The sequence below is a fragment of the Triticum aestivum genome, chromosome 3B, assembly GCF_018294505.1.
Source record: "Triticum aestivum cultivar Chinese Spring chromosome 3B, IWGSC CS RefSeq v2.1, whole genome shotgun sequence".
Classification (NCBI taxonomy): Eukaryota; Viridiplantae; Streptophyta; class Magnoliopsida; order Poales; family Poaceae; genus Triticum; species Triticum aestivum.
Window position 1 is genome coordinate 101,129,746 of NC_057801.1, and position 72,089 is coordinate 101,201,834.

General features: G+C 46.8%; 3 protein-coding genes across 3 annotated transcripts; 1 reads left to right on the forward strand and 2 right to left on the reverse strand.

Annotated features, from left to right (window-relative positions):
- The first annotated feature begins 15,383 nt into the window (after positions 1-15,383).
- On the forward strand, positions 15,384-40,926 carry LOC123068862 (probable NADPH:quinone oxidoreductase 1). Its single transcript, XM_044491541.1, has 3 exons — positions 15,384-15,620; positions 39,929-40,141; positions 40,247-40,926. The coding sequence occupies exons 2-3, from the start codon at positions 40,036-40,038 to the stop codon at positions 40,753-40,755; spliced, it is 615 nt and encodes a 204-aa protein (XP_044347476.1). The 5' UTR covers positions 15,384-15,620; positions 39,929-40,035; the 3' UTR covers positions 40,756-40,926.
- On the reverse strand, positions 16,370-18,720 carry LOC123068860 (L-type lectin-domain containing receptor kinase SIT2). Its single transcript, XM_044491539.1, has one exon. The coding sequence runs from the start codon at positions 18,594-18,596 to the stop codon at positions 16,575-16,577; it is 2,022 nt and encodes a 673-aa protein (XP_044347474.1). The 5' UTR covers positions 18,597-18,720; the 3' UTR covers positions 16,370-16,574.
- Positions 20,138-22,740, reverse strand: LOC123068861 (L-type lectin-domain containing receptor kinase SIT2). The gene has a single exon (XM_044491540.1). The coding sequence runs from the start codon at positions 22,289-22,291 to the stop codon at positions 20,273-20,275; it is 2,019 nt and encodes a 672-aa protein (XP_044347475.1). The 5' UTR covers positions 22,292-22,740; the 3' UTR covers positions 20,138-20,272.
- Positions 40,927-72,089: the final 31,163 nt, after the last annotated feature.

The following is a 72,089-nucleotide window of genomic DNA, read 5'->3' on the forward strand; positions in this document are numbered from 1 at the left end:
TGCGAGGGAGAAGGAAAGGGTCCTTTGGACAGGCCTTGTTAAGGTCTTTGAAATCGACGCAGAGGCGCCAGGATTTGTCCTTTTTGGTACCATTACCAGGTTGGCTAGCCAGTCCGGATGTTTGATATCTCTGATGAATCCGGCTTCTAAGAGTTTGGCTATCTCCTCTCCCATTGCCTGTCTTTTGGGTTCGGAAAATCGCCGAAGAGCTTGTTTGACTGGCTTGAATCTTTCTAGGATATTTAGGCTGTGCTCTGCCAGCCTGCGTGGGATTCCTGGCATGTCTAAAGGGTGCCAGGCAAAAATGTCCCAATTTTCCCGAAGGAATTCTCGTAGTGCGGCTTCTACATCAGGATTTAATTGTGCCCCAATGGATGCCGTCTTTGTGGGGTCCGTTGGATGGACCTGAAATTTGACTATTTCGTCTGCTGGTTTAAAAGAGGTGGACTTGGACCTCTTATCGAGTATCACATCGTCCCTATCCACCATGGAGCACAGCGCAGTTAATTCCTCTGCCGCCAGGGCTTCGGATAATGCCTCTAGGGCTAGTGCGGCTGTCTTATTATCAGCGCGGAGTGCTGTATCTGGATCACTGGCGAGAGTGATTATTCCATTGGGTCCGGGCATTTTGAGCTTCATGTACCCGTAATGGGGTATAGCTTGGAAGATTGTGAATGCCTCTCGCCCTAACAAAGCGTGGTATCCACTGCCGAATGGGGCCACTTGGAACGTGACCTCTTCGGACCTATAATTGTCCGGCGAGCCGAACACTGCATCTAATGTGATTTTTCCTGTGCAGCGTACTTCTCGACTAGGGATTATTCCCCTGAAGGTTGTGCTGCTTCGCTCAATGCGGCTCCAGTCAATTTCCATTTTTTGAAGGGTTTCCTCGTAGATGAGGTTTAATCCGCTACCGCCATCCATGAGTACCTTGGTAAGATGAAAGCCGTCCACTATGGGACTGAGGACCAATGCGGCTGGTGCTCTAGTTGTTCGGAATTTAGGTTCGTCGCTGGCATTGAAGGTGATAGCCGTGTCGCTCCATGGATTTGTTGTTGCTACTTGGTAGACTTCGGCAAGACTGCGGATTGTTCGTTTCCGCATATTATTTGATGCGAAAGTCTCGAAGACTGTTAATACCGTACTGGTGCTGCTGGGCTGATTGCCCGGGGCTAAAAAGCCTTCGCCACTTTTGGCCACCTGCCGTAATATCCAACATGCTCGAAGGCTATGTGTGGGAGTGGCGCCCTCCGTACTGTGGATTTTGCAGGGTCCGTTGAGCCATCCCTCCAGTACAGTTCCGTACCCTTTATGGGGTTTTTGCTTTTTGGTTTTTAACCCAGGTGCTTGAGTATGACGCACCCTTTTATTTCGGACTGGGGTTGTATTCATGGCCGGATTGTCCCAAAACCTAGTTTCGGTTTTCCAGGCACTTTCCATCGCGCAGTATTATTGTACAATGGTCGCTAGGTCGGCAAAGTGTGTAACTTCGTGATGACTGATGGCGTTTATGATTCCCTTGTCCGTGCAATTGTTGCAGAAGATTGAAATCGCGCTTCCTTTATGGCAGTCCTTTATCATGTCCATAACCAGGAGGAATCTGGCGCAGTAATGATGTACTGTTTCATCGGGCTCTTGCCGTATTTGAGATAGATCGCTTATGTTTGGGTGGGCGGGTGGAATCAAGTTCGGAACCGCGCCCAATCTGAGGCTCAAAGGCCAAGAAGCTTCCGGATTCGGAAGTTTGGTTTGCTGGACGCTTTCCAACGAATCTGGTCCGATGCCTGACTTTAGGTTCAGTATTTGATTAGCGTACGTCCCTCCGCGGGAATCCGGCATGGAGGGATTGGGAATCCGGACATAGTTGGTTTTTAACATAGAAGAAGAGTCGCCGCATTGTTCCTCTACCACGACAACATGGTGGGTAACCTGGGGAGAGTTAATTTCTCTCAGATCGATTTTAAGCCCAATCTGATCGTAGTCGGTAGCGACTCCCAGGGCGGCGATGCGATCCAAGAGCTCGTTTACAGAGGAGAGCTCAATCGGATCTAGCTGCTCGGCGAATTCCGAGCTGACGTGACACTACAAGAAATATGTCAACTTATGACCTTCTGTCAGTGACCCTGAAAGAATTGGTCATAGATTAATGACCATTTGAGACCAATCGGTCAAAAGCTGTTCGAGGGGCTCCAAACCCTAAACCATTGCGACCATTTTGGTCAGAAATGTCATAATTTCCTTACATGAAATGGTCATAAAGCTAACAGCGCTAGTCCGCTGCCTTATTTCTAGTTGTTAACGACCAATATAGATGGTCATAGCCTTGTAAATTGTGGTGGGTTGCTATGACTAGGCGCCACCTCATAAGTTTTGCCTATGTGTCATGTCCATGTGGCAGTTTTTGCCCTAGGTTGTGAAGCAACCTATATTTCTGTCATTCCCAAAATTCCCAAAAAAATCTCATAAATTCTTTGGGTCATATCTTCGTCAAATATGTAAAAACCTTCCTTGCCTAGTTCAAAAATAATTCAAAAATATTCATTTTCCTATTCTGTTCAGAGTAACAGTTTGTGAAGGAAGTACCACTTTGGCATGTCCAAATAGTATCCATTTTCTACAGTACTTTCCTATGCCCAAATAACCATCCTCCACCAAATGCCAGCTCAATCCATTCATTATTTTGAGCCGAGCTTCAACATTCGTATTTATGTCCAGTGTGGTGGTTTGCAAAGCAAGTACCACCTAGGGTCCTCCTTTTGAGCTGAAAATTTGTGAAGATGGTCTTCTTAGTAACTGATCATCCTCAGCCAAAACTCACGCCCATTAGCCATGTACATTTACCGCTAATCAAACACTTGGCCGCTAATTCATGTTTGAGCATCGATCGGTCTCCTCGTGAGAATCTTATGTTGTAATTTTGTTCCTAGCACCTACCTGGGGAGTGCTCAACCCACTAGACATGCCTAGGCTGCCCAGAACACATGGCAACGCCACGGTCACGCGGTGACCACGCGACGGGAATGCGAGTTTACGCGCTCTAGAGTCGGGGCCCTCGGCCACCGCCCAAACCTCGACGTATCACCACCAAACAATGTATTTATGATTAAATAGGTACTTATATAACTAGAAATGATTTTTGGAAAAAATAAATAGCAAACTATGAGGCAGTTGCAGTTCAAATTTGACCCGCTTCCAACTGAATCGACGGGAATTTGTCTTTTTCACCAGAGGTGGATCAAAACTTTTGACACCCAACCATTTTGTCAATTGTGCATTAAATATGTCCTAATATTTTATAAAAATGATTTGGTACAATTTTGCAACAAATATATGGTAGGTCCTTCACAAAAAAACCTCATTTCGGGCACTCAAAAAATGGAAAATGAATTTTCCGTGCAAAGAAAATGAAAACTCCCTTTGGCAACATTGTTTGGAATTCCAAGATTCACCCTTGTGCACAATATGAGATCATTTGAACAAACTATCCCATGAATGTGACCATGAGATTGAGCGTTTGGGTTGAAATCCATGAATCTTCACACATGATAGCTCATTTATGAGAACACTTTTCTAAAATAATTTCTGTATTACAAGATTATTATTTTTCCTGGAAACTTGGTCACACATAAAGACACAATGCGAAGGTTTTCCAATTTTTTGATTTTTTTTTGAATTTTTTATGCCCGTTTGAAAATGCGGTCAAAACGGCGGGCTTGACCGTTCCTAGCTAGTGGTTGAATCTTGGAAAACTTTTGATGTTTCTCTGATTAAATAGATACTTATGTACCTAGAAATGATTTTGGAAAAAATAAATAGCAAACTATGAGGCAGCTGCAGTTCAAATTTGACCCGCTTCCATCTGAATCGGCGGGAATTTGTCTTTTTCACGAGAGGTGGATCAAAAATTTTTACACCCAACCATTTTGTCAATTGTGCATTAAATATGGCCTAGTATTTTATAAAAATGATTTGGTCCAATTTTGCAACAATTATTTGGTAGTTCCTTCACAAAAAAACCTCCTTTCGGGCACTCGAAAAATGGAAAATGGTTTTTTCGTCCAACGAAAATGAAAACTTTCTTAGGCAACATTGTTTGCCATTCCAATATGCACCCTTGTGCACAATATGAGATCATTTGAACAAACTATGCCATGAATGTGGCCATAAGATTGATCATTTGGCTTGAAAGCCATTGATCTCCACACATGATAGCTCGTTTCTGAGAACAGTTTTTTAAAATAATTGCCGTATTACAAGTTTGTTATTTTTCCTAGGAACTTGGCCACATATGATGACACAATGCAAAGGTTTCCCAATTTTTTGATTTTTTTTAATTTTTTATGCCCGTTCCAAAATGCGGTCAAAACAGCGGGAATGACCGTTCCTAGCTAGTGGTTGAATCTTGGATTTTTTTTGTGTTTCTCTGATTAAATAGATACTTATGTACCTAGAAATAATTTTTGGAAAAAATAAATAGCAAACTATAATGCAGCTGCAGTTCAAATTTGACCCGCTTCCAGCTAAATGGGTGGAAATTTGTCTTTTTCACGAGAGGTGGATCAAAAAATTTTACACCCAACCATTTGGTCAATTGTGCATAATATAGCCTAGTATTTTATAAAAATGATTTGGTCCAATTTTGCAACAATTATTTGGTAGTTTCTTCACAAAAAAACCTCCTTTCGGGCACTCGAAAAATGGAAAATGGTTTTTTCGTCCAACGAAAATGAAAACTTCCTTAGGCAACATTGTTTGCCATTCCAATATGCACCCTTGTGCACAATATGAGATCATTTGAACAAACTATGCCATGAATGTGGTCATAAGATTGATCATTTGGCTTGAAAGCCATTGATCTCCACACATGATAGCTCATTTCTGAGAACACTTTTTTAAAATAATTTCCGTATTACAAGTTTGTTATTTTTCCTAGGAACTTGGCCACATATGATGACACAATGCGAAGGTTTCCCAATTTTTTGATTTTTTCGAATTTTTTATGCCCGTTTTAAAATGCGGTCAAAACGGCAGGAATGACCGTTCCTAGCTAGTGGTCAATTATGCATTTGACACCCAACCATTTGGTCAATTATGCATTAAATATGTCCTAGTATTTTAGAAAATTGATTTGGTCCAATTTTGCAACAAATATATGGCAGGTCCTTCACAAAAAAACTCTTTTTGGGCACTCCAAAAATGGAAAATTGATTTTTCGTTATTCAAGGAATAGTACTACTAATTATTTGAAAACTTAACTAACATTGTCATAAAAAGAGAAGGAAACTTACCATCGGGCATCGTGGTGCTGCGTTGGAGCTCACGCTGCAATGGAGTTTCGCCGGGCCTGTGGCGCTGTGTTGGTAGCGCCTATTGTTAATCAATTACGACAATTTTAGATGGTCATAAGCCCGCACTTCGTTCTGATTGGTCTATGGGCATGTCACGCGGATCAAGCATTACGGACCGTCGGATACTGCCAGATCCAACGGCCCACACCCTCATCCTCTCGCCACCCACACCCACCCAAAAGCAGCTCCCCTCACCTACACCACACGTCGTTGAGGACACTGACATGTGGGCCTAATTCCTCGCGGGCCCACCTATTAGTGGACGAATGCCACCACTTACCCACCGCACACCACTCCCCCCCCCTCTCCCCCGCACACCACTCCCCCCCATGATCCGCAGCCCAAACCCTAACCCCTCTCCCCTCTCCCTCCATTGGACCGCCGCCGCCACCTACGGCGGCCGATCCCGCCGCGACCTCCCCTCCCACCTCAAGCCGCTCCTCCTCGCCTTCGTGGACGACCACCTGCTCCCGCCGTTCGCGCCCGCACTGCTCGTCATTGCCTCGCTTCTCGCCCGCGGATCGCAGAGCATCTCATGGTGTCCCCGGCGCGGCCAGCCTCCGTCTCCGGCCCCTTCGGCTCCGCCGCCGACCTCGCCATCTTCTCCACTCTGACCACAACGCGGCGGGCGGATCTAGGCCGTGCGAGCGAGACGGCGGCCAGATCCTCGATGGCGAGGACACGCAGTGGTCCCCGCCGTCCAAATCAGGTCTGTCTCCTCCCGCAGCTGAGTCGTTTTACTGGCGATTTGCCTCGCATGGCCACGACCTCTGACCCCTTCTCATTGATTTGCTCGGGCGGCCGCCTCTCCCACCATCGACGGTGCGTGCTCAATGCAGAGATCCGCCGCGCCAAGGCCAAGCTCCTCAAGGAGGATCCACCCAAGCTACACGCCGGCCACAGCCCCCCTCCCCATGCAGCAGCTGTCGCCGCCGTGTACCTCGACAGATATGCCGCCCTCGACAGCGTCAGACGAAGGTTGGGCCTCCGCCGCTGCAGGCACAGTCGCCTCTGCCGCTGCGGTCCTCAACCGACCCTGCCGCCCTCGTCCAAGGCATCCTCGTGTGCAACACTAGCTCGATTAGGTGAGCTCGCATGGCCTTGTTCACTTAGTTTTCTACATGCGCCTGATCCATGCAGGTCAGGGATCAGTGATTGAATTGTTTAGACATCTTTTTTGGATAAAACTTGTTTATCTGTGTCGTCATTAAAGAAGGATGAAGATTTGCACCTTTGCATTAGTGAATTATAAAGAGAAGTGAACATATAAATATAGGCCAATTTGCTAGCATTCTGGTGCTTATCAACACTCGAAATCCGCTTGTCTAGCTTCAACCTATCTTGCTTTGCTATGAATATTCCTTTGGGATGACTAAAACTGGAGCTATACTAGCCTATCTCTGCTATGTTCCATCCACTGTATCTGTTTAACCAACCTGATCCTCCAAACATAAAATCTCAAGTGTGTACTGAATCATGTGTTATTTAGTTAGCTGAGCAGTATCTTTAGTTTTCTAATGATTGCTCAACTCTCAATTCTGAATAAATAAGTAGCTGGCCCTATTGGTTCTTTCTTTCTTCAGGGCTATGAGTTGATGGCCACGCTGCTGTTTTGCCCTACTTGATAATTCTTTTACTGTCCGGTCTGCTCTACTCTGCATAGTTTCCAGTTGCTTATAAAATGATAAAACTGTGGTGATGTGAGGTCCGCCAATGGTTTGTAATTTTGGTTTCATCCCCAACCTCTCCAGCTAGCTTCTTCTTCACATCATATCATATTTGCACCTGCTGCTGCATCATGGATTGGATGGTCACCTACTTGCTAAGTAGATTAGCTTGTATTGCCATCGAATTAGTCAATATTGTTTCACTTGGCTTGTTTCTTGTACTAGGTCTGTCAATTACAGCATAAACAAACAAATTGCTTAGCTCTCAACTATGAATACATAGCTAGCTGAACCTGTTCTTTCTTTCTCTCTAAAGAGCTATGACTTACATGGGTCAAGCTGCTGTTTTTCTATGCTCGATGATACTATTGCTGCCTGTATACTGATACATGTGGTGATATTTACCCGAACTGAAGTTGTGAATGTACCATTATTTTCCTGCTCACAAGCATTTGATCTCTACTGGAATATTAGTGTTTTTTATGGGAGGAATATCACAATAGTAGTGCATTTTCCTGCTGTTTTATCGGAAGCCTCCTCCCATTATCACAATATCACAATACTGTAGCCATTAAAGCTTGTTCATCCAGAAATTTTACATTACATACATTGTGCTATATATAGTGGCCGTTCAAACTTGTTAAACAACCTTCTGTTGTTGTTCCTGTAATCTCTGATTTGTAGCATTGTTGGTTTTGCTCTTTTTTTTGTCTTAAAACTTGATGGGCCAAAGATCCTTTGTTTGTATGTTATCATCACTATGATCTTCAGTTTTCCATACACTGTGATCTTCAGTTTTTCATTGCGTGTTTTTTCTGCAATTTGCTTGGTGTGTGGACAGGGCCAAAGGACAAGATGCTTCAATCCGGCGAGGACAGAGCCAAATGACCAAAGTTTGTTCATCTGTTGCCAAGGTGATCCCTCTCCTCCTCCTCTCTATTTTTTGTTCATTTTCTCATATGATCTGATGCGTGCTCTCTTGCTTGGTGTGTGTGCAGTTTGGTACCATCCCGTGGGGAGGGCCAGGGACAAGCTGCTCCGATCCGGTGAGGATGCCCACCATCTATTGTTAAGGTGATCTCTCTCTCTACATATATATATACATATCCTGTTATGATGATTCTCAGCCCCGCCCCGCCTTTAAGCTATGCATTCAGAAGAAACATTCTATAGTAAAGTATGGGGTTGTTGATTAAACTGCTGATGTGTTCACTTCAATGAGAAAAAGTGTAGTTAATTCAGGTTGTGAACATTTCTTAGGAGTTATATTAAGAAACATACTGTATGAGAAAAACTGCTACTGTTGTGTTCACTTCAATGAGAAAAACTGCTGCTGTGTTCACTTCAATGAGAAAAACTGCTGCTGTGTTCACTTCAATGAGAAAAACTACTGCTGTGTTCACTTCAACTGAGTTACTCCTTTTTTGAATGGAATGTTCATAATATATTGTCTCTAGTTTTTCTAATTTTTATCAGCTGATTCATGTAACAGGGCGTCCGTGGAAGGCCCAGTCCTGACTCTCCAGTGAGCCGGTATTTGATCGCTATTGAAGGAGCTACATGTAGAAGAAGAAAATACTTGTAGAGCTTGTAACTGATTCCCATAGTTGTAGAGCTTGTATCAGCTAAGCTTGTATTACGTGTAACTTGTAGAACTTGTAAATGCTACAGCTTGTAGGACTTGTCATTTGTAGAGCTTGTAAATAAGCTTGTATATGCTACAGCTTGTAGGACGTGTCATTTGTAGAGCTTGTATTGAATCTGGCTATTGTTATGTGAAGTATCTTGTGTGTTTTTCCTTGCCAATTTAACTACTAGTTATTTTCTTATTGTCAAATTGAAATATGAAGAATCCGGGCCTAATAGCTAGGACCCACTTATCAGAACCTGACAAGTGGGATCTGTTTGACTAGTGGACCCATTTTATAAAAAAAACTAAAACTGTTGTACAAAAAGGCCATGACCCATAAAATAAAAAGGCCAAATTGTTGGGCTAGGCCCATGTAGCTAGAGAAAATTAATAGAGAAAATATACAGTAAAAAGGCCGAATTGTTGGGCTCGGCCCATGTAGAAAATCGAATTGGACCGGGCTGAATCTTGTGCCACATCAGCTTGCCACGCTGGATGCCTACGTGGCCTGGGGGAGGTTGCTAGTGACCAAAACGCCACAGTAGGAATATTTTGGTCGTAAACGTCTTTGACCATTCCAGAAGAAAGGTCGCTATAGTCAGTTTATGACGGCCAGCTTTTGACCTTCTTTTTTTGGTCACAAAAAGGTCGTAAATGGAAATTTGTGACCTTTAAGTGACCAATAGTGGTGGTCACAAGTTGACATATTTCTTGTAGTGTGAAGATTGCTTTTAATGACCTGAGAGGTCATTGTCGGAGCGGTGGCCGAACAGGCGGTCATAAGAAAACCGCCTAGCCGGATAGTCTGGCCGGCGGCCAAAGCTCCCTTGACGACGGTGCCGTCTTTGAAGACGGGAAAAGGCATCCTTCCTGATGGTGACGGCACAGAGGAACTCTCAATGAAAGCACCAATGTCGGTGTCAAAACTGGCGGATCTCGAGTAGGGGGTCCCGGACTGTGCGTCTAGGCGGATGGTAATAGGAGACAAGGGACACGATGTTTTACCCAGGTTCGGGCCCTCTTGATGGAGGTAAAACCCTACGTCCTGCTTGATTAATATTGATGATGTGTGTTACAAGAGTGGATCTACCACGAGATCAAGGAGGCTAAACCCTAGAAGCTATCCTATGGTATGATTGTTGTTCGTCCTATGGACTAAAGCCATCCGGTTTATATAGACACCGGAGAGGGCTAGGTTACACAAAGTCGGTTACAAAGGTAGGAGATCTACATATCCGTATCGCCAAGCTTGCCTTCCACGCCAAGGAAAGTCCCATCCGGACACGGGACGAAGTCTTCAGTCTTGTATCTTCATAGTCTTGGAGTCCGGCCGATGATGATAGTTCGGCTATCCGGACACCCCCTAGTCCGGGACTCCCTCACCTAGCGTCACCGAACCTTAAGTGTGTAGACCCTACGGGTTTGGGAGACACGCAGACATGACCAAGATGACTCTCCGGTCAATAACCAACAGTGGGATCTGGATACCCATGTTGGCTCCCACATGCTCCTTGATGATCTCATCGGATGAACCACGATGTCGAGGATTCAAGTAACCCCGTATACAATTCCCTTTGTCAATCGGTATGTTACTTGCCCGAGATTCGATCATTGGTATCCCAATACCTCGTTCAATCTCGTTTCTGGCAAGTCACTTTACTCGTACCGTAATGCATGATCCCGTGACCAAACACTTGATCACTTTGAGCTCATTATGATGATGCATTACCGAGTGGGCCCAGAGATACCTCTCCGTCATACGGAGTGACAAATCCCAGTCCCGATCCGTGTCAACCCAACAGATACTTTCGGGGATACCCGTAGTATACCTTTATAGTCACCCAGTTACGTCGTGACGTTTGGTACACCCAAAGCACTCCTACGGTATCCGGGAGTTACACGATCTCATGGTCTAAGGAAAAGATACTTGACATTGGAAAAGCTCTAGCAAACGAACTACACGATCTTGTGCTATGCTTAGGATTGGGTCTTGTCCATCACATCATTCTCCTAATGATGTGATCTCATTATCAATGACATCCAATGTCCATAGTCAGGAAACCATGACTATCAATTGATCAACGAGCTAGTCAACTAGAGGCTCAGTAGGGACATGTTGTGGTCTATTTATTCACACATGTATTACGATTTCCGGATAGCATAATTATAGCATGAATAATAGACAATTATCATGAACAAGGAAATATAATAATAATCATTTTATTATTGCCTCTAGGGCATATTTCCAACACTTTCAACTTAGCTTTCACTAGGAACACATTAAAATTTAAGGGAATGGTAGCACAGGCCATTGATCTACAACATAGATATGCAAAAAACTATCAGGACTAAGTTCATGATAAATTAAGTTCAATTGATCATATTACTTAAGAACTCCCGCGTAGATAGACATCACTCAAGTCATCTAAATGATACGTGATCCAAATCAACTAAACCATGTCCGATCATCACGTGAGATGGAGTAGTCATCAATGGTGAACATCTCTATGTTGATCATATCCACTATATGATTCATGTTCGACCTTTCGGTCTCCAGTGTTCCGAGGCCATATCTGTATATGCTAGGCTCGTCAAGTTTAACCCGAGTATTCCGCATGTGCAAAAGTGGCTTCCACCCGTTGCATTTGAACATAGAGCCTATCACATCCGATCATCATGTGGTGTCTCAGCACGAAGAACTTTTGCAACGGTGCATACTCGTGGAGAACACTTATACCTTGAAATTTTAGTAAGGGATCATCTTATAATGCTACCGCCGTACTAAGCAAAATAAGATGCATAAAGATAATCATGTCATCTAATCAAAATATGTAACATGATATGGCCATCATCATTTTGTGCTTTTGATCTCCATCACCAAAGCAACGTCATGATCTCCATCGTCACCGGCTTGAGACCTTGATCTCCATCGTAGTGTCTTGGTCGTCTCGCCAACTATTGCTTCTACGACTATTGCTACCGCTTAGTGATAAAGTAAAGCAATTACATGGCATGTGTATTTCATACAATAAAGCGACAACCATATGGCTCCTGCCAGTTGCCGATAACTTTTGCAAAACATGATCATCTCATACAACAACGTATATCACATCATGTCTTGACCATATCACATCACAACATGCCCTGCAAAAACAAGTTAGACGTCCTCTACTTTGTTGTTGCAAGTTTTACGTGGCTGCTACTGGATTCTAACAAGAACCGTACCTACCTACGGCACAAAAACCACAGCGGTGATTTATCAAGTTTGTTGTTTTAACCTTCACAAGGACCGGCCGCAGTCAAATTTGATTCAACTAAAGTTGGAGAAACAGACACCCGCCAGCCACCTTTATGCAAAACTAGTTGCATGTCTGTCGGTGGAACCGGTCTCATGAACATGGTCATGTAAGGTTGGTCTGGGCCACTTCATCCAACAATACCGCCGAATCAAAATAAGACATTGGTGGTAAGCAGTATTACGATCACCGCCCACAACTCTTTGTGTTCTAGTCGTGCATATCATCTATGCATATACCTGGCTCTGATGCCACTGTTGGGAAACGTAGCATGCAATTTCAAAAAAAATCCTACGCTCACGCAAAATCTATCTAGGAGATGCATAGAAATGAGAGGGGGAGAGTGTGTCCACGTACCCTCATAGACCGAAAGCGGAAGCGTTTGCTCAACGCGGTTGATGTAGTCGAACATCTTCTCGTTCCGACCGATCGAGTACCGTATGTACGACACCTCTGAGTTCTGCACACGTTTAGCGCGATGACGTCCCTCAAGCTCTTGATCTAGCAGAGGGTCGAAGGAGTAGATGAGTTCTGTCAGCACGATAGCATGGTGACAGTGATGGCGATGTGATCCGCGCAGTGCTTCGCCTAAGCACCGCGAGAATATGACCGGAGGAAACTGTGGAGGGGGGTGCCGCACACGGCTAAGAGCAATTGGTGTGTCTCATAGGGGCGCCCCCGTATATAAAGGAGGGAGGGAGAGGAGGCATGCCTAGGGCGCACCCCAAGTGGGGAGGAATCCTACTTGGACTCCTAGTCCTATTCGCCCCCCTTCCTTCTATCGGAGGGGGAAAGGGGGAAGGAGAGAGAGAGGGAGAAGGAAAGGGGGGTCACGCCCCCTCCCCTTGTCCAATTCCGACTTCCCATGGGGGGCACGCGCCACCCCCATATGGCCCATTACTTCCCCCGGGAGGTTCCGATAACCCCTCAGTACTTCGATAAATACCCGAAACACTCCGAAACAATTCCGGTGTCCGAATACCACCTTCCAATATATCAATCTTTACCTCTCGACCATTTCGAGACTCCTCGTCATGTCTGTGATCTCATCCGGGACTCCGAACTACATCCGATCACCAAAACACATAACTCATATAATACATATCGTCATCAAACGTTAAGCGTGCGGACCCTACGGGTTCGAGAACTATGTAGACATGACCGATACACCTCTCCGGTCAATAACCAATAGCGGAACCTGGATGCTCATATTGGTTCCCACATATTCTACGAAGATCTTTATCAGTCGAACCGCAATGTCAACATACATTATTCCTTTGTCATCGGTGTGTTACTTGCCCAAGATTCGATTGTCAGTATCTTCATACCTAGTTCAATCTCGTTACCGACAAGTCTCTTTACTCGTTTCGTAATGCATCATCCTGCAATTAACTCATTAGTCACATTGCTTGCAAGGCTTCATATGATGTGCATTACCGGAGGGCCCAGAGATACCTCTCCGATACTCGGAGTGACAAATCCTAATCTCGATCTATGCCAACCCAACAAACACCTTCGGAGATACCTGTAGAGCATCTTTATAATCATCCAGTTATGTTGTGACGTTTGATAGCACATAAGGCATTCCTCCGGTGTCCGAGAGTTGCATAATCTCATAGCCGGAGGAATATGTATTTGACATGAAGAAAGCAGTAGCAATAAAACTGAACGATCATTATGATAAGCTAACGGATGGGTCGTCTTGTTCATCACATCATTCCACTAATGATGTGATCCCGCTCATCAAATGTCAACTCATGTCCATGGCTAGGAAACTTAACCATCTTTGATCAACGAGCTAGTCTAGTAGAGGCATACTAGGGACACAGTGTTTTGTCTATGTATTCACACATGTATCAAGTTTCCGGTTAATACAATTCTAGCATGAATAATAAACATTTAACATGATATAAGGAAATATAAAATAACAACTTTATTATTGCCTCTAGCGCATATTTCCTTCATTGACAACCCTCTTGATGTGTTGGGACAACTTGTTTTGTGTGCAGGTACTGCTTACTTTGTTTACTGGGAGAATCTCCTACTGGATTGATAATCTTGATTCTCTAACTGAGAGAAATATTTTCTATTGGGTTAGTTCACCCTTACACTTTAGCGAATCCCAACAACTTCTGTGGGAGCAAGCAGTTATCACAATGCATCCTAATTCGACCCACCAGTACATTTTACAATATACTCAGTTTACCTCAACTACAGGTAGCTTAAAAACCAATGGAGGCTGGAGCCTATCATGAAGACTGTTCCAGAGACGTGATATACCGTTTCAGAGCGATTGACCTCAAGTCCTCCCAACTCTCCCAACTCCAAAAATCCAGCTTCCCAATCCAGCTTCTCACTCCACGCAGCGATTCACGTCCGTTCGGCAGCGAAAACAGCTTCTCTGTCGCCACAGTGGGCTGGTAGCGGCATATTGGGCTAGATGAAATCGTGCCATGGGCCAAGCATGCAGCCCACAAAAGAAGGAGAGACGTGTTTTTTAGGGAAGAAGGAGAGACGTGTTTCTGTACGAGGAAAGAGCCACGAGCTAGTTTTCACAAGGAAAGAAAGGAGGAGAGAGAATAACCGAAACATTTTGTTCACTTCGCGGTGGCAAACCATGTAATTTTAGCCAACTCCATGTTTTGGAGCATTCCGTGAAGCTGCTATTTCCCAACTTCTCAACTCCACGCTTATTACACTAGGATCTAGCACAGCTTCTTAAAGCTAGCTTCTCGAGCTAGAATCGTTCGGCTCGACTCCGCACATAGCGTTTGTGAAGCGGAGCCAGAGGACTTCAGAACAGGCCCTTAGTGCCGGAGCTTCACGGGGACACCTGGGTCGTAGGCCCCAAAAAAAACGAAACATTTTTAGTACCCTGTGTAATAGTATTGCAACCCATAACTAATAAGGCCCATTTGTCTACTAAAAAAATGCTACTAAGGTGGCCAGCCAGGCGAGAGCTCCTACTCAATGCTTCACACGTCGCACAGCGAATCGACGCTCACACGCTCGTTGCCGTGAGCTGGCCCATATACGCGGAATGCTAACGTGCTTGCTCTCTCGGTCGCCGCCACCCTGCTTCGTTCACTCAGTCAATAGTTGACCGTTGACTTTTGGAAAAAATCCAAGATTCTGAAAAAAATGTTCACAGATTTGTAAAAATTCTTGTGAAATTGAAAAAGTTCACAAATTTGAGAAAATAATCCTAATTTAGAAAAGTTCATGATTTTGAAAATAATTCACGGATTTCCAAAAACCATGAATTTGAATTTTTTTCATGAAGTTTCAAAAAATATCACGAATTTGAAAATAAAATTATGAAAATTTAAAATGATAAAATAAAAGTAAAAATATTTTTTGATGTATTTGCCGCGTATGGTTTGCAACGGGGCGCTATAGGCGCCGGATAGGATTTCATCATCCAGGCAGCCAGCAGCGACCATTGTTCTTCTCCATCTATCTAAGAAGAAAAAAAAGGTCTGTTCTTCTCGTCTCGCCTCTCGCGCGGACTTGCGTTGGGGAACGGGGTCCGGCTGGGGCCGCGGCAGATGCGTTCGGGCGTGGGGGACGGCGGGAAACCCCCGGCCGGCGTCCGTTCCCCAGTCCGTCAGATGGCCAGAGGCCTCAACGCCTCGTCGCGGCCGCGCTCAGCATCAGGGCGACGCCGGCGCTACCCGCGGTGAGCAGCAAGAGCATCCACTCTCCCTCCCCAGTCGGTAATTTTATCCAGTCCCATACCTAGTTTCCCGCTGCATCTTAATTAGTAGGGGGTGGGGGATCCTGATTAGGTCAGAGATTTTGCACTAAACAGGAACCGAAGCTAGCGATGGTCAAGCGAAATGCTAATATACTGTTGATTCATTTTATACAAAAGAAATAGAGGTGAATGTGGAGCTAATGAATGCTCGGCCTCCTCTCTTGTTACTCCAGTTTGAACATCAAACTCATAAAGAACAATGGCATCAAACTCAAACAATTGAAGTCTTATTCTGACGGATTGAATTCCAACACTATGTCCACATATTTGGCAATATCCACCTAATCAAAGTGATGATGTGTGGCGAGCAGATTTGAAGCAGGCCTTACGCAGACCCTTTTGTAGAATTGCAAAGTTTATGGTGCACAAGATCGACACTTGAAGTACAATTAATTCAATCCGTACGATTTGGGGCAGTCCTAATAAGTTGTAGCTTCGCCCCTCCTAAGATTTCTTTTAAGCTACGCCACTGCCACCTATATATAGTACTCAAACTGACCCAAAGGCCATGATGTTACAGACAACTTACAAGCCGATGTAATCCATTCAGTTAGTGAACCCTCGTTGTTTCTCAGAGGAATTCCAAACAAGCACAAACAGAAACTTCGTGTAAAATTCATGAATTCACATGTACTACATTCAGACTGGAACCATGTAGAAGATACAGAAGATTGATTAATTAACTCCATGAGTAATTAAGCTGAACATAGACATACAGAGTAACATTTGAAGTGAAGTAAATCTTTGATATACTCCCTAGCTAGCGTTCGAATACATTAGAATATAGTATCTATCCAGACTAAATACGCAAGAAAGAAAGCAGATATTTTAACATCTGAAGAGACACAATAACACCAAACACCGTATATGCATGTGTTATCTTCCTCCTGAGAGGCTGGAAAAAGTGGCAAAACTCGTCGATAACTGAGGATACTGCACATTTGGTGATTCCAATCCTCTGTTTTGCGTCAAGGCCTGCATAGTGAAGCTGAAATGTGCTGGTGTTAGCTCTGGGAGTGGTGTATCACCTTCGAGGTACTGCATGACATGTCGCATTGTGGGCCTTGCGCTAGTAAAAGGGTGCGAGCATAGAAGCCCTAGCTTCAGCACCAAAGATGCATCATCGATGTTGTAGTCACCCCGCAGTCTCGGATCCACAGTCTCCATGAGCGATCCGTTGTGCCAGCGCTCTATAACCCAGTCAACCAATGTATGTTTGTTGCCAAATGGGTTCTGCTTGATAGGCCTCTGCCCAGAAGTGACCTCAAGGAGAAATATGCCGAATGCAAACATGTCCGTCAGAGTGGATGCCTTGCCCGTGTGGACGTACTCAGGCGCCAGGTATCCCATGGTTCCAACCATATGTGTGGTTTGTGGATCAGTGCCATGGTCGTACAGCCTTGAGAGACCAAAGTCACCTAGTCTTGCATTCATTTCACTGTCCAGAAGCACGTTGCTCGGCTTAACGTCTCGGTGTATGACAACTTTCTCCCACTTCTCGTGAAGGTAGAACAAGCCGAATGCGACGCCCTTGATAATATGGAACCTCTCCTCCCAATTCAGTGATGGCTTGCCATCTTCACAGTACAGATACTGATTGAGGCTACCATTTGACATGTAGTCATAAACCAAAAGAAGTTCACCTTTACGTCGGCAATAACCAAGCAGGGGCACAAGGTTGCGGTGTCTGAGCCGGCCGATACTGACAACCTCCGCGATGAACTCCTTCATCCCTTGCCTTGACTCGTGAGACACTCTCTTCACCGCCACTTTCAGTTTGGACTTTCGGAGTGTCCCTTTGTATACCTTGCCGAACCCGCCCACACCAAGCAGGTTCTTTTCCTTGAACCCTTCGGTTGCATGGAACAGGTCCTTGAAGGAGAACCGATGTGGCCCGAAATCGACCTCCCAGTCTTCCCGCAGCTCCCTGTACCTGAATCTTTTGCGAACAACCAGAATGATAACAGTTCCCACTACAAGGACGAACATGGCCGTGGCAATAGGCAGGGTGATCTCCAGGACCTTGGAGCGCGGCTCTGGACCAAGACGTGGTAGCTTTGGGAGCTTGGATGTGTCAATGGCAGGAGCAGGGCCATTAATGGCAAAGCTCCAGCCGAGAACGCAGTGGATTGTGCTGATTGCGCCGGTTGTGGCTGCGAAGCCGATGTACGATGGTTCTCTCAGAACTGTGGAGAGGTTATAGGGGGACGAAAGCAGTGGCCTCTCCGGCTTAGCGAATCCGAGAGGAGCCAAGAACACGTTGATCTGCGTGGACTCCCCATCATAGTCAGCCCATACCTGCATCGCCTTGCCACTGATAAGGGTCAGGTTGTTGAAGGATCCGCTCCCTTCATCGTAGTACCCGGTGCGGTAGGCCTGCAAGGAGGTGAGGCTGTTGATGTCGATGCCGACGTGGTTGTTGTCCATGTCTTGGAACTCCTCGTTCTGGGTGGTGTCGAGCTCGACGGCGAACATGTGGTTGCTGGCGTTGCCGTTGTTGCCGCTGTTGAGGAGGCCCATGTACTGCGCCCACGTGTTGGAGAGGTTCTTGGTGGGGGCGACGAAGAAGGCCATGCCGTCGGCGCTGATGCCCTCGTGGACGGAGAGGATGGCGAACGCGAAGCTGAGGGAGAAGGACCGCACCGTGCCGTTGGGCGACCCGCGCAGGCTCAGCGGGGTCGGGTAGAAGGCGTGGCCGAGGTTGATGGTGTCGTTGGTGAGCTCGAGGAGCCCATCCGGCGTGACGTTGGCGTTGCCGTCGAGGGTGAGGTTGACACCCGAGAAGCCATTGTATAGGAAGCTGAAACTGTCGTTGCTGGTTGTGGATGCAGCAAGGTGAAGAAGGAAGAGGAGTGGAATGGCGTGTAGGAGGAAGAAGATGTGCTCCCTCGGAGCCATGTCTCGAGCACTGGCAAGGAAAAGATTATGATATTTTGTTGTTGATAAACAACTACCGGTGTGGCTATCTAAGTAGTACTGCTGTATGTGCGCCCGTCAGTAGCAAACAACTGCCCATGATTTTCGCGACCGATGTACTAGTACTACTGAGAGTTAAATCCATAAAATTCAGTAATTTTGCTAACTCGCAAGAGAGGATACATCACCATCTGCGGGTGCAATCGAACGGGAAGCTGGTCCAACAGGTTCAATTTTCTTCCTTAGATACTGAAAGTTCGTCTCCCGATCGACGCTGAAGTCTGAACATATTTCCGGAATTGTCTAAATCAGACTGATTCAGACGGCAACCACTAGGCAGCACGTACACACGTGGTTACAGTTCCCCCTCCGACTCCGAAAGTAGAATATCAAACCAGAAAGTAGAATAGCATGTGTACACTAGTACATCTTTCTGTTGGCACTTCTGTTGGTGATAAGTCTGAATAGTCCTCTTCAACGACTGGGTATGCATGATTCGTCATCGTCAATCCCGCCGTCGTTCTCTAGCTAGCGGTCTGCATAGGCCAAGTACCGGAGTGTACATGTGTTGGACTTTTGTGCTCAACCTGAGGTGGTCCGGGGTAGGCATGCACCGCACAAGTAAATATGGCCTAGAGTTTTCTTCATCCTCTACAATAAGGGCATCCACATCCGCACAACACCAAGGACCGGGCCATCGCTACACCGTGGACACCTACCTCGCGCACGTCTCCATGTCGGGTTGGATGCTCCCAGACTGATGGATGTGTTGTTTGTAGAGTCAAATGGGTGCCTGCGGAATAGGTTGTCTCTGATAAAAGTCTAAAGTCTACCGCGACAGCTATTTCTCTCTCTGTGGCTAACCCATGGCGACCCGGTAGCATGGCTGCAGTTTTGGGTAAAGTATGGGAGGAAAAATGTGAAAGCAGAGGGAGGAGAGAGATGGGTCGGTCCACTAAGACTAGCATTGGACGAAATCAACTTTGTGAGGTGGTTTCAAGATTCCATGTCTGTGTTGCCAAAGTCCGTGGTTGGTTTTGTTGCGTGTTGATGCGTGAGCCATGCAATTTTTTAAAATTTTTAATAATTTGGTTTTGTTCATTCTCAGTGTCTTGTCTAGCTTTCGATATTGTGTTGATGCAGAGGCCGGATATAAGTGGTATCTTCTTGCTATTAATATATCCCTGTTATTGTAAAAATGTACCAAATGTCATCACCTCAACCTATAGAAAGCCATATTTGTTGGATCTTTTAACAAAGAAACTAAGCTAGTTATTTTGAATAAAATATGACCAAATATTCATTTTTTAGAATTAGTCAGAAGGGCAGTAATTATATGTGTTGTCCATATAATTCTGGCCAATAAATACATGTATTTTGCTAACAAGTATACTCGATATATGCATATGTTTTTCTTTACATTATGTATGCACTTATATGTTGGTGTAATGAAGGATATAGCTTTTTTCTTCTTCAAAATGACGGTTTTACCCCGCCTCTGCATCAGAGGTGCACACATCATATTTGTTAAGATTAGAGTATCAAACATCCATTACATCGTACAAAAGTGATAAGCAAAAAGAACACAAAGCTCGAATTAACCAGGCACTAAGAAGACACAATGACTCAGTCACGTATCACAGTGAGGATCATGCAATTCACCTCCCAACTGTAAGGACGCATGTGCTGTCAATACTCACTGTTGATGACGGATATGTCATGATGAACTGGTCAAATCCTTCGTTCTGCATTATGGTCATCATCTGAAAACTCAAATCCGTCGGTGACATCTCTGGCAATGGCATGTCCCCGTCAAGGTACTGCAACACCTGCCGCATAGTAGGCCTTGCATTGGCGAATGGGTGAGAGCATAGTAGGCCTAGCTTTAGAGCCACACATGCCTCATCGGCGTTGTAGTTGCCCCCAAGCTGCTTATCCACGGCATCAAGGAGCGATCCCTTGTTCCACTGGTCGACCACCGATTCGACCAACAATACTTGGATGTCCTCTAAATTTGGATTTACTGGCCTTTGCCCACAGGCAACTTCAAGAACAAACACCCCAAAAGCAAACACGTCAGTAAGAGGGGTTGCTTTGCTGGTATGCCCAAGCTCGGGAGCAAGGTATCCTATGGTTCCCACCACATGTGTGGTTTGCGGGTCAGCGTCGTGGTCGTACAACCTTGCGAGGCCAAAGTCGCCGAGTCTTCCGTTCATGTCACCATCGAGGAGTACGTTACTAGCTTTGATGTCGCGGTGGATGACCGCTTTCTCCCACTCTTCATGAAGGTAGACCAAGCATGATGCAATGCCTTTGATGATGTGCCACCTCTGAGCCCAATTCAAAATGGGTTTGCCTTCTCTGCCGTGCAAGTACTTGTCAACGCTCCCGTTTGGCATGTACTCGTACACCAGAAACAATTCACCTTTCTGTCGGCAGTAGCCAAGCAATGGCGCAAGATTGCGGTGTTGAAGACGTCCTATGCTCACAACCTCCGAGATGAATTCCTTGATGCCCTGCTTGGAGTCGTGTGCAACCTTCTTCACAGCAACCTCCATTCTAGTAGACACTGGAAGGATGCCCTTGTACACCCTCCCGAATCCTCCAATTCCTAGCAGGTGCGTGTCGCTGAAACCTTCTGTTGCACGGTACAGATCCTTGTACGAGAACCGCTGTGGACCGAACTCGACCTCCCAATCTTCTCGCAGCTCGGCGTACCGGAAACGTCTCTGTAGCACCAGCAGAACAATGGTGCCCAAGGTGAGGACGAACACTCCGGATGCTATTGGCAAAACTATGTCCAGCACCTTGGATCGTGGCTTCGGCCCCATGCGCGGAAGCTTTGGTAGCTTGGCGATGTCGATGGCCGGAGCTGGGCCGTTCATGGCGAAGCTCCAGCCAAGCACATAGTGCCGCACGTTGATCGTGCCGGTGGCCGAGGAGAACCCGACGTATGCCACGTCTGTCACCGCGGTCGTGAGGTTGTGGGTGGCCGTGAACAACGGCTTTGCTGGTCTGCGTACGTTGATGGGAGCCATGGTGACGGTGATTTGTGCAACCCTGTGATCGTAATCCACCCACACCTGCATGGCCTCACGGCTAATCAGGCTCAGGTTGCGGAAGTTACCGTCCTCGTCATCGAAGTAGCCGGCGTAGTAGGACTGCAGCGACCTGAGGCCGTTGACGTTGGCCCCGGCGTGGTTCGCGTTGAGGTCGTCGAACTCTTTGTTCTGGATGGTGTCGAGCTCCACGGCGAAGAAGTGGTTGCTGCCGTTGCCGTTGTTCTGGATGTCGGTGAGGCCCAGGAGCTGTCCGGGCAGAGCGGACGAGAAGTTGGTGCTCGACGCCACCACGAAGGCCATGCCGTGGGCGCTCAGGTCCGTGTAGATGGACTGGATGGCGAACACGAAGGAGGCGGAGAAGGACTGCACCGCACCGCCGGGAGACCCGGCGAAGCGCACCGGAGTCGGGTAGAAGGCGTGGCCCTTCTGCTGGTCCGTGCCGTTGGTGAGCTCTAGGAGGCCGTCTGGGGTCACCGTGGCCGCGCCGTCGAGGGTGAGGTTGGCGCCGGTGAAACCGGAGTAGACGAGCTGGCCATCGGCCTCACCGGTGGTGCTGGCTGCTAGAATAAGGCAAATTAGGAAGAGGAGGCGGACAAGCATGAGCACACTATTCATGGTGGAGGACGGCGAAGGTGAGCTGGTCTGTTGTAGTCTTGTAGAGGACCCCTAAGGACTACTCATGTTATGTGTGTGTACGCTGCTATGAAGCCAAATGTTTGTGCTGGAGTCGAGCGAACCTGCCAGCCCATTTTATTAGCTACTAACAAAGTACTCCTTTTTAAAAGGCGAGCGATCTGCGCCGGCGCACCGGCCTAACCGTTGGGCCGGTCAGCCCGCAGCCGTCCGATGGGCCTACTAATAACCGTTCGATTACGATCTAATCTTCATCTTCGTTCACCTCTCGCCCGCGTCTTCGTCAAAACAACACCGCACAACACGCCTGGCCTTGAAGAACCGCCCGCACGTTCTCCGGCCGTCGCTGCCCTCGTCGCCGGTCGCCGTCGCTGCCCTCGTCGCCGGTCGCCGTCGCTGCCCTCGTCGCCTGTCGCTGTAGGTTGCCGTCGCTGCCCTCGTCGCCGGTCGCCGTCGTCGCTGTCGGTCGCCGTCGCCGTCGCCGTCTTCGTGCATGCAGCAGCCTGCTCCCGCAGTTGCAGCTCCCCATGGCGACGACCGCAGCTCCGGTGCGGTGGCACAACTCCGATGCAGCCGGCCATCCTCGTCGCCGGATGCAGCATCAAAACTGGCATAGTCGCGTCGCTTACAACCAAAAAAGTGGTGGTAGCAAAAACCAGTGCCGATTCCAGCAAATCAAACACACCATGGAAACAAAAAAAAAGAAAATGAGGCATCGGTTCCAGCAAAAAAACTCGCACAGGGTGGAACCAAAACACATGAAAACACCGGTTCCAGCAAAAACATGATACGGTGGAAGCAAAAAACAGACGCCGGTTGCAGCAAAGTCAAGACGCCGGTAGCAAAAAAAAATGGGTTGTTTCTAGCAAAATCCGAAGACATTAGTAGCAAAGAATAGGGTTAGTTGTAGCAAAAAAAAAAACTGGTTGCAGCACCAGCGTCGGGCCGTGGTCACCACCGTCAGGCCGTGGTCGCCACCGTCAGCACTGGTTGAAGCTTTTTTCGTCAAAGGTTGTAGCATTTTCTGTAGACGGTTGTAGCTTTCTTCGATAGCACTGAAGGTTTGCAGCTTTCTGTATATATAGTTGAAGCTTTTTAATATAGAGTTTGAAGCTTTTTTTTAGCGGTTGCAACACACGGGGGTCTGCGGCAGGTTCTGCAATGCCTCGCCCATGGCCATCACCGCTGTAGCGCCGTTCCGATAGGTACCTGACGACGCAGTGGCCGAGATCCCTGCGCGATGCCCATCCTCTCGCTCGTGCGCGCCGCCATGGCCTGCGCCTCCTCGTATCCTCCCCGCGATTCCTCTTCGGCCATCAGTCGACGGCGCGGCCATGGCGATGAGCGCAGCCATGAAAACGGCACGGCAGCGTTGTCCCCGAAGGGCGCACGAACGGCACAGGAGGCAAGAGCTGATGGCCGGCCTGGATCCATGGAGTTTCTTGCCTGAGCGATTGGGAGGAAGAAGGAGTGGATGGGGTGTTGGGGAGAGGATAAGATACACGTGTTGCTTCCCTGGTGGCTAGCGCCAGCGAGGCGAAAGCGAACCGGCGGAACGGTTCGGCCGGTGCGCCGTTCCTAAACACTTCCCTTTTTAAAATAAGTGTTTTAACTTTGTATTACTGTTGAGGATATAACTACTGAGTGTAAACCGTTCAGGAGGGGCCGGTTCACGTTCATCTATATTGAAGCCCATGAAGACAAAGAAGATGGCGTCTTATTGGTAAAGCTTAGAGGCCCCGGGCCCAAAGGCGGATTAGGGCCTATAGTTGTAAACCGCCATAGTTGTATAACTTGTGTTGTAAGTTAGGGAAAGGAAGAGACCGAGCCGGACACTTGTATGAGCCGGTCTCGGGACTCTGTAAAGCGGCCGGGCGTCAACCTGTGTATATATAGGGATGACCCGGCGGCGGTTCAGGGGCAAAAAACAACAACTCGAGACTCAGGCAAAGCATATTCGCTCCCTGGTCATCGAAACCCAAGTAATTCCATCACAACTAGACGTAGGCTTTTACCTTCATTGTAAGGGGGCCGAACTAGTATAAAACTCTCGTGTCCCTTGTCCGGTTTAACCCTTTTAAGCTAATCTCGTTGCGATGGCTCCACGACTAAGTCCTTTCGTTAGGACATCTGACGTGATATTTCCACGACAGTTGGCGCCCACCGTGGGGCTATCGCACGATGGTTTCGAGTTCTTGAAGGACAGCTTTGAAGGACTCAAAGGATACGCGGTTGGCCGGATGACCAAGAGTCGTCGCGGCAAGCTCTACATCGACGACGCAGGATGAGGCCCCGAGGCCGGCTCAATCGAGTACGGGTACCGGGTCCCCTTTGGCGGAATTCACGTTTTCATCGGCAAGATCGGCGAACCGGGCCCTGAGCCGGACATCTCCACCGACCTCGTCGAGACGGTTCAGCGTGCGAGTCCTACCCGGGTTCAGCCTGCCATGAAGCGTGCATTCGTAGGATTCATCCATGGTGCGGGATCTGAACCGATGTCCGATGGTGAGACGACCATCTACTCAGATGGTGAGTCATCCACTGGTGAAACCGAGTCGCTGTACCAATTGCAAGACGGCTGGATTGGGGGCTATTCCGATGGCAACAGTATTCCGGACCCCTTTGAACCGCCGAACTGGGTTGTAGTCTTCATAGCCGGAACACAGCCCACCTTGTAGTCTTCATCCACAGCAGCAATGATGTCCGGGTCAGCAGCCGCGGCAGGAGGCCCTGCGTGCCGACCGGCTCAAGTTCTTTCCGGTTTGTTGGATGCCTGGCGACCTTGTTAACCACGGCAGTCACCCCGGAGACGCAGGATCGGCATAATGCGGAGGTTACCAAGCTAAAGGACCAGATAACACAAGCCAAGGAGGACCTGGCAGCTGAGGAAGTTAGGATGGTTGAGGAATGGGCCGCTTTGATGCCCAGTCACAACAGATCCAGGCGCAGAATTACCGGCTTATGTTGGATCAGAACGCGTCAAATGAAGTGCTGCGAAGGAAGTACCAGTCTCGTCTGCCGCCGGTCTACGAAGGATTGAATCTCTTCAATACGCTGGGGGCCTGGCCAAGTAGTCCGGCAGCGGTAAACCAGACCAAAGCACCTGGGGCAGCACCGGATCAACCACGGATAAAGGACCCACCTCGACAAACGGATAACCCACCGCAATACATATCGACACCACCGGGTCATTTTTCTAGCCCTTTGGATAACATGATTGCTGCGGTATCTCGCCTAGCAGCTATTCCGATGGAGGGTGATTCGCTGCGGCGGTTGAGACGCGACGAGCCAGGGATCTTCTTCAAACCTGCTGTTGTGCAGCAACAGGCTTATTCCTATAGCCGAGACAGAATCCATTCAACCCCCGTCTGAGCAAGAGTTATAGCAGGCGCATGGACGAACAAGAGGTATCAAGCAGCGCGCGGCGTCATAATGCCCCTCGAGGGCCTAATCCGGCGCGTGGGGTGCAAACGCTCAGGACGTAGTGGATAATGGCAGAGCGCGAAGGGAGGCTGCATTAGCAGCACAGCACGCGGTCATCATCAACCCGCCCCGGTTCAACCAGCGGCGTCAGTGAAAGAGGACTTGCCTTGAGCTCCTGGGGAGTGCCGTGTCTCATCCCGGCTCTCCGTAATGTGCGGTTGCCCAAGGATTTAAGGGTCCGCGTAAAGTGCCTAATTATACCGCTGATCAACCTCCCGAGGCGTGGGTTGAAAGTTATGAGATGGCAATGGAGATGCTGGATGTGGATGAAGCGGCATGTAGAAAATACTTCACCATGATGTTGGAAGGAACAACCCGCACTTGGTTAAAGAGCCTATCCGCCAACTCCATCGGGTCATGGGACCAATTGAAGACCCGGTTTATAGCGAATTTCAAGGATACATGCAAACAACCTATGTCCATTGTGGATCTAGATGCCTGTGTTCAAGGAGAGAACGAGTCAACAACTCATTGGGTGCACCAGGTTTCAGAAGTCCTGCATTTGTCAGACCGCATCAATGCTGACACGGCGATTGTAACATTGGAGCGGAATTGTCGGTTTAAGTCACTGAAGATGAAGTTGTGACGGCTCAAACGCCACTGCAATGACATGGGAACGCTTATGGCAGCCTTGGTTAAGTATGACGATTCTGATAATACCAAGGATCCCGATTCTGACGAGGAGAAACTGGAGAAGGGAAAGAAGAACGACGGTGCGAAGGGACAGCAGCACAACCAAGGGAGCCATGGGAACAATGGTAAGCACATAGCGGATAATTCGGATTTTGTGGCTAACACCAATGTGCAGGGCAATATGCAGCGTCGTAAGGGTAAACCGTCCCAGCACGGTGGAGGTATGAATCTGGAGCGTCTGTTAAACCAGCCCTACCCAAAGCACGGGACAAAGGAGGTTCCAGCAACACATCTCTGGAAGGATTGTTTCATTATGAAGGAATTCAAAAACTCTGATCTCTTCCGGTATGATCAGGGTCCGTCTAGCGGTTCAGGTCCAGGTTTTCATGGTGGCGGCGGGTCAAACTCTGGATTTCAGAATAATCAGGGCAACCAGAACAACCAAGGTGGTAACAACCAACAGAACAATCAGGGGAATCAGCAGCAATCAGGTTTTCAGAGTCACCCAAAGCAGTTGAATGGCGGGCAGTATCATGTTTTCACCGCTAGCTTGTGTAAGTGCGATCAGAAGCTTCACAAGAGGGCAGTTAATGCTGTTGAACCGGCAGTACCCCGTTACTTACGTTGGTCCGAGCAGCCCATTGTGTGGAGCAGAGAGGATCATCCGCCCCGGTTGATAATCCGGGTCATCTGGCTTTGGTGGTGGCACCTCAGGTGGGAGGTTATAAATTCACCAAGGTGCTCATGGATGGAGGGAGCAGCATCAACATCCTGTATTATGAAACCTTCGTCGCATGGGATTGACAGATAAGAATCTTAAACCGTCGAACACTGTTTTCACGGTGTAGTACCAGGTAAATCGGCATATCCAGTTGGCAAGATAGCTTTGGAAGTTGTGTTTGGTGATGAGCATGATTCCAGGTCAGAAACATTGACCTTTGAAGTGGTGAAAATCCAGAGCCCATATCATGCCCTGTTTGGACGGCCGGCTTACGCAAAGTTCATGGCAAGGCCCTGTTATATTTACTTACAGCTCAAAATGCCAGGTCATAAGGGACTATCACGGTGCACGGGAGTCGTAAGATCGCTTTGGACTGTGAAGAGGGTGATGCGGCTTATGCTGAGTCGGTTTGTGCAACAGAAGAGTTGAAGTTCTACAAAGACAATGTTGATCCGGCAGACATGACTCCTCTGAAGAAGCCCACCACTGAGCATGACCCGACCCTGAAGTTCAAACCGGCTGATGAGACTAAACTTGTTGATTTCGTTCCTGGCGATTCATCCAAACAGTTTAGTATCAGCACTAATCTGGATCCGAAATAGGAAAGCGCGCTCATCGAGTTCATCCGTGAGAACCGGGACATTTTTGCATGGAAGCCTTCTGACATGCCAGGTGTACCGAGAGAACTCGCTGAGCACACTCTCAATATTGATCCCAAGTTTAAACCGGTCAAGCAGTTTCTTCGCCGCTTCAACGAGGAAAGACGCAAGGCCATTGGAGAGGAGGTAGCCCGGCTGTTGGCTGCTGGGTTCATCGTCGAAGTTTTTCATCCGGAGTGGCTGGCCAATCCGGTGCTAGTGCTTAAGAAGAATGGCACTTGGCGTATGTGTGTGGACTACACAGACTTGAACAAAGCTTGTCCGGCAGATCCTTTTGCTCTCCCGCGTATTGATCAGATCATTGATGCTACGGCGGGTTGTGAGCGTTTGAGTTTCTTGGATGCTTATTCTGGTTATCATCAGATCAAAATGGCAGTTAAGGACCAGGAGAAGACAGCCTTCATCACTCCCTTTGGAGCCTTCTGCTATGTTTCTATGCCCTTTGGGCTCAAGAGTGCCCAGGCGACTTATCAGCACTATGTGCAGAATTGTCTTCATACTCAGATTGGGCGCAATGTTCATGCCTATGTGGATGACATTGTAGTAAAATCCAGGAAGAAGGATACATTGATAGATGATCTCAAAGAGACCTTTGACAATCTTCGGGTTTATAAGATGATGCTCAATCCGGACAAGTGTGTTTTTGGTGTTCCGACAGGCAAGCTCTTAGGCTTTCTGGTGTCAAACTGAGGCATTGAGGCTACTCCGGAAAAGATCAAAGAGATTACATCCTTGGCTAAACCGGCGTGTATCAATGACGTCCAGCGTCTGGCGGGTCGAATTGCAGCCATAAGCCGGTTTTTCAGCCGCTTGGGAGAGAAGGCGATCCCTCTGTATCAGATGTTGAAGAAAACAAACAATTTTGTCTGGAGTGACGCAGCTAATGCGGCGTTTGAGGATTTGAAGAGACAGTTGGTTGAACCGCCGGTTCTTGCTGCTTCGGTTGATAAGGAGCCGCTATTATTATACATGGCTGCTAATGCTCGGGCTGTCAGCATAGCCATTATGGTGGAACGCAAGGAGGCTGGGAAGGAATATCCGGTTCAAAGGCCGGTTTATTATATCAGTGAGGTGCTAATTGAGTCAAAGCAAAGATATTCGCATTGGCAGAAGCTAGTGTATGGGGTTTTCATGGCAAGTCGGAAGCTTAAACAGTACTTTTAGGGCCATCCCATCATAGTGGTCAGTTCCGCTTTGGGGGATATAATCCAGAACAGGGAGGCAACTGGCCGAGTTGCTAAGTGGGCTATTGAGCTTGGACCACACAGTTTGAAATACATGCCTCGCACAGCCATCAAGTCTCATGCTCTTGTGGATTTCATCAATGACTGGACAGAGTTGCAGGCACCGGAAGACAAACCGGATAACACATACTGGACTATCCGCTTTGACGGGTCCAGGCAATTGGAGGGCTCGGGGGCTGGAGTTGTCCTTACTTCCCCTCGAGGTGATAAAATTTGTTATGTTCTCCGCTTAATGTTTCCTTGTACTAACAATGCAGCTGAGTACGAGGCCTTACTCCACGGTCTCCGTGTGGCCAAGGAAATGAACTTAAGCCGGGTTCGATGCTTTGGAGATTCTGATCTGGTGGCTCAGCAAGTTTCTGGCACTTGGGATTCTAAGGATCCACTCATGGCGGCTTACAGACGAGAGGTGGATGTTGTGGCTGGTCACTTCAAGGGTTATCAGGTTGAGCACATTGATCGGCGCAAAAACGAAGCAGTAGATGCTTTAAGCCGGCTAGGGTCTCAGCTTAAACCGGTGCCGCCCAATACCTTTCTGGATATCCTGCATAACCCGTCTGTAAAGTTGCCTACGGAGGAGGATTTGGCTATTCCTGATCCGGAGGCACAGTTGGTTGCCGCTTTACATGTAATTCCGGATTGGACGGTTCCATATCTAGCGTATATGAACCGAGGTGAGTTACCAGAAGATGAAGTTCTGGCCAGGCAGATAATACGGCGGTCAAAGTCCATGGTTATTCACAATGGCGAGTTGCATCGCTGAAGTGTTTCAGGCGTGTTCCAACGTTGTGTTTCTCCTAAAGAGGGCCAAGAGATTTTGCGTGAGATCCACGAAGGAGATTGTGGTCACCATGCCGGTTCAAAATCCTTGGTTGCTAAAGCTTTTCGTCATGGTTTCTACTGGTTGACGGCTCATGCTGATACTGAGGACCTGGTAAAGCGGTGACGCTTGTCAGAAGTTTTCACGCCGAGCTCATGTTCCGGCTCAAGAGCTACGGATGATTCCAATCACTTGGCCGTTTGCTACTTGGGGGCTTGACATGGTGGGTCCTTTTAAGCGGTCCAAGGATAAGAAGACCCACCTGTTGGTGTTGGTTGACAAATTTACTAAGTGGGTTGAAGCGGAGCCCGTAAGCAAGTGTGACGCAGCCACGACGGTTCAGTTTATCAAGAAAGTGATCTTCCGCTTTGGTTTTCCACACAACATCATCACGGATAATGGCACAAACCTTTCTAAAGGTGAGATGGAGGATTTCTGTCAAAGAGAGCATATCCGGCTTGATGTGTCGTCAGTAGCACACCCCCAATCCAACGGACAAGCCGAGAGAGCAAATCAGGAAATCTTAAAGGGTATCAAACCCCGGCTTATGATTCCTTTGAAGTGGACGCCGGGTTGTTGGGTGGAAGAATTACCTTCTGTGTTATGGAGCATCAACACCACCCCCAATAGATCAACGGGTTACACACCTTTCTTCATGGTTTACGGGGCAGAGGCGGTCCTCCCAAGTGATATTCGTCATGACTCGCCCCAGGTTGCCAATTATGTTGAAGCAGACAACGACCAAGCACGCCAGGATGCATTGGACCTGTTAGATGAAAAACGGGACATGGCTTTGGCTCGTTCGGCGGTTTATCAGCAAGACCTGCGGCGTTATCACAGCCGCTGAGTCAAGACAAGAACCTTTCAAGAAGGCGACTTGGTGCTTCGGCTCATCCAGGATCAGACCGATATGCACAAGTTAGCCCCACCTTGGGAAGGACCCTTTGTGGTCAGCAAGAATCTGCACAACGGATCATACTACCTCATTGATGTTCGAGAGCACGCAGACTCACGCAAATCTGAGGAGGAGACCCGGCGGCCATGGAACATAGCTCTCCTTCGGCCTTACTACACCTGAGCCATAGGCTCCTCTTATGTACATACTTTGACAATGTATATATTATGATCAATATAATACATCGGCCTCCTTGCTATAAGCAGGGCCTCTGCTGTTTTCTTCAAATATCTTTTGATTACATGGGGGCTTCAGCTGACAAAGCGGAGTTCTACCTGTTAAACTGGCTATCATGCCACAATACAGCTTGGGAGCTTCACACCCAAAGGGCCAAAGAGAGTTTGGATGCTATGCACAGCTGAAACATAGGCACCCATTGAGCACCGCTCACAAAGTTACTTGGGGGCTCTTTGTGCAATGCAACAAAGAGCTTGAAAGGACCCTTGTAATATGATATCAAGCACGGCTTGGAAGCATGGTGTATTTACCTAAAAAACCGGGTTAACCTGCCTTTATCAAGTAAGCCACTCCTATCCAGGTAATCCTGGCATGACACGCTGAACGTTTGACAAGTCAATCTTTTACAGACCCTGAACTTGTCAAAGTTAAAACGATGATTGGTTAGTTGGAGGCCCGTCTTGAAAGGCTTTGCAAAATGGTTTAACTCAGCGGCCTGGCAGCCCATGAAAAGCCTCGAATTTGGGCCTGGCAGCCCTTGAAAAGCCTCGACTACACGGTTTTTATTTGCCTTTGTCAAGTTTTTATCCTTTGGTAAAACTTTATGTTAAACCGGTGTCCATTGACCCGGCATGGCTATCAGTCATCATACTAACCCGATGTTTATTAACCCGGCTTGGTTTTCAGCTACAAGCTGTCAGACCATATTCATTATTATACCGGTGTTTTATAACCCGGTCTGGCTTTGACTACATGTCGCTAGAGTGATCATCCGGTGTTCATCACAACCTGGTATGACCTATTATATACACCAGCACTGCATGGTGGGAGTTATCAATACTCAAGATTTGGGTTCTTACCCTTACTACAATCAAGTTGGTAAGCCACCAACATGATTTCATATCACAGGTATGATCTATTTTTGATATTTTTACAGCCTTGGTTATCTACCAGGCTTTGTATTGGGCATTATGACCCGTCCGGCGGTAAACCGCCAGGACAACTTTTCTCATGCAGATATAAGGATTGCATAAAATTATCAAGGAATATAAGCAAGCATAGCAATAATCATGGCGGATCACACAACGTCATGTGGTAGTGCACAATGGCAGCAGAACACAGTATTTCAACTAGCCTATTACAAGGCGTTTTGATGCCCAAAATAATGATTGTTTGTTGCACAGAACAGTCTGTGGGAATTAAGCCAGTTGTCGGATTACGCCTCGTCACCCGGTTGACGTGAGGTTGATGGATCTTCTGGCGTCGGTTCAACCTCCTCTTCCTCACCTAGTGGCTGGAAGTTAAGGGTGGTCCAATCAATCTTGGTTAAGGCTTGAAAGACAGCTTCGTTGCTTATAAGGTTGGACAGTTCAATGTCAGGGGCATAGGTGTGCTTACGGATTGGAGGGATTAGATTCTCTGTTTCTTTCACAGCTGCGTCAACCCATTTGTTGTCTGTGTCATAGCTGGACCGATAGACAGACAAGTCAACCTCCTCAGCCAATTGGCTTGCCAGTGGGCGCATCTCTTTTGTCAAAGCTTTGAGGGCTTCATTATCATCTCTTTTGTCAAAGCCAGTGGGCGCATCTCTTGTTGACCAGGATAGCCCTTTGCGATATCTACCGGATCAAGATCAGCAATCCATGCTTTGGCCCGAGTCAGGGCTGTTAAAGCGCCAGCTCTTGCAGCAGACCGCTTTACCTCTTCCATCTGGGCTGGGGTCATAGATAATTTGGCCAGCGTATCTTTGATCAAGACGGGTGCCGGTTTGTTGTATGAGGATGCACAGATGACTCGCTAAGCGCCGGTATACAGTTGTTCTATCAACGTGTAAGCAGCTTTCAACTTCATCCGCATATCCGACCCCAGATGAGCAACACGACTACCTGTAACGGTTTACAAATTTGATGTTAAACCGGCAATTTCAAAGATGTTTAAGCAACACTTCTGCAAAGTGTAATTACCAAATATTGCAGAAGTCATAGCATTAACTTGATGCTTTAGCCCAAATAGTTCTTCCGTCACCGGTTTAAGAGCTGATTCGGCATCTTCAACCCGCTTTAACACAGCAGCCTTCTCGTTTTCCCAAACAGCCCGCTCGTTTTTGAAATCACCCTTTAATTGCTCCATTGCAATTAAAGCGTCCTTCAGTTCATTTATGGCCTTGGAGGTTTCGGCTTGCTGGGCCTTGATATTTTCTTGAAGATCGGCAATTTGGGAATCTTTGTTGCTTATATCAGCCTGCAAAAGACAGATGATGAAGATGTTAATATTTTTCTCAAAGTCCCAAGCATATAACCAGTTATACAGTTGGCACTTGGGGGCTAATGCGGATTGCTTATTTTCTGGCTATTTAAAGTCTCAAGGCCCAATACAAGTATTAATCTTGGCACTTGGGGGCTAATGTGTATTTGATCAGAAAGTCAAAGGCAAAGGAATTCAACAAGGACAAAGTTTTGAGCATAAAGTCCCTGTTCATCTTGCAAGATAAACCGGCCCTTGGGAGCTACACAGTTGAAGTCTTTTTTATCTCAAAGTCCCGATTCATCTTGAAGAGACAAACCGGCCCTTGGGGGCTACAATGGAGATGATATACAGTACAAGAAAATTTGCAGTGTGTTGGAAGTTACCTCATAGCGCTCCTTCATCATGTTGACTAAGCCGGCCTCATAGTCACGACTTGTGAACAGGAGGTTTAGAAATCCGGAATGGAGCTCCTGAGCACTGAGATGAGCATAGCTTGTCAAGTCAGTCTTCCATTTGCCTTTCTCCACAACAGCAGCTTCCACCTTGGCACTATGCTTGGACAAAGCGACAGGGTTGCCAGGAGAAGTGTGGCCAAACCCAGTAATCACAACATCATCAGTTGCTGCATTTGGGCTCGTCGGTTTATCTAAGGTTCTGGCCGGGCTAGGCGGATCAGTAGCTGGACTTGGAGGATTGGCTTGCGTGCTTGATGGATCAACATGAGTAACCGGGTCAGCTTCCGGCGGATCAACATCAGTGTTCTGACCTTGTGGGACAGGGTCATCCATAGCGATGTCAGCATCTCCACCAGCACCTTCGGAGGTCCTCTCCGGTTCAACCTCATCAGTGGGGACATTGGTTTTTTGCTTTCTTGCTCAGTCGGGCTTTGGCGCTGCAATATTAAACAGAGGTTAGTTGGTAAACCGGCGCAAGAAGGCAAAACTAAAGAGTCAGTATCTTACCTAGGGACGGTCTTGAGGGGAGGCATTTGGGTGGTTGATGAGTCGCTAGATGAAGAATTGGAAGTCACCTGATAATTCGAATCAGACGGATTAAGTGGGTATTGGAAGCAACCCGCCAAGGGATAAGGTTTATTAGAAGAGCAATAAACGTCTGGACGACGCTTCCAGTTTGGGGTGTCTGGTAAACCGGAGGAAGTGACTTGCTGGCCACTGTGCCGGGTTGTGCGATGACCTTCATGTTGCTGTGTCTTCAAAGAAAATTGTGGATCTAAATGAGCAAGAGGATGTGAGTGTTTTACTTTCCGAACTACACGGCGAAGTTTTTGAACCGGCACATGATCTGAATCGGAGGAAAGGGAGATTACCTCTACATGGTCAGCACGGCTGGCTTCCGCATCATCCTGATAATAGTCATTGTCAATAAGGTGTACGAAAAATGAACCAAGGGAGTCAAGTTCTACCTCTTGTTCCGAATCATCGACATCTTCGGGCGGATCAGAGGACTCGGCGGTTTTCTTCTTGGCTGGCCTCTTTGTGACCTTGCTCTTGGCACGAAGAGCCCTCACCCGTTTGTCTTGAGCCTTTGCCGTTTTGTCTTGAGGCTTTCTCTTCCAGAATGGATCTTTGGCCTGTAAAAATAAACAAAAGGTTATCAGGAAAAAGTTAAAGGGGAGACGGATTAAAAAGCAAAAGGATAAATTCTTACAGACTGCGGTTTGTTGGAGGCGTAAAAAGGTGTCAGTCCGGTCTTGCAACATTCCGAGATCGGTTCATCCAGCATCTTCTTTACCGACTCAGTGACTTCCTCGTCAGTCATCGGTATGTTAGTATGCCGTTGAGGATCGTTGACATTCCCGGTATATTCATGCATTAAGCTGGTGCGGCGGCTTAAGGGCAGGATACCCCAAGAGACCCAACAACGGACAAGATCAATGCCAGTCAAACCGTTTGCTAGAAGAGCCCGGAGCTTAGCAAGCTGTGGCGCGTAAGTTTGTCGTTCCTTGGCAGTAAGCCGCTGAGGTAGTGGATGTCCATTGCTGAGTCGGTGAGGACGGTAACCCGGCAGAGGATTTTCATCATCCGGAGCCGTGTTCCGGCAATAGAACCATGTTTCATTCCAGTCTTTGGGGTGGCTGTGATGTTTGGCATGAGGAAAATCTACTTCTTTCCTCTTTTGAATCGACACTCCGCCAAGTTCAGTATTGGGGCCATCACAAAATTCTGTACGGTGGTTCAAATGGAAGAAATCTCTGAAAAGTTCAACTGTTGGCTCCTCTTGCAAATAAACTTCACAGAACACTTGGAAGTTGCAAAGATTGGACACAGAATTTGGTCCAATATCTTGAGGATGGAGCTGAAAGTTGGCAAGCACATCCCAGAAATTTTTTGATCCGGGAGGGCTAAATCCCCGGTCTAGATGCTGCATAAATACAACCACTTCTCCATCTTGAGGTTCAGGAGGGCACTCAGGGCCAGGGACTCGCCAATGAATGACCTCTTTCTTGGGTAAAGCGCCAGTCAGAACATACCCGTTAAGCTGCTCTTCTTTGATCCGGGAACGAACCCAATTGCAAGAAGCAAATTGTTTGGCCATTTTTGCTGACAAACTGTAAGGGAAGTACAAATGACGGTTTACGATTCAAGATTGATACTCCCTCCATTTTTGTATACAAGGCCACTATCAAAATTACAATTTGCAGCTATACAAGGCTACTAACACAAATCGATGTAAAATTGATGAGGTTTGCCTCGTACTAGCAATTGAAGACATTAATACCTCATGCATGCATGCAAGAGTGAGAAGATTGATTTGCATGCACCGTATTAATCAACCAACAAGGAGTGAGAAAGTTATCTTGTTGTGCATCGGAGAGAAAAATACACATTAATTAACACGTCAAGCAAGGAGAAAAGACTAGTTTGTAACATTGGTTTAAGTAGCCATTAATTTTACCTTGGTACCTGCAATATGGGTTTGTGGCCTTGTATACAAAAATGGAGGGAGTATACACAAACCGGTGTCAAACCGGGGGATTTCATTGCAGCATATATGTTAAACCGGATATTCACGTTCAGGCAATATTGACGGTTTATGTGAGGGCTAATGGTACTGGCGGATTATCAAAATTCTAAAGGTTAAACTGCCTATAACGGAAGAAGCAGATCTGAAATCTATTAAGTGTTGCAGAAACAGGTTTCGCAAGATGCTATTATAATTTTGGATCTACCGCGGCCTAGTAAAGAAATTTTTTTGAGCCCTAACAATGGCAACAGCAGAACAGCAAGGAGCCAGATGAGATTTGTTCGTGGTTTTAAAGATATTATGCGGAGGCAAAATAAACTAAAAACTTCGGCCGCAGAAGAAACAGGTCAAGATTGATCTATATTCAATAAGATAGCAAGGACAAAGTAAAGAGCACAGATGAATACTAATGAACATAGCCGAGTACCGAAACCCTAATGCAGATCTTGGGTGGAGGAAGAAGGGCTTACCGGATTCATAGGAGCAGCAGAGGAGAGCAGTGGGTCTCTGGTGCGTTCAGGTTGATGCAGTGGCCAGGGATGAGGCAGAGCTTCAAGGTCGACGGCGGCGGCGGAGCTGTCGGGCTTGAGCGGTGAGAGGAAGAAGAAGAAGTGCGGAAGGGGAAAATGTGAAGGACCCCGGAGCCTATTTATAAGGCGAATGGATAAAGTAGGCAAGCGCGAGAATCGAGGAGCCGAAGCGGTAAAATGGAGCGCAGCTGTCGCCTCGATCTTCGAAAGTTAATTAATGAAGGGAATCTTTTTTATACAAAGATGACGTCATAACGATTTACTACAGTTTTAGAAGATGACGTCATGGCGGTTTACTAAAGTTTACAGGAAGAAGACATCATGGCGGTTTACGAGGATCGTAAGAAGATGTTCACGGAATTTTTCTAAGTATTGAAGATTGACATGAACAGGTCCAAATCAATCTGGGGCCTAATGTTGAGAATATAACTACTGAGTGTAAACCGCCCAGGAGGGGCCGGTTCACGCTCATCTATATTGAAGCCCATGAAGACAAAGAAGATGGCGCCTTATTGGTAAAGCTTAGAGGCCCAGAGCCCAAAGGCGGATTAGGGCCTATAGTTGTAAACTGCCATAATTGTATAACTTGTGTTGTAAGTTAGGGAAAGGGAGAGACCGAGCCGGACACTTGTATGAGCCAGTCTCGAGACTCTGTAAACCGGTCGGGCGTCAACCTGTGTATATATAGGGACGACCCGGTGGCGGTTCAGGGACAAGAAACAACAACTCGAGGCTCATGCAAAGCGTATTCGCTCCCTGGTCATCGGAACCCAAGTAATTCCATCACAACTAGACGTAGGCTTTTACCTTCATCGTAAGGGGCCGAACTAGTATAAAACTCTCGTGTCCCTTGTCCGGTTTAAACCCTTCAAGCTAATCTCGTTGCGATGGCTCCACGACTAAGTCCTTTCGTTAGGACATCTGACGTGATATTTCCACGACAATTACCTTTAGTATAAAATTATACTAAGGTTGAGACACTTCTTTTGGACGGAAGGGGTACTAACAAAGCTATCAAAGTACTAATTTAAACTAAAACCACAACATTTACTTTGGATCGAAGGGAGTACTACAGAGATCCCGGTTTTGGAAACCTTCTTCGTTCTGTTTTTTCTTTCTTCTGTTGTTAGAAGGGAGCGTTGGCGCAGCGGTAAAGCTGCTGCCTTGTGACCATGAGGTCACAGGTTCAAATCCTGAAAACAGCCTCTTACAGAAATGTAGGGAAAGGCTGCGTACTATAGACCCAAAGTGGTCGAACCCTTCCCCGGACCCTGCACAAGCGGGAGCTACATGCACCGTGCTGCCCTTTTTTTTCTTCTGTTGTTTGTTTACTGGTTTCTTTCCAGGTTTATTGTTTTCTTTCTTTTTTTTCTTATTTTCAGGTTTCTTTTAAAAAATCACCAAATCCCAATAATGTTTACAAATTTAAAAAACTTTCATATTTTTGAAATTTTAATATTACAAATATTCTGCCCATTAAATATTACAAAAAGGAATCAATCACGTCGAATCTCTACAAATATGTATTAGCCATAAATGATGTTGAACGTATAATATATATGTCCCCGTTGCATTCCTAGTCAAAGAAAAAAAATACAGCCGATATTCCGGTCCATTTGCTGTCAAATGTTATATAACACCTATTGCGATGCAAATGTAGCATTCACCTCTTGCAACCAGAAGCCGATCATAGCCAGGTAGAGGACTAGCATGTAGCGCTCGCCTATTTCATGGGGTTTTTGGAACTTTCTATCTAGAGATTGGGCTGGTTTTGGAACCTTCCCTTGGGTTTCAGAAAGGTTTTCCTCTGTTTTTCTTTTCCTATTTTTTGTTTTTATCAGGTTTATTTTATTTTTATATTTGTTTCTCTTTTTATTTATCTTTCAACGTCCCCTTTGTTTTTTCTTTCAAATTCATGAAGTTTTATAATCCTTTTGTTTTTGTGCACAACCATTTTTTACATCTAATGAATACTTGATTTACAAATTGTTTTATTTTTTTATGAAATTTTAAAGTGCTATGGACATTTATTTCAAATCACACGAATATGCTTTTATATGTTATGAATTTTTATAAAACAATTGTGCGACTTTTTCTTACATTTCATTTACATTTTTAGGAGACATGAACATACTTTTAAATACGTGAACTTTAATGCCATTATTATTTTTTTGAACGGTACAAGCATTTTTCTTAAATTCGTGCAGTTTTTTGTAAAAGTTGATGATTATTTTTAAAATTTGGTGATCTTTTTCTCAAAATCAGTGAACTTGTTTTAATTTTGTGAACTTTGTTTCTTCAAAATTGATAATTTATTTATTTCGTGAAGTTTTTTAAAATTTTGATGAACTTTTTAAAAAAATCAATGAACTTTTTTCAAATCCATAAACTTTTTTTTAGTTTCATGAAATCCATGACTGTTTAAATCCATGTACGTTTTTTAGTTTATGTTTTTTTTCAAATCATGGGATTTTTTCAAATCCATGAACTGCTTCCAAAATAGTAATTTGTTTACATCCATATTTAATTTTCTAAGTCAACTGGTTACTGTTTTAAACGCTGGACAGTGAAGCGATCGTACGACTTCATTTGCTCGAGCGAAGGAAGGGAGGAGCGATCGACGATTCTCGGTAAAAAAAAAAAAAGGGGGAGCCTGAAGCGCCAAGCTCCCTCGGCAGTCAGCGCTAAACTTTGGGCGATTATTTTCTGCACACGCTCACAATCTCACGAAGCCCATGATCGATTGCGAGGCAAGATCAGCGCTAAACTTTGGGCGATTAGTTTTTTCTGTCCACGTGGTCGATGCGCAGCTCCTGGAGTCCTAGTGCCGGCTGCTACTGTGGCTATCACGTTCGATTCGAGTGTACTTTAATCTTTTGTTATAACAAGTGAAGGAACTTTAATCTCGTGGTGGTTGACTCGTTGGCAATATAATATTTCGCGCGTATCAGCTAACTATATATTGTCAGTAGGTTAGGCAGCTAATGATGAGAAATATGATGCCATCGATGACGCTCCGCGTACACTCCACCACTACTAGGGTCAGGGACTCGGTGTGGAGATACTCTTCTTAATTTGTGTAAATAAAATATAACCAACATCTGACGTTCACGATGACCTGGATAAGACCAACGAGTCATCTATTTATTGCGTCTCCTCCTCAAGGACAAGACAGGACATCAAGCACCTGAGCTCCACATCGATCAGTACCCACAGCCACTCCACTCTCAGCTCAGGGACTCGGTGTCAGGGCGACCCAAGACAGAAGAATCATGGGATCCGTGACGGCGTCGACGATGGCACAGCCCACCCTCCGCGTGGCCGCCTTCTGCGGCTCCCTCCGCAAGGACTCATGGCACCGCGGCCTCATCCGCGCCGGTACGCACCATTCCTCACCAATCACCATGGTTGCTTAGCTCGCTTTGTGATCTTGCACCGCTGACTTGCCTTGTTGATACTTTGCATGACGATCGATGTATGTAGCCGAGGAGCTGTGCGAGGAGTCCATCCCGGGGCTGCGCATCGACCACGTGGACATCTCCGGCCTGCCCATGGTCAACCCGGACCTGGAGACCGACGGCGGCGAGGGCTTCCCGCCGGCCGTCGAGGCGCTCCGCGAGAGGGTCCGCGCCGCCGACTGCTTCCTCTTCGCCTCGCCCGAGTACAACTACTCGGTCACCGCCTCCCTGAAGAACGCGCTGGACTGGGCGTCCAGGGGCAAGCGCAACTGCTGGGCGGACAGGGCGGCGGCGATCGTGTGCGCGGGGGGCGACTTCGGCGGGGCCAGGGCGTCGCTCCACCTCCGCCAGATCGGGGTGTTCCTCGACCTCCACTTCATCAACAAGCCGGAGCTCCACATCAGGGCGTTCGCGGACCCGCCCAAGTTCGACGAGGAGGGCAACCTCATCGACGCCGTGACCAGGGAGCGGCTCAAGAAGGTTCTCCTCTCGCTCCAGGCCTTCGCGCTCAGGCTCAAACACAAGGACGAGTGACTGACTCAAGATCAACGATACTACTTGGCAGTTGGCACCGTATACCGTACCTGCTGGTTAATTTGCATTGCATTTTCCTTCAGCTCCGTGCACTAGTATTCGTGGTTCCGTGAAATCCCCTAGGAAGTGTGTGCTACTTTGTCTAATAAATCGCCGAAGAATTGTTCTGTACTGTTTAACGTGTGGAAGCTTATGTGTTTTACCGTTGCTACTAGAACGCGAGCGCGCACCACGCCCGTCTATGTTGAGAAAACAAAAGAAAATTATTGAAGAAATTGATATTGTCAAAACATATGATGTTTTCAGGTGTCCTTTTCTGTACGTTTAGTGTTTTTGTCCTTCGCAGAAAGACGAGGCGACCGCAACGACTCCCTGAAGGTGGAATAAAATTCTCCTCAACTAGCTCCCATACCGGTGATGCGTATAACATCATCGAAAGACGTGTGAAGGTGTGTCTCCGTCAGATCCCGCAGTATTCGATCAGCATTTATCTTCGGTGGATCTACTTGCAGGGGCGGTGCCACCGTGGGGTCGTGTAGATGCGGCCGGCCCGGCTAAAAATTTGAAACGTAGGGTACCTCCCCTATTCGAACCGTTATGCTCCGTCGTAAGTTCGGCCCACGAAGGGGCACCACACAAAAAACGCGCGAACAATATCCAAAAAATAGCGGCACTGCGGTGGATCTACTTGCAGGGGCGGTGCCACCGTGGGGTCGTGTAGGGGCGGCCGGCCCGGCTAAAAATTTGAAACGTAGGGTACCTCCCCTATTACTCTGGCGGTGTCTGCGATGCGATGGGAGAGAGCCGAGCTCTGTTCTAACCGTTATGCTCCGTCGTAAGTTCGGCCCACGAAGGGGCACCACACAAAAAACGCGGACAATATCCAAAAAATAGCGGCACTGCGGGGAATCGAACTCCCGACCCACACAGTATACTGTCTTCAGCTAACCACTCAAATGTGCAGTCAAAAGTGATTAAGTACAACACGAAACCTTTAAAGGCTATTAAAGCCGCTGTTACATGATTTCCTTTAAAAAAACTGAAACTTCACAGATTTCGGAAAAAATTTCTGAACATGCAAAAATACTGTCCTATTCAAAAAAAGTTCAATGATTCTGAAAAAAGTTCATCAATAAAGAAAAATAGTTCGCCAAAAATTCAAAAAATTTCATTGAATTTAAACGTAAACTGTTGGTTCTTTGAAAAAAAAGGTTCATCAATTTTGAAAAAAAACCCATTGAATTTCAAAACTAGTTCATCTAATTCAAAAAAAGTCAATATTTTGAAAAAAAGTTCATCGGATTTACAAAAAGTTCATCGGTTTTCAAAAAAGTTCACCAAATTTTATAAAAAGTTCACAAATTTGAAAAAAGTTCATCTAATTTCGAAACAAAAAGTTCACATATTTGCAAACAATTTCAGTGAACCAGGATGAAAAAGAAAACAGAAAACGGAAAAAGAAAACTAGTTCATCTAATTCGAAAAAATTCAATGATTTTGAAAAAAAGTTCATCAAAATTGATAAAAAAAAGTGCATCGGTTTTCAAAAAAGTTCACCAAATTTGAAAAAAAGTTCACAAATTTGAAAAAAGCTCATCGAATTTCAAAAGAAAAAGTTCACGTATTTGCAAACAATTCAATGAACCAGGATTAAAAAGAAAACAGAAAACAAAAATGAAAAAAAAGGAAAATGAAAAATGAAAAAAAGAAAAAAGAAAAAGGAAGGAAACTGGGTAAACGGGAGAATATCTTTACCTAATAATAAAGCAAATTGGGTTTCTTTCATCCGTCATGGCATTTTTCAGAAAAGTCCCTCTATTTCAGAGAATTCAAGCCGCAGTCCTGTTTAAAGTTAAAACAAATCATTTTTTCTTATTTTACACAAAAGTCCCTGTGTTTTGTTGAAATCAACCCGCAGTCCGGATTTAAGTCACACCCGAACCGTTATTTTACATTTTTCGAACCCCCCCGGATGTTTTAGGTAATTCATCCGCGGATCATATTTAAGTCAAACAATGTTTTTTTAAATCATCCATATCTTTTAAACCGTAACTCCGATTTGAACATGTTATATATGAAATTTGATTAGAAAAATATGTAGAATATGAATATGAGATTATTTTCACCTGTTAAGTATTTTTAAATATTATTTCGGAATATATTTAAGTCAAATAAATGATTTTCTAAATTATCCGTATCTTTTAAACCGTAACTTCGATTTTAACATATTATATATGAAATTTTATTAGAAAAATATGTGGAATCTACATATGATGTTAATTTTACCTGTTAAATATTTTTAAAATATCATTTTGGGAGCAAACTTATAATTTATAGCGTAAGATCCGTTTTCCTTTTGTACCCGCGACGACCTGGATTGCAAATAAACACCCCACTATAATAATATAGGGAAAAGAAAACATCGATAACTACACATGCATACCTCTGAAAAATGTCGCAGGGGAAAACAACAGATTTCTCATCGCGCGAGTGAGAGAAAGCGAGAGAGAGAGAGAGAGAGAGAGAGAGAGAGAGAGAGGAGAGGGAGAGAGAGACACCTTAGGATTAAACATATTCAAACATATATTTTTTGTTTTGTGTGAACACTGAGGCCATCGTCGGCGAGGGTGAGAAGGAGGATAAGCGGCAACACAAATATGATGCCTCCCAAAAATAAAGGAGATGGACCTATTGTGGTCTTGGGTGATGGTTGTTGGGTTAAGAGTGTGTGTTATGTTTTTTCTCCCGTTGCAACGCACGGGCTCTTTTGCTAGTATAACAAATAGAAGAGAAAGTTCTGATTGAACAGATCCCGCTGGGGTGGCCCAGTGGTTACTCCAACAAAACTTGGTCAGAGGTACGCAGGTTCGAATCAGCACAAGAGCGTCTCTTTCTTTTTGCGGAATTAAAATACAGAGAAGAAACCCTACATGGGCCGGCCCATCGCAGGAGTGCTGCACACGCCGGTTTGCAGAAACAACTAAAATTGGCGCCTGGGACAGCTAGTGAGTCACAGGCAGTAAAGGCCCAATTAAAAAAGGAGCCCATTATTTACGTATACCTTTGAGGGAACTCCTATGTGTCGCGTTATGCGGCAAACTGTTGAGCAAACGCATAGGGCGGAACTCTCTTTCTTTTTACGGAATTAAAACACAGAGAAGAAACCCTACATGGGTCGGCCCATCGTGGGAGTGCTGCAGGCGCCGGTTTGCGGAAACAACAAAAACCGGCGTCTGTGGCGCTAAATAGGAAATGCCATGATTAGCATATTAAATGGAAAGAAGTATACAAATCACCCCTGAATCCAATCTTTGGGATACATACCCCCCTGATCTCAAAACCGGGACAAATCACACACTCAAATTACTAAAACCGGTTTAATAGCACCCTTTAGTGGTTTCAATCAAACCTTGAGCGATTTTGTCTCCCCTGATGCCGATTAGATGCTGACAGGGCAAGAAAAACTTTGAGTGGGTCCCATTAGCCAGTTGTCTCTCTCTTCTTTCTTTCCTTTTCCCCTCGTCCCCTTCCTTTCTTTCTTTTTCCCCTCGCCTCCAGAATCGCTCTTCGGTTTGCTAGGGCTCGGTCGTCGCCGCCGTCCACCGTCGCTGTTGCCGCCCGCCGCCGTCTGCTACTTGCCTGTCTCCAAACTAAACAATGTGTCCAGGTGCGTGCGCCTCCATCTCCGCTGCTCCTCTGCTCTGTTTCTGGTGTCGTTCGTTGGCAGAATCACGAGCGCCGGTGTACAATCGTGTGCGCCGCAAAGCTGTGGGTCTGGATGAGGGGAATGGGGTGTGCAAAATTATGCGCATTCCGCAGTCAGCCTCCTCACATGAAACTGTAGCTTGCCTACTATCCAACTTCGTTGTGGTTTTTACTGTACCACATGAGAGCAGCCGCTGACAGCTTGCTCTGTTCAAGTGGCAGTGATAGGATTTGTGGCATGAGAGCAAACTGCCCTGTTCAAGTGAAAAGAGGGATTATCCTGTTCAAGTGCATTTTAGGTGATGCCCTGTTCAAGTGCATTTTAGATGATGCCCTGTTCTGTACATGAAAAGAGGGATCTTTTCGTTAGGAAAAAAGTGTAGAATTTGGTACAGGACAAACTAGTCTCTATTGTGCATAGTAAATGGGGCTGAATAAACTTCCATTGCTGGAGATTTGTTGTAGATGACTACCCTATTTGGTTTAGGAGAAAAGTACACTTTTTTGTCTGAATGAACTGAATTTGCACTTTTTTTATGTTAGTTGTGACGCCCTCGATTCAATCATACACTAGTCATACACACAATGTGTACGATCAAGATCAAGGACTCACAGGAAGATATCACAACAGAACTCTAGACACAAATTAAAATAATACAAGCTTTATATTACAAGCCAGGGGCCTCGAGGGCTCGAATACATAAGCTCGAATACACAAGAGGCAGCGGAAGCAACATTATCTGAGTACAGACATGAGTTAAACAAGTTTGCCTTAAGAAGGCTAGCACAAAATCAACATCGATCGAAAAGGCAAGGCCTCCTGCTTGGGAGCCTCCTAATTACTCCTGGTCGTCGACGGTCTCCATGTAGTAGTAGGCATTGGCGGTGGCATATGGCTCCTAGGCTCCGACATCTAGTTACATCAACCGGAAAGAAGAAGAAAGGGGAAAAAGGGGGAGCAAAGGAACCGTGAGTACTCATCCAAAGTACTCACAAGCAAGGATCTACACTACATATGCATCGGTATCAATGAAAAGGTTTGTATCTGTGGACTAAACTGCAGAATGCCAGAACAGAAGGGCAAAAGCCTAGCCTATCGAAGACTAGCATCTTCTGGAAACCACCATCTTGCAGCAATAGGAAGGAGTAGAGTAGCATAAAGTAAAGTAGTAGTAGTGTTATCAACCTCGGCCAGAGATCCTTTCTCGACTCCCGGCGAGAAAGCAATCCTAGAGCCATACTATCCATTTCTCATATCCATGTCTCATCTCAAGTATCCAGTTCTAGTTGTATCGATCGGGATACAACTCCAAGTGTCCGTTACCGTAGGACATGCTATCGATAGATGTTTCCTTCCCTGCAGGGGTGCACCAACTTACCCACCATGCTCGATTAACTCCGGTCGGACACACTTTCCTGGGTCATGCCCGGCCTCGGCCAAACAATACGCCGCAACCCGACCTAGGCTTAATAGAGAGGTTAGCACACCGGACTAAACCTATGCCCCCAGGGATCATGGGCCATCGCCCCAGGAACACCTGCACGTTGCGTGGGTGGCCGGTGAGCAGACCTAGCTACCTCCTTAAAAAGGCAGGAGCTTACCAGTCCAACCCGGCGCGCCGCTCAGTCGCTGACGTCTAATAAGCTTCGGCTGATGCATACGACGCAGAACACCCATACAATGCCCACGTGATGGTTAGTGCTATCAGGCCAGAGGCCCCTCAGATCAAATATCCAAATCGTAGTGGATTAGGAGCATGCGGTAACAAGCAGAGACTCACGAAAGATGTGACCCTGTTGCCCCGTCTCGAGGACTTGCAGCAAGGGCTAGGAATGCCCAGCCACGCCTCGTAATTATCTCGCGGGCACCCTCCAGGTCAACCCGTCTCCACATCACTCGCGGGTATCCCTCAGGGTCGACCTGCCTTTCCAAGTAGCAGTGGTAAAGTACAAGTATCCGTGTGTCCAAACATCAAGGGGGAAACCCGAGGAATCACCCCCGGTGAATGAAGGAAATATGCCCTAGAGGCAATAATAAAGTTATTATTTATTTCCTTATATCATGATAAACGTTTATTATTCATGCTATAATTGTATTAACCGGAAACATAATACATGTGTGAATACATAGACAAACATAGTGTCACTATTATGCCTCTACTTGACTAGCTCGTTTATCAAAGATGGTTATGTTTCCTAGCCATGGACAAAAGAGTTGTCATTTGATTAACGGGATCACATCATTAGGAGAATGATGTGATTGACATGACCCATTCCGTTAGCCTAGCACTTGATCTACGGATCGTTCCTTAGCCGTGTGCGGTGCCCCCCTCCACCATATTCCACCTCGGTCATATCGTCGCGGAGTTTAGGCGAAGCCCTGCGCCGGTAGAACATCATCATCGTCACCACGCCGTCATGCTGACGGAACTCATCCCCGAAGCTTTGCTGGATCGGATCCCGGGGATCGTCATCGAGCTGAACATGTGCTGAACTCGGAGGTGCCGTACGTTCGGTGCTTGGATCGGTCGGATCGTGAAGACGTACGACTACATCAACCACATTGTGCTAACGCTTCCGCTTACAGTCTACGAGGGTACGTGGACAACACTCTTCCCTCTCGTTGCTATGCCATCACCATGATCTTGCATGTGCGTAGGAATTTTTTTGAAATTACTATGTTTCCCAATAGTGGCATCAGAGCCTGATTTTATGCGTTGATGTTATATGCACGAGTAGAACAAAAGTGAGTTGTGGGCGATACAAGTCATACTGCTTACCAGCATGTCATACTTTGGTTCGGCAGTATTGTGAGATGAAGCGGCCCGGACCGACATTACGCGTACGCTTACGCGAGACTGGTTTCACCGTTACGAGCACTCGTGCTTAAAGGTGGCTGGCGGGTGTCTGTCTCTCTCACTTTAGCTGAATCGAGTGTGGCTACGCCCGGTCCTTGCGAAGGTTAAAACAACACCAACTTGACAAACTATCGTTGTGGTTTTTATGCGTAGGTAAGAACGGTTCTTGCTAAAAGCCCGTAGCAGCCACGTAAAATTTGCAACAACAAAGTAGAGGACGTCAAACTTGTTTTTGCAGGGCATGTTGTGATGTGATATGGTCAAGACGTGATGCTATATTTTATTGTATGAGATGATCATGTTTTGTAACCAAAGTTATCGGCAACTGGCAGGAGCCATATGGTTGTCGCTTTATTGTATGAAATGCAAACGCCCTGTAATTGCTTTACTTTATCACTAAGCAACAGTTGGCGAGACGACAACGATGCTACGATGGAGATCAAGGTGTCGCGCCGGTGACGATGGTGATCATGGCGGTGCTTCGAAGATGGAGATCACAAGCACAAGATGATGATGGCCATATCATATCACTTATATTGATTGCATGTGATGTTTATCCTTTATGCATCTTATCTTGCTTTGATTGACGGTAGCATTTTAAGATGATCTCTCACTAAAATTATCAAGAAGTGTTCTCCCTGAGTATGCACCGTTGCCAAAGTTCGTCGCGCCCAGACACCATGTGATGATCGGGTGTGATAAGCTCTACGTCCATCTACAACGGGTGCAAGCCAGTTTTGCACACGCAGAATACTCAGGTTAAACTTGATGATCCTAGCATATGCAGATATGGACTCGGAACACGGAGACCGAAAGGTCGAGCGTGAATCATATAGTAGATATGGTCAACATAGTAGATATGGTAGATATGATTAACATAGTGATGTTCACCATTGAAAACTACTCCATCTCACGTGATGATCGGTTATGGTTTAGTTGATTTGGATCACGTGGTCACTTAGATGACTAGAGAGATGTCTGTCTAAGTGGGAGTTCTTAAGTAATATGATTAATTGAACTTTAATTTATCATGAACTTAGTCCTGGTAGTATTTTGCAAATTATGTTATAGATCAATAGCTCGCGTTGTTGCTTTCATATGTTTATTTTGATATGTTCCTAAAGAAAATTGTGTTGAAAAATGTTAGTAGCAATGATGCGGATTGGATCCGTGATCTGAGGTTTATCCTCATTGCTGCACAGAAGAATTATGTCCTTAATGCACCGCTAGGTGACAGACCTATTGCAGGAGCATATGTAGACGTTATGAATGTTTGGCAAAGCTTGGTATGATGACTACTTGATAGTTTAGTGCACCATGCTTAACGGCTTTAGAATCGGGACTTCAAAGAAGTTTTGAACGTCATGGACCATATGAGATGTTCCAGGAGTTGAAGTTAATATTTCCAGCAAATATCCGAGTTGAGAGATATGAAGTCTCCAACAAGTTCTATAGCTAAAAGATGGAGGAGAATCGCTCAACTAGTGAGCATGTGCTCAGATTGTCTGGGTACTTCAATCGCTTGAATCAAGTGGGAGTTAATCTTCCAGATAAGATAGTGATTGACAGAATTCTCTAGTCACCATCACTAAGTTACTAGAACTTCGTGATGAACTATAGTATGCAAGGGATGACGAAAACGATTCCCGAGCTCTTCGTGATGCTGAAATCGACGAAGGTAGAAATCAAGAAAGAGCATCAAGTGTTGATGATTGACAAGACCACTAGTTTCAAGAAAAGGGCAAAGGGAAAGAAAGGGAAACTTCAAGTAGAATGGCAAACAAGTTGTCACTCCTGTGAAGAATACCAAAGCTGGACCAAAGCCTGAAACTGAGTGCTTACACTGCAAAGGGAATGGTCACTGGAAGCGGAAATGCCCTGAATATTTGGTGGATAAGAAGGATGGCAAAGTGAACAAGGGTATATTTGATATACAAGTTATTGATGTGTACCTTACTAGTGTTTACAGTAGCCCCTGAGTATTTGATACTTGTTCGGTTACTAAATATTAGCAACTCGAAACAGGAGTTACAGAATAAACAGAGACTAGTTAAAGGGGAAGTGACGATGAGTGTTGGAAGTGGTTCCAAGATTGATATGATCATCATCGCACACTCCCTATACTTTCGGGATTAGTGTTAAACCTAAATAAGTGTTATTTGGCGTTTGCGTTGAGCATGAATATGATTTGATCATGTTTATTGCGATACGGTTATTCATTTAAAGTCAAAGAATAATTGTTGTTCTGTTTACATGAATAAAACCTTCGATGGTCATACACCCAATGAAAATAGTTTGTTGGATCTCGATCGTAGTAAAACACATATTCATAATATTGATGCCAAAAGATGCAAAGTTAATAATGATAGTGCAACTTATTTGTGGCATTGCCGTTTGGGTCATATCGGTGTAAAGCGCATGAAGAAACTCCATAAAGATGGATTTTTGAAATCACTTGGTTATGAATCATTTGATGCTTGCAAACCGTGCCTTTTGGGCAAGATGACTAAAACTCCGTTCTTCGGAACAATGGAACAAGCTACTGACTTGTTGGAAATCATACATACTGATGTATGTAGACCAATGAGTATGAAGGCTCGTGGCAAGTATCATTATTTTCTAACCTTCACAGATGATTTGAGCAGATATGCGTATATCTACTTAATGAAACACAAGTCTGAAACATTTGAAAAGTTCAAAGAATTTCAGAGTGAAGTGAAGAATTATCGTAACAAGAAAATAAAGTTTCTGCAATTTGATCGCGGAGACAAATATTTGAGTTACGAGTTTGGTCTTCAATTAAAACAATGTGGAATAGTTTCACAAATTCATGCCACCTGGAACACCACAGCTTAATGGTGTGTCTGAACGTCATAACAGTACTTTATTGGATATAGTGCAATCTATGATGTCTCTTACCGGTTTACCACTATCGTTTTGGGGTTATGCATTAAAGACAGCTGCATTCACTTTAAATAGGGCACCATCAGAATCCGTTGAGATGACGCCTTATGAACTGTGGTTTGGCGAGAAACCAAAGTTGTCGTTTCTTAAAGTTTGGGGCTGCGATGCTTATGTGAAAAAGTTTTCACCTGATAAGCTCGAACCCAAATCGAAGAAGTGCATCTTCATAGAATACCCAAAGGTAACTATTGGGTACACCTTCTATCACAGATCAAAAGCAAGATTCGTTGCTAAGATGGATCCTTTCTAGAGAAGGAGTTTCTCTCGAAAGAAGTGAGTGGGAGGAAAGTAGAACTTGATAAGGTAATTGTACCTTCTCCCAAATTGGAAAGTAGTTCATCACAGAAATCAGTTCCAGTGATGCCTACACCGATTAGTGAGGAAGTTAATGATGATGATCATGAAGCTTCAGATCAAGTTACTACCGAACCTCGTAGGTCTTCCAGAATAAGATCCACACCAAAGTGGTACGGTAATCCCGTTCTAGAAGTCATGTTACTAGACCATGATGAACCTACGAACTATGAGGAAGCGATGATGAGCCCAGATTCCGCGAAATGGCTTGAGGCCATGAAATCTGAGATAGGATCCATGTATGAGTACAAAGTATGGACTTTGATTGACTTGCTCAATGATCAGCAAGCCATGTTAAATAAATGGATCTTCAAGAGGAAGACGGACACTGATAGTAGTGTTACTATCTACTAAGCTCGACTTGTTGCGAAAGATTTTCAACAAGTTCAAGGTATTGAATACGATGAGATTTTCTCACTCGTATCGAAGCTTAAGTCTGTCTGAATCATGTTAGCAATTGCCACATTTTATGAAATCTGGCAAATGGATGTCAAAACTGCATTCCTTAATGGATTTATTAAAGAAGAGTTGTATATGATGCAACCAGAAAGTTTTTGTCAATCCTAAAGATGCTAACAAAGTGTGCAAGCTCCAGCAATCCATCAATGGACTGGTGCAAGCATCTCAGAGTTGGAATATACGCTCTGATAAGTTGATCAAAGCATATAGTTTTGTACAGACTTACGGTGAAGCCTGTATTTACAAGAAAGTGAGTGGGAGCACTACAACATTTCTAATATTATATGTGGATGACATATTGTTAATTGGAAATGATATGGAAATTCTGTATAGCATGAAAGGATACTTGAATAAGAGTTTTTCAAAGCAAGACCTCGGTGAAGCTGCTTACACATTGAGCATCAAGATCTATATAGATAGATCAAGACGCTTGATAAGATTTTTCAATGAGTACATACCTTGATAAATTTTTGAAATAGTTCAAAATGGAATAGTCAAAGAAGGAGTTCTTGCCTGTGTTACAAGGTGTGAAGTTGAGTAAGACTCAAGACCCGACCATTGCAGAAAATAGAAAGAGAATGAAAATTCATTCCATATGCCTCAGTCATAGGTTCTATAAAGTATGCTATGCTGTGAACCAGACCTATTGTATACCTTGCTCTGTGTTTGGCAAAGGAATACAATTTTGATCTAATAAGTAGATCACTGGACATGGGTCAAGAATATCCTTAGTGAGGACTAAGGAGATGTTTCTCGATTATGGAGGTGATAAAAGAGTCCGTCGTAAAAGTTACAACGATGCAAGCTTTTACACCAATCCAGATGACTCTAAGTCTCAATCTGGATACATATTGAAAGTGGGAGCAATTAGCTTGAGTAGCTCCGTGCAGAGCATTGTGGACAGAGAATATTTGCGAAATACATACGGCTCTGAATATGACAGACCCGTTGACTAAGCTTCTCTCACGAGCAAAACATGATCATACCTTAGTACTCTTTTGGGTGTTAATCACATAGTGATGTGAACTAGATTATTGACTCTAGTAAACCCTTTGGGTGTTGATCACATGATGATGTGAACTATGGGTATTAATCACATGCAGATGTGAATATTGGTGTTAAACCACATAGCGATGTGAACTAGATTATTGACTCTAGTGAAAGTGGGAGACTGAAGGAAATATGCCCTAGAGGCAATAATAAAGTTATTATTTATTTCCTTATATCATGATAAATGTTTATTATTCATGCTATAATTGTATTAACCGGAAACATAATACATGTGTGAATACATAGACAAGCATAGTGTCACTAGTATGCCTCTACTTGACTAGCTCGTTTATCAAAGATGGTTATGTTTCCTAGCCATAGACAAAAGAGTTGTCATTTGATTAACAGGATCACATCATTAGGAGAATGATGTGATTGACATGACCCATTCCGTTAGCCTAGCACTTGATCGTTTAGTATGTTGCTATTGCTTTCTTCATGACTTATACATGTTCCTGTAACTATGAGATTATGCAACTCCCGTTTACCAGAGGAACACTTTGGGTGCTACCAAACGTCACAACATAACTGGGTGATTATAAAGGAGTACTACAGGTGTCTCCAAAGGTACATGTTGGGTTGGCGTATTTTGAGATTAGGTTTTGTCACTCCGATTATCGGAGAGGTATCTCTGGGCCCTCTCGGTAATGCACATCACTATAAGCCTTGGAAGCAATGTAGCTAATGAGTTAGTTACGGAATGATACATTATGTAACGAGTAAAGAGACTTGCCATTAACGAGATTGAACTAGGTATTGGATACCGACGATCAAATCTCGGGCAAGTAACATACCGATGACAAAGGGAACAACGTATGTTGTTATGCGGTTTGACCGATAAAGATCTTCGTAGAATATGTAGGAACCAATATGGGCATCCAGGTTCCGCTATTGGTTATTGACCGAGAATAGTTCTAGGTCATGTCTACATAGTTCTCGAACCCGTAGGGTCCGCACGCTTAAAGTTTTGATGACAGTTATATTATGAGTTTATGAGTTTTGATGTTCGGAGTCTCGGATGAGATCAGGGACATGACGAGGAGTCTCGAAATGGTCGAGACGTAAAGATTGATATATTGGACGACTATATTCGGAGTTCGGAAAGGTTCCGAGTGATTCGGGTATTTTTCCGAGTACCGGAGAGTTACGGGAATTCGCCGGGGAGTATATGGGCCTTATTGGTCCATACGGGAATAGAGGAGAGAGGCCGAAAGGAAGGAGGCGCGCAGCCCCCCTCTGGTCCGAATTGGACAAGGGGTGCGGCCCCCTTTTCCTTCCTCCTCTCCCCCTCTTTTCCCCTTCTCCTACTCCAACAAGGAAGGAGGGAGTCCTACTCCCGGTGGGAGTAGGACTCCCCTTGGCGCGCCCCTCCTAGGCCGGCCGCCCCCTCCCCCCTTGCTCCTTTATATACGGGGGCAGGGGGGCACCTCTAGGCACAACACAAGTTGATTTACGGATTGTTCCTTAGCCGTGTGCGGTGCCCCCCTCCATCATATTCCACCTCGGTCATATCGTCGCGGAGTTTAGGCGAAGCCCTGCGCCGGTAGAACATCATCATCGTCACCACGCCGTCGTGCTGACGGAACTCATCCCCAAAGCTTTGCTGGATCGGAGCCCGGGGATCGTCATCGAGCTGAACGTGTGCTGAACTCGGAGGTGCTGTACGTTCGGTGCTTGGATCGGTCGGATCGTGAAGACGTACGACTACATCAACCGCGTTCTTGTAACGCTTCCGCTTACGGTCTATGAGGGTACGTGGACAACACTCTCCCCTCTCGTTGCTATGCCATCACCATGATCTTGTATGTGCGTAGGAATTTTTTTAAAATTACTACGTTTCCCAACAGTGAATTCCACTCGATGTAATCATCAAGGTGAACGTAAGAGGATCCACCCTCGAGGTTCACACTTGAGGGGTTGCACGACAGAGCCGTATCGGAAGTGGTTAAGGAGGAAATCACCCTCGATGACCACGATCGAATAGCTACACTACAGAGATCTCATCAGGAGTGTTGTATGAGGTTCCACCCTCGGCACTCAATTGTAACTCTGTAGAGTTGAGCAACAAAAGGGGGGTGATGTGATGTGAGGTGTCGGGCTCTGTTCGTCGATCATGTTGATCCAGTCATCGATGATGAAGCAGGGGCAACAAGGACAAGGTGGGGGTCACTGATGGATCACTAACCAACCTATACTAAGAAGTTTAGGATAAGCAGTTAAGGTACAATGAGCAGGTTACAAAAGCATGCTATCCATCAGAATAGGAGCAAAAAATTACAGTAGCAAAATCTAATGCAAGCATGAGAGAAAGGAAATGGGCGATATCGGGATGATCAAAGGGGGGGGGGGCTTGCCTGGAAGCTCTGCTGAAAAGGAAGAAGTGTTGCTATCGACGTAGTCGATCACCGGGGCATCATCGGCCTCGGGGTCTACCGGAGAGAAGAGGGGAAGAAACAGTAAATATAAAGCAAACAAAGCAACATAAAGCATAACATGGTAACACACGTTATTAGGGTGAACTAACACGGTACTACACATTGCAGACGAAGGGGAGAAACATATGAGGATGATTTCCCGGCGGTAGACGGATTCCAGACAGATGAAAGAGAGGGGACGGTTCCATGTTCAGCATGCTAGGGGCATGTCACAGATGAACGGACCGTGTATTCGGATTCGTCTCATCGTTCTGAGCAACTTTCATGTATAAATTTTTTCCATCCGAGCTACGGATGAATTAGTATGAATTTCCGAAGTTTAAGCAATATTCGGTAACTCTCTAAAATTCTGCAAAGTCTGAGAATTCGACAGTTTTAAACATCACTGAGCTGTTTTTCGGAGGCTATAGCTATTGTTCTGTACATCCTATGATTTTGTGCCTTAAATCAATTGTGAGCATTTCTATTCGATCTACATGTTAGTATCACTTTCATCTATAATAGAGTTTGTTTGCTTGATCATCAACAACTCTAAAGTAGCTATGAAAATAAAGCTGTTTTTCGGTTATTGTGTCAACAGAACATTGAGATTTGCCATTTTCATAGGATTTAATCTGTGCCTCAAATGGATATGTCCCAATGGGATAAAATGGAGTTTGTCAAGTGTACTGTCTGCACATATAATTTTTACTGATATTAGCTTTTGTTTAGAGGCCGTTCAGGGGCTGTCCAGAGGGCTAGTCAGGTTGAAGTGGCAGAAGCTAGAAAGCGCTACAGTAAACTTCAGTTTACTGTAGCACCATAGTGTAGGCAGAGCAGCGGCGAGAAGAGCAAGGGAGCCCGGCTGCGGGGGCGCACCTGGGCACGACCAGAGAGCGCCGTGCGCGGTAGGGCACTGACGGGCGCGGCCAGGGACGAGGCTTGGTCGCGGCAGCAGTAGGCAGGATTGCATGCGGCACATGCGGGGTACAGGGCCTGTCGTGGCCAGAGCGCGAAAGGCAGCGACGCACGGGAATGGCGCACAGGCAGCGGATCGAGCCGCGGTTGGGTTCATTCGAACTCGAGCGGTGCGGCGCATCTGCTTGGGGAGCAGCCGTAGCTGGGGCGGCCGGAGTTGGCATCGGCGTTGAGCCGTGGCGGCTGTAGGGCTCGGGCTCGATGTAAATCATCGCCAAGGCCACAGTTTCGACCAGCCAACGCTGCTACACATTTCCTAGGAGGACCAGAAGCACGCCAGAGTTGCTGGCTTGCCGTGGGGTGGTCTAGGTCTACGATAGTGAGCTCGGTTGCGACAACCGGAGCCGCGGGCATGGCAAAGCCAAGCAGAAGCAGTGAACAGAGTCGGCCAGCAGGGGGATCGACAAGGAGCTCACCAGAGGAGCGCACGACGGCTCGGCGGGAGCTTAGTAGCAGCAGGGCAGTAGATCGACGCGGCGGAGCTCGGTGGCCAGAGGTTGAAGAAGGGGTCGATCCCGACGAGGTGTTGGCGTTGGGCTTGCGTTCGTCGGTGTAGGTGATGTAGTCTAGCACGGCGATCCTCCTGGACATCAGCTTGCAGCGCGAGGCGGCTTCGAAGCGCGAGATCGATGGCGTGCGGCGGCGGCAGCTCTCGGTGGCTACCAATAAATGAAGAGGATGAGGCGAGGGGAGGAATGGGCGTTCTAGGTTCTGCTTGGGGTAGAGCTGAGTCTTATCCACATGGGAAGACGGGAGGATGGCCGGCGCGTGGCCATCCAAGTGATGGACGCAGCGCGCTCGTCCACGAGGTCTATGGTGAACAGAGGAAGGAGGCGCTGGGGTTGGCTGGGTCGGACTGTGCTAGGGGGGCTTAAGTACACAGTAGCTTCTGGCCTTTTGTCTTTTCCTTTTCTATTTTTTATTAGCTTTTGCATTTTATTTTAGCCACAAATGACTTTGCAAAAATATGCCACTATCCAAAACACATTCAAGGAAATATTGTGCACTGCCACAAAAAGTTTGGAATATAATTGACGCTGTTAGAAAATTTTGCATAAATGGAAAAGCAATTAATTTGCTGATTTGGCACCGTTTTAAATTGCTATAGCCCATCTTGGCTTGGAGGTGATGTTGTATTCCTTGACAATTAAATGTTATGGAATTTTTGGGTAAAAGATGAATTATTTTGCAGCAACTCTTGTGCAACTCCATATTTCACTTGCAAATTGAATTCAACTTGAAAGTGGAAATTTCAAAGGATATTTGAATCAAAGGTGATTAAGCATTGTTTAGAAAAATTATTAGCTTAATCACAGAGGGTTACTGTAGCATGACACTAGGGGTGTTAAAAATCTCCTCCACTACAAGAAATCTCGTCCCGAGATTTAAAAGGAGAAGTAAAGGGTAACTTTGGGAGAACTAAGTCTGATAGGGTTAATTATCTGGTGGACAATTCAGGGAATGTGGCAGAAGTATCTCTCGACTTGAAACTCAAGAATACATCGAGAGCAAAGTATGAAGGTACAAGAGGAAGTTTCAACCGAATGGGAAAACGACTGATACCTGAACAGAGTGTGGGAAAGGGGTTCAGAGCATCGGGAATAGACCATCACTCGGAAGGTGGCTCATGACAAGATACGAAGCCAAATGCAAGAATATTTCGGAATCAAAGATATATAGGAGAGTCAGGTTTCAATCCTGTGGAACTGTGGGTTGTGGGCCCACCATGTGGGTTAAAGGTATAAAGGGTGCTGACTGTTGGGGAACGTAGTAATTTCAAAAAAATTCCTACGCACACGCAAGATCATGGTGATGCATAACAACGAGAGGGGAGAGTAATGTCCACGTATCCTCGTAGACCGTAAGCGGAAGCGTTATGACAACGCGGTTGATGTAGTCGTACGTCTTCACGATCCGACCGATCCAAGTACCGAACGTACGGCACCTCCGAGTTCAGCACACGTTCAGCTCGATAACGATCCCCGGACTCCGATCCAGCAAAGTGTCAGGGATGAGTTCCGTCAGCACGACGGCGTGGTGACGATAATGATGTTCTACCGGCGTAGGGCTTCGCCTAAACTCCGCGACGATATGACCGAGGTGGAATATGATGGAGGGGGGCACCGCACACGGTTAAGGAACGATCACGTAGATCAACTTGTGTGTCATGGGGTGCCCCCTGCCCCCTTATATAAAGGAGCAAGGGGGGAGGCGGCCGGCCTAGGGAGGAGGCGCGCCAAGGGGGGAGTCCTACTTCCACCGGGAGTAGGACTCCTCCTTTCCTTGTTGGAGTAGGAGAGAAGGAAAGAGGTGGAGAGGAGGAAGGAAAAGGGGGCTGCGCCCCTTGTCCAATTCGGACCATAGGGGGGTTGCGCGCCTCCTTCCTTTCGGCCTCTCTCCTCTATTCCCGTATGGCCCAATAAGGCCCATATACTCCCCGGCGAATTCCCGTAACTCTCCGGTACTCCGAAAAATACCCGAATCACTCGGAACCTTTCCGAACTCCGAATATAGTCGTCCAATATATCGATCTTTACGTCTCGACTATTTCGAGACTCCTCATCATGTCCCCCATCTCATCTGGGACTCCGAACTCCTTCGGTACATCAAAACTCATAAACTCATAATATAACTGTCATCGAAACCTTAAGCGTGCGGACCCTACGGGTTCGAGAACAATGTAGACATGACGAAACACGTTTCCGGAAAATAACCAATAGCGGAACCTGGATGCTCATATTGGCTCCCATATATTCTACGAAGATCTTTATCGGTCAAACCGCATAACAACATACGTTGTTCCCATTGTCATCGGTATGTTACTTGCCCGAGATTCGATCGTTGGTATCTAATGTAACACCCCGGTGTAATGATGCTACAGTAACCCCTGGGGTTAAGTTAATATTTTTGCTAAACATGTTCCTGATCATAATTGTCTCCTTTCTCTTTTAAATTCCAGTTGAATTCAAATTCAAATTTTGTCTGAAATTCAAAATGCTCAGACATGAAAACAAAAATGTTCATCATGTGCAGAATAATCCACAACTACTATTGGTGGTGAACCAACATTTTTGCAAAAGGGTTTGAGTGGCCTAAGCTACTTCAAACAGTGGCCTAAGAAATAAATTAAATGCCTTTTTAATTTATGAAAATGGCAAACTATTTCTAAAGCCTCACAATCTTTTTTTTGGCAGTGCCTAATAATTCTTTGAGATTATTTTGTCCAATGACATAATCTTTTGCAAAGTCTTTATTGGCTAAAAGAAAAAAAAATGCAAAAGCTGTTTAAAAAAAAGGAAAAGAAGAGGGGGTGGGAGAGCCCTGGCCTCCCCTTGGGCCTCGGCGACCCACAGCCCCTGCCCCCCCCCCCCTTGGCCCCCAACCAGCCCAGCCGGCCCAACCTCCCCGGTCGCTCTCCCGTACCCCTGTTCAACCGACCGAGGGCGCGCGCCGCGCGTCGCCGCCGAACCGCCTCGCCGTCGACGAGGAGGATAAGGTTGCCTCCCCCCCTCGACGCCTCGGCCTCCTCCCCACCTACCTCCACTCCCCTCTCTCGCCTTCCTGATCCACCTGCTCTTTCCCCCACCCTGTCTCGCTCGCCCGCCTCTCCCGAGCGCGCTCACCGCCGTTCTCCGTCGTCACCGCGGCCACAGCCACCGCCTCGCTCCGCCGTCTTGTCGTGAAGCTCCGCTGGGGTCGACTCCGTCGTCTGGTGCCCCCAGGTGGAGCTGGGAAGCACCACTGACGTCGCACGAGCTCGTCCCCTTCCGCCCTTGTCGCCGGCGAGATCCCTCGAATTCCGGCTTCCCCTGCGCTCCTAAACTACCAAGGGCCATCGGCGTGCCGCTCGGTGAGCTCTCCTACCTTCTCCCTCTCCTTGCCTACTTGGCGCGCCCCCTAGCTGCTTCCCCACGTGCACCCGAACGCAGCGCCGCGGAGCTCGTCGCCGGCGAGACTCCGGTGACCTTTTGGTCACGGGCTCAAGCCCATTGGACTCGCCGCACCACGGGGATCCTCCCCAGCCCTTCCTTTCGTTCCGTAGCACGCTGCTTCGCCTTCGCCATCACACGCCCGAAGGTCGTCGCCGCCTTTTCCGTCGCCGGCGATGCTCTGGTCGTCCCCGACGCCAGTCATCGTCACCATCGTGTGCGCGGTGCCGGGCCGCGCCCTTAGGTCCAAGCCGTAGGTCCGGAGGCCCCCTGTAGCGCGGCTCCGGCCAACTCCGGCGAGGCGCCGCCGTCGCCTTGGTCGCTGGAGCCCTCCCAGGCGCAGCCACCAACATGGATGTGTGGGCCCCATCACCTGACTCACTGACGCTGGCCCCCACGGGACCCTGTTGACTGGTTTGACCAGTCAACATGCTGACTGGGCTTCTCTGTGACACTGTCGTGCGGGCCCCACCACGTAATTAGATTAACTAAACCGGTTTTATAAATAAAACTAATTAGTTAACCTAACCAGTCACTGCCAGTGGGTCCCCCCTGGGCCCTGTTGACTAGTCAACTAGTCTGTTGACCGCTGATGCAACAATGACGCCATGATGACGTCATTTTTCCTTTTCTGTTTTTTCTTAAATAATTCCAGAAAATTATTTAAACTTTAAAAATTCATAGAAAATAAACCGTAACTCGGATGAAAATGTTTTCTATATGAAAGTTGCTCAGAAAAATCCAACGAATCCGAATACGCGGTCCGTTCATCTGTCACATGCCCCTAGCATGCTGAACATGGAACTTTCCCCCTCCGGTCATCTGTCTGACACAGGTCCGGAACCGGGAACACCTTCCCGGTTGTTTTCCCCCTTCACCTATAACGTCTAGGACCGCGTTAGAGCACGCTTAGCGCTACGTATCGTCATGTCATGCTTAGTGTTACCTCTGTTTGCTATGTATTTACTGTTTCTTCCCCCTCTTCTCTCCGATAGACCCCGAGGCCGCTGATGCCCCGGTGACCGACTACGTCGTCGACAACGACCCCTCCTTGCTAGATCAACCAGGCAAGCCCCCCCCCCCTTTGATCATCCCGATATCGTCCATTCCATTCTCTCATGCTTGCATTAGATTTTGCTACTGTTATTGTTTGCACCTATTCTGATGCATAGCCTGCTTTTGTACCTACTGTTGTACCTTACCTGCTTATCCTAAACTGCTTAGTATAGGTTGGTTAGTGATCCATCAGTGACCCCCACCTTGTCCTTGTTGCCCCTGCTTCATCATTGAAGACCCGATCAACGGGATCGAAGACCAGGCCCCGACACCGCACATCACTTTCCCCTTAGTTGCTCGACACTACTGGGTTACTATCGAGTGCCGAGGGTGAGACCTCTACAACACTTCTGATGTTAACCCTGTAGTGTAGCTATTCGGTCGTGGTCATCGAGGGTGATTTCCTCTTTAACCACTTCCGATACGACTCTGTCGTGCAACCCCTCAAGTGTGAACCGAGGGTGATTCCTCTACGTTCACCTTGATGATTACATTGAGTGGAACCCACCGAGGGTGATTCCTTGGGTTTTCCTCTTGATGCTTGGACACACGAATACTTGGACTTTACAACTGTTACTTGGAAAGTGATGTGGAGACGGGTTGACCTGGAAGGTGCCCGTGAGATAATTACGAGACGTGGCCGGGCATTCTTAGCCCTTGCCGCAAGTCCTCGAGACGGGGCAACGGGGTCACATCTTTCGTGAGTCTCTGCTTGTTACCGCGCGTTCCTAATCCACTACGATTTGGATATTTGATCCGAGGGGCCTCTGGCCTGATAGCACTAACCATCACGTGGGCATAGTATGGGCGTTCTGCGTCGTATACATCAGCCGAAGCTTAATAGACGTCAGCGACGGAGCGGCGCGCGCCGGGTTGGACTGGTAAGCTCCTGCCTTTTTAGGGAGGTAGCTAGGTCTGCTCACCGGCCGCCCACGCAACGTGCAGGAGTTCCCGGGGAGATGGCCCATGACCCCTGGGGGCATAGGTTTAGTCCGGCGTGCTGGCCTCTCTATTAAGCCTAGGTCAGGTTGCGGCGTATTGTTTGGCCGAGGCCGGGCATGACCCTGGAAAGTGTGTCCGGCCGGAGTCAATCGAGCGTGGTGGGTAAGTTGGTGCACCCCTGCAGGGAAGAAAACATCTATCGATAGCCTGTCCTACGGTAACGGACACTTGGAGTTGTATCCCGATTGATACAACTAGAACTGGATACTTGTGATGAGAACTGGATGGTGATGAGGATTTGATTATGATGATAACTGGATAGTATGGCTCTGGGATTGCTTTCTCGCAGGGAGTCGAGAAAGGATCTCTGGCCGAGGTTGATAACACTACTACCACTTTACTTTATGCTACTCTACTCCCTCTTGTTTGCTGCAAGATGGTGGTTTCCAGAAGATGCTAGTCTTCGATAGGACTAGGCCTTCTCTCTATTCTGGCATTTCTGCAGCCCAGTCCACATATACAACCCCTCTTTGATAATGTTGCATCTGTAGTGTAGATCCTTGCTTGCGAGTACTTTGGATGAGTACTCACGGTTGCTTTGTTCCCCCTTTTTTCCCTTCTTTCTTCTTTCTGGTTGTTGCAACCAGATGGTGGAGTCCAGGAGCCAGATGCCACCTTTGACGACGGCTGCTACCCCGAGGGTGCCCACTACCACGTGACGGACGCCGACGACCAAGAGTAGTTAGGAGGCTCCCAGGCAGGAGGCCTTGCCTTTTCGATCGTAGATGCTTTTGTGCTAGCCTTCTTAAGGCAAACTTGTTTAACTCATGTCTGTACTCAGATATTGTTGCTTCCGCTGACTCGTTTGTATTCAAGTTGATGTATTCGAGCCCTCGAGGCCCCTGGCTTGTAATATAAAGCTTGTATTATTTTAATTTGTGTCTAGAGTTGTGTTGTGATATCTTCCCGTGAGTCCTTGATCTTGATCGTACACATTTGCGTGTATGATTAGTGTACGATTGAATCGAGGGTGTTACAAGTTGGTATCAGAGCCGACTGCCTGTAGGTAGCCCCCTTTCCAACTCCTTGGCCGAAGTTGAGTCTAGTCACTGAAAACTTTTACTAACATTGGCTGTGTGGCTTACGGGCCCACGTCGCTATTGGGTGGTATTAGCATCTTTTACTCCTCGTCTATACTCTGGGACTCTGAACTCTCTTCTACTTGGGTTAAATGAATTTACTAACATTAGGATCCCGTGACCACATTCACCCCAAAGTTGGATGAAGCCATAGTTATTCCTTAGAATAGCTTTTTGAGTAGTGCACACCCTGTCGTGTTGACTACGGAGTGGAATCCATCGTACCTCCTTCATTATGCATGTTTTCATCATGAATGATCCTTATCTTTGCAAATGCTCAATGCTGAACTACCCCTGTTACATGTTAGCAGGATGGTTAGACCCGTTGGTCGTGGCTGCGGTGCCAACGACCCACCACCGCCTGAATTCTTTACTGGAATGAGGCAACAGTTTGAGTTAACTCGCCAGTTCATGGAAGGAATGATGGCTCAGTTTCCTCGTCCGAACATGAATCAACATCCAACCCGAGTAACTCTGCAGGACTTCATGCGCCTCAACCCATCTATCTACCGCAGCTCAACTCAACCCCTTGATGCTGATGACTGGCTCTGCGACATCACATATGAAATGGAGTCCGCTAGTGTTTCCCCTGCCAGCTATGTCACCTTCGCATCTTTCTTTCTGAAGGGTCCTGCTGCTCAATGGTGGGACAGCCACAGGCGTACCCTACCTGCTGGAACGGTCATTACTTGGCCGGATTTCCAAGCTGCCTTCCGTGCCCGTTTCATTCCTCAGGGAACCATGGACAGGAAGAAGCGAGAGTTCCGCAACCTCAACCAAGGCAACAAGACTGTAGATGCTTATCAACGGGAATTTCTGGACTTGTCACGTTATGCTGAAGAAGACATTGCAACTGATGCTCGTAAGCAAGAAAAGTTTCGTGATGGACTTCACCCAGATATCAAGCTAGCACTGCTAATTCATGACTTTGCCGACTTCGCCACCTTGGTGAACAAGGCTATTCAGGTTGAGACTGGTCTTCAGGAACACCAGGGATCCCTCAGGCGTAGCCGTGACGCTGGCCCATCTTTGGGCCCGTCAGCGCAGAAGCGTCGGATATGGATTCCCCACAGCATGTATCGTCCAACTGCACCTACACCAAGACAGTCCTATGCTGCACCTCGTCTGCCTCCTCCACCAGAGAGGCAGCCTCTTCGAGATGTACCATCCCAAGCTCCTGCTCCCGATCCCAATGATGGTCTGTGCTTCAGATGTGGCCGCCCCGGCCACCTTGCTAAAGAGTGCACTCAGAAAAAGAGCCAGCTGGCTCTACCTTCAACTGGCCGTAACAATCAGCCCCATAACAATAATGCCAGACCTTATGGTCATGGTCAGGCTAATCATGTTGATCTGAATGAAGCTCAAGACCAGCCTGCCACTGTGATGGGTACTCTTCTTGTTAATTCAGTACCGGCTTCTGTTTTATTCGATTCAGGAGCATCACATTCATTCATGTCAGAAAATTTTGCTTACGCACATGACATTCGTTGCGAGCCCATGAACACTCCGATAGTGGTACGCACCCCTGCGGGTCAGTGTCGAACTACCATGATTGGTCGCGACGTCCCCGTTGAAATTGAAGGGTTGGAATTTCGTGTTTCTCCCATTATTCTCGATTCTTCCAATATTGACCTCATTCTGGGAATGGAATGGTTGAAAGCGCATACTGCCTCTATCGTTTGCGCCACCAAGGTCGTTCACCTCCTACATCCTTCCGATGAGATAGTAAGCTACCATGCTCAGCTTGTTCAAAACACTGAAGCACGACTTTATGCTTTGAATGCGTTGAACGCGGCACCTCTTGAGGGAATTGAAAAGATTCCAGTCGTTCGCAACTTCCAAGACGTATTTCCAGAAGAACTTCCAGGAATACCCCCTGCCCAGGCTGTCGAGTTCGTCATCGACTTGAAACCAGGCACCGTTCCTATTGCAAAACGACCCTACAAGATGCCACCTCATGAACTCCTTGAGCTTAAGGAGGAAATCGACAAATCTCTTCACAAGGGTTTCATTCGTCCAAGTTCCTCTGCTTGGGGAGCACCTTCTCTCTTCGTCAAGAAGAAGGACGGTACGAACCGTTTGGTCCAAGACTATCGTCCTATCAACCAAGCTACAATTCAAAACAAATATCCCCTTCCTCGGATCAATGATCTGTATGATCAACTGGCTGGTTCATCGATATTCTCTAAACTCGACTTGAGGTTGGGTTACCACCAGATCCGTGTTCGTGAAGAGGATATTCCAAAGACCGCATTTGTGACTCGTTATGGTTCTTACGAGTACACCGTCATGTCATTCGGTTTAACCAATGCTCCAGCTACATTCTCTCGTCTGATGAACTATATATTCATGGATTACCTCGACAAGTTCGTCATAGTCTATCTGGATGATATACTGGTATATTTGAAGAATAAAGAAGAACATGCTGAACATCTTCGTCTTGTTCTGGAGAAGCTTCGAGAGCATCAACTTTATGCCAAGTATTCCAAGTGTGAATTCTGGTTACCCGAAGTCACCTACCTTGGTCATGTTATCTCCAAGGATGGTATTGCCGTCAACCCAGAGCGCGTTCAGGCTATTCTTGACTGGACCCCTCCGAAGACTGTCAAGCAAGTCAGAAGCTTTCTCGGACTGGCCAGCTATTGTCGCCGCTTTGTCGAGAACTTCTCCAAGATCGCCAAGCCACTGACTAATCTGCTTCACAAAGGTGTTAAGTTCGATTGGACAAACAAATGTCAGGAAAGTTTCCAGGCACTCAAGGATAAACTGACTTCTGCCCCAGTGCTTGCTCCCCCTGATTCTCGCAAGGACTTTGTCATCTATTGTGACGCTTCACGTCAAGGATTAGGCTGTGTTCTAATGCAAGAGCGCAGGGTGATTGCCTATGCCTCCCGTCAAGTGCGTCCTCACGAAGAAAACTACCCAGTTCATGACCTTGAGCTTGCAGCGGTTATCTTTGCATTGAAGCTATGGCGACAATACCTTCTCGGTAATCGTTGTGAGATCTTCACTGATCATCAGAGTCTGAAGTACCTGTTTACTCAGCCAGATCTGAACCTCCGTCAGCAGCGATGGATGGAAGCTATTGCTGACTACAACTGCGGTATATCTTATACACCTGGCAAGGCTAATGTAATGGCCGATGCCCTAAGCCGAAAGTCTTATTGCAATAATCACCAGGTCTACAAAGCTCAACCCCGCCTTTATGAAGAGCTATGCAAGCTGAACCTTCAACTAGTTCCACAGGGTTCTCTGAATAACCTTGTTTTGGAACCAACTCTTCTGAAAGCAATCAAGTCGGCTCAAGCCAGAGATGCTCATGTTGATCTGATGAAAAAGGATCTTGCCTTAGAGAAATCCAGGGATTTCTCACTTGGTGAAGATGGAACCTTATACTTCAGAGATCGCATTGTCGTACCCCAGTTCGAGCTTATGACAGAGAAGGTGATGAAAGAAGCGCATGACACCCCTCTCTCTATTCACCCGGGAAGTACCAAGATGTAGCTAGACATCCGTCAGAAGTACTGGTGGTCTAAAATGAAGCAAGACATTGCTCGATATATCGAAGAATGTGACGTTTGCCGTCGCGTCAAAGCAGAACATCAAAAACCGGCTGGACTTCTACAACCGCTTCCGATTCCTGAGTGGAAGTGGGATAAGATCCAAATGGACTTCGTCACTGGCCTTCCCAAGTCTCAGAAAGGTAACGATGCTATCTTTGTCGTCATCGACCAATTCTCGAAGGTTGCTCACTTTCTGCCAGTCAAGGAGACTATCACTGCTAGTCAATTGGCAACCTTGTATATCTCCCGAATTGTGTCACTCCACGGCATTCCGAAGGAGATCAGTTCAGACCGCGGCAGTATTTTCACTTCTAAGTTCTGGGATAGTTTCCAAGAGGCAATGGGAACTCATATTACCTGGAGCACTGCTTATCATCCCCAATCCCAAGGCCAAGTCGAGCGAGTCAATCAAATTCTTGAAGACATGCTTCGAGCTTGTGTTATTTCTTTCGGCAAGAAGTGGGAAGAATCTCTCCCTTATGCGGAGTTCTCTTATAACAACAGCTATCAAGCCAGCTTGAAGATGGCACCCTTTGAAGTGCTTTATGGACGTAAGTGCCGAACCCCTCTGAATTGGTCCGAAACTGGGGAACGAGCACTCATTGGTCCAGACATTATTCAACAAGCTGAAGAGCAGGTTCGCATTGTCCGGGATAATCTCAAGGCGGCCCAATCCCGCCAGAAGAGCAACTATGACCGGAAACACTAGGGTTCAACTTATCAACCTGGTGAACAAGCTTATCTGCGTGTCACTCCTTTGAGAGGCACTCATCGGTTCGGAGTCAAGGGAAAGTTAGCTCCTCGCTACATTGGTCCCTTCCGTATTCTCGCCCGTCGTGGACTGGTGGCTTATCAATTGGAGTTGCCACCTCAGTTCTCTCACGTCCATGACGTCTTCCATGTGTCGCAACTTCGTCGATGCTTCAAGGATCCGGAACGTGAAGTGGATCCAGAATTGATTGAAATTCAAGATGATCTCACATACAAGGAGCATCCGATCTGCATTCTTGAAGAAGCTGAACGTCGAACCCGCCAGAAGGTTACTAAGTTCCTCAAGGTGCAATGGTCGAATCATACTAAAGAGGAAGCCACTTGGGAACGCGAAGATAACCTCCGGGCTGAATACCCCTATCTTTTCCCTTCTACCTCTTAATTCTCGGGACGAGAATTTCTTTTAGAGGAGGAGAGTTGTAACACCCCGGTGTAATGATGCTACAGTAACCCCTGGGGTTAAGTTAATCTTTTTGCTAAACATGTTCCTGATCATAATTGTCTCCTTTCTCTTTTAAATTCCAGTTGAATTCAAATTCAAATTTTGTCTGAAATTCAAAATGCTCACACATGAAAACAAAAGTGTTCATCATGTGCAGAATAATCCACAACTACTATTGGTGGTGAACCAACATTTTTGCAAAAGGGTTTGAGTGGCCTAAGCTACTTCAAACAGTGGCCTAAGAAATAAATTAAATGCCTTTTTAATTTATGAAAATGGCAAACTATTTCTAAAGCCTCACAATCTTTTTTTTGGCAGTGCCTAATAATTCTTTGAGATTATTTTGTCCAATGACATAATCTTTTGCAAAGTCTTTATTGGCTAAAAGAAAAAAAATGCAAAAGCTGTTTAAAAAAAGGAAAAGAAGAGGGGGTGGGAGAGCCCTGGCCTCCCCTTGGGCCTCGGCGACCCACAGCCCCTGCCCCCCCCCTTGGCCCCCAACCAGCCCAGCCGGCCCAACCTCCCCGGTCGCTCTCCCGTACCCCTGTTCAACCGACCGAGGGCGCGCGCCGCGCGTCGCCGCCGAACCGCCTCGCCGTCGACGAGGAGGATAAGGTTGCCTCCCCCCCTCGACGCCTCGGCCTCCTCCCCACCTACCTCCACTCCCCTCTCTCGCCTCCCTGATCCACCTGCTCTTTCCCCCACCCTGTCTCGCTCGCCCGCCTCTCCCGAGCGCGCTCACCGCCGTTCTCCGTCGTCACCGCGGCCACAGCCACCGCCTCGCTCCGCCGTCTTGTCGTGAAGCTCCACCGGGGTCGACTCCGTCGTCTGGTGCCCCCAGGTGGAGCTGGGAAGCACCACTGACGTCGCACGAGCTCGTCCCCTTCCGCCCTTGTCGCCGGCGAGATCCCTCGAATTCCGGCTTCCCCTGCGCTCCTAAACTACCAAGGGCCATCGGCGTGCCGCTCGGTGAGCTCTCCTACCTTCTCCCTCTCCTTGCCTACTTGGCACGCCCCCTAGCTGCTTCCCCACGTGCGCCCGAACGCAGCGCCGCGGAGCTCGTCGCTGGCGAGACTCCGGTGACCTTTTGGTCACGGGCTCAAGCCCGTTGGACTCGCCGCACCACGGGGATCCTCCCCAGCCCTTCCTTTCGTTCCGTAGCACGCTGCTTCGCCTTCGCCATCACACGCCCGAAGGTCGTCGCCGCCTTTTCCGTCGCCGGCGATGCTCCGGTCGTCCCCGACGCCAGTCATCGTCACCATCGTGTGCGTGGTGCCGGGCCGCGCCCTTAGGTCCAAGCCGTAGGTCCGGAGGCCCCCTGTAGCGCGGCTCCGGCCAACTCCGGCGAGGCGCCGCCGTCGCCTTGGTCGCCGGAGCCCTCCCCGGCGCAGCCACCAACATGGATGCGTGGGCCCCATCACCTGAGTCACTGACGCTGGCCCCCACGGGACCCTGTTGACTCGTTTGACCAGTCAACATGCTGACTGGGCTTCTCTGTGACACTGTCGTGCGGGCCCCACCACGTAATTAGATTAACTAAACCGGTTTTATAAATAAAACTAATTAGTTAACCTAACCAGTCACTGCCAGTGGGTCCCCCCTGGGCCCTGTTGACTAGTCAACTAGTCTGTTGACCACTGATGCAACAATGACGCCATGATGACGTCATTTTTCCTTTTCTGTTTTTTCTTAAATAATTCCAGAAAATTATTTAAACTTTAAAAATTCATAGAAAATAAACCGTAACTCGGATGAAAATGTTTTCTATATGAAAGTTGCTCAGAAAAATCCAACGAATCCGAATACGCGGTCCGTTCATCTGTCACATGCCCCTAGCATGCTGAACATGGAACTTTCCCCCTCCGGTCATCTGTCTGACACAGGTCCGGAACCGGGAACACCTTCCCGGTTGTTTTCCCCCTTCACCTATAACGTCTAGGACCGCGTTAGAGCATGCTTAGCGCTACGTATCATCATGTCATGCTTAGTGTTACCTCTGTTTGCTATGTATTTACTGTTTCTTCCCCCTCTTCTCTCCGGTAGACCCCGAGGCCGCTGATGCCCCGGTGACCGACTACGTCGTCGACAACGACCCCTCCTTGCCAGATCAACCAGGCAAGCCCCCCCCCTTTGATCATCCCGATATCGTCCATTTCATTCTCTCATGCTTGCATTAGATTTTGCTACTGTTATTGTTTGCACCTATTCTGATGCATAGCCTGCTTTTGTACCTACTGTTGTACCTTACCTGCTTATCCTAAACTGCTTAGTATAGGTTGGTTAGTGATCCATCAGTGACCCCCACCTTGTCCTTGTTGCCCCTGCTTCATCATTGAAGACCCGATCAACGGGATCGAAGACCAGGCCCCGACACCGCACATCACTTTCCCCTTAGTTGCTCGACACTACTGGGTTACTATCGAGTGCCGAGGGTGAGACCTCTACAACACTTCTGATGTTAACCCTGTAGTGTAGCTATTCGGTCGTGGTCATCGAGGGTGATTTCCTCTTTAACCACTTCCGATACGACTCTGTCGTGCAACCCCTCAAGTGTGAACCGAGGGTGATTCCTCTACGTTCACCTTCATGATTACATTGAGTGGAACCCACCGAGGGTGATTCCTTGGGTTTTCCTCTTGATGTTTGGACACACGGATACTTGGACTTTACAACTGTTACTTGGAAAGTGATGTGGAGACGGGTTGACCTGGAAGGTGCCCGTGAGATAATTACGAGACGTGGCCGGGCATTCTTAGCCCTTGCCGCAAGTCCTCGAGACGGGGCAACGGGGTCACATCTTTCGTGAGTCTCTGCTTGTTACCGCGCGTTCCTAATCCACTACGATTTGGATATTTGATCCGAGGGGCCTCTGGCCTGATAGCACTAACCATCACGTGGGCATAGTATGGGCGTTCTGCGTCGTATACATCAGCCGAAGCTTAATAGACGTCAGCGACGGAGCGGCGCGCGCCGGGTTGGACTGGTAAGCTCCTGCCTTTTTAGGGAGGTAGCTAGGTCTGCTCACCGGCCGCCCACGCAACGTGCAGGAGTTCCGGGGAGATGGCCCATGACCCCTGGGGGCATAGGTTTAGTCCGGCGTGCTGGCCTCTCTATTAAGCCTAGGTCGGGTTGCGGCGTATTGTTTGGCCGAGGCCGGGCATGACCCTGGAAAGTGTGTCCGGCCGGAGTCAATCGAGCGTGGTGGGTAAGTTGGTGCACCCCTGCAGGGAAGAAAACATCTATCGATAGCCTGTCCTACGGTAACGGACACTTGGAGTTGTATCCCGATCGATACAACTAGAACTGGATACTTGTGATGAGAACTGGATGGTGATGAGGATTTGATTATGATGATAACTGGATAGTATGGCTCTGGGATTGCTTTCTCGCAGGGAGTCGAGAAAGGATCTCTAGCCGAGGTTGATAACACTACTACCACTTTACTTTATGCTACTCTACTCCCTCTTGTTTGCTGCAAGATGGTGGTTTCCAGAAGATGCTAGTCTTTGATAGGACTAGGCCTTCTCTCTATTCTGGCATTTCTGCAGCCCAGTCCACATATACAACCCCTCTTTGATAATGTTGCATCTGTAGTGTAGATCCTTGCTTGCGAGTACTTTGGATGAGTACTCACGGTTGCTTTGTTCCCCCTTTTTTTCCCTTCTTTCTTCTTTCTGGTTGTTGCAACCAGATGGTGGAGTCCAGGAGCCAGATGCCACCTTTGACGACGGCTGCTACCCCGAGGGTGCCCACTACCACGTGACGGACGCCGACGACCAAGAGTAGTTAGGAGGCTCCCAGGCAGGAGGCCTTGCCTTTTCGATCGTAGATGCTTTTGTGCTAGCCTTCTTAAGGCAAACTTGTTTAACTCATGTCTGTACTCAGATATTGTTGCTTCCGCTGACTCGTTTGTATTCAAGCTGATGTATTCGAGCCCTCGAGGCCCCTGGCTTGTAATATAAAGCTTGTATTATTTTAATTTGTGTCTAGAGTTGTGTTGTGATATCTTCCCGTGAGTCCTTGATCTTGATCGTACACATTTGCGTGTATGATTAGTGTACGATTGAATTGAGGGCGTTACATCTAATACCTAGTGCAATCTCGTTACTGGCAAGTCTCTTTACTCGTTACGTAATACATCATCCCGCAACTAACTAATTAGTTGCAATGCTTGCAAGGCTTATAGTGATGTGCATTACCGAGTGAGCCCAGAGATACCTCTCCGACAATCAGAGTGACAAATCCTAATCTCGAAATACGTCAACCCAACATGTACCTTCGGAGACACCTGTAGAGCTCCTTTATAATCACCCAGTTATGTTGTGACGTTTGGTAGCACACAAAGTGTTCCTCCGGTAAACGGGAGTTGCATAATCTCATAGTCATAGGAACATGTATAAGTCATGAAGAAAGCAATAGCAACATATTAAACGATCAAGTGCTAGGCTAACGGAATGGGTCATGTCAATCACAACATTCGCCTAATGATGTGATCCCGTTAATCAAATGACAACACATGTCTATGGTTAGGAAACTTAACCATCTTTGATTAACGAGCTAGTCAAGTAGAGGCATACTAGTGACACTATGTGTGTCTATGTATTCACACATGTATTATGTTTCCAGTTAATACAATTCTAGCATGAATAATAAACATTTATCATGATATGAGGAAATAAATAATAACTTTATTATTGCCTCTAGGGCATA

Excerpts from the sequence above, each read along its gene's own strand:
- LOC123068860 (XM_044491539.1), bottom strand. The coding sequence starts at position 18,596 with ATGGCTCCGAGGGAGCACATCTTCTTCCTCCTACACGCCATTCCACTC.
- LOC123068861 (XM_044491540.1), bottom strand. The coding sequence starts at position 22,291 with ATGAATAGTGTGCTCATGCTTGTCCGCCTCCTCTTCCTAATTTGCCTT.
- LOC123068862 (XM_044491541.1), top strand. The coding sequence starts at position 40,036 with ATGGGATCCGTGACGGCGTCGACGATGGCACAGCCCACCCTCCGCGTG. Across the intron at positions 40,142-40,246 it reads CCGCGGCCTCATCCGCGCCG|CCGAGGAGCTGTGCGAGGAG; the intron begins GTACGCACCATT and ends CGATGTATGTAG.